The sequence below is a fragment of the Carassius gibelio genome, chromosome A3, assembly GCF_023724105.1.
Source record: "Carassius gibelio isolate Cgi1373 ecotype wild population from Czech Republic chromosome A3, carGib1.2-hapl.c, whole genome shotgun sequence".
NCBI classification, from domain to species: Eukaryota; Metazoa; Chordata; class Actinopteri; order Cypriniformes; family Cyprinidae; genus Carassius; species Carassius gibelio.
In genome coordinates, this window is record NC_068373.1 from 9,906,802 (window position 1) to 9,959,378 (window position 52,577).

At 37.6% G+C, this 52,577-nt stretch overlaps 2 protein-coding genes and 1 non-coding gene across 7 annotated transcripts; 2 read left to right on the top strand and 1 right to left on the bottom strand.

The window, feature by feature from the left end:
- The first annotated feature begins 2,764 nt into the window (after positions 1 to 2,764).
- On the top strand, positions 2,765 to 2,846 carry trnas-aga (transfer RNA serine (anticodon AGA)). Its single transcript has one exon. It is a non-coding gene; the product is annotated as a tRNA-Ser (tRNA).
- A 2,367-nt stretch (positions 2,847 to 5,213) lies between these two features.
- LOC127945997 (growth factor receptor-bound protein 2) lies at positions 5,214 to 33,924 on the bottom strand. 5 transcript variants are annotated; one of them, XM_052542292.1, is made up of 7 exons: positions 33,760 to 33,924; positions 32,607 to 32,659; positions 32,371 to 32,523; positions 12,400 to 12,497; positions 7,635 to 7,757; positions 7,251 to 7,419; positions 5,214 to 6,915 (listed from the first exon to the last, which is right to left on the bottom strand). In XM_052542292.1, exons 3-7 carry the CDS (start codon positions 32,446 to 32,448, stop codon positions 6,727 to 6,729), a joined length of 657 nt encoding a protein of 218 aa, XP_052398252.1. In that variant the 5' UTR covers positions 32,449 to 32,523; positions 32,607 to 32,659; positions 33,760 to 33,924; the 3' UTR covers positions 5,214 to 6,726. The 5 variants fall into 5 exon arrangements, with proteins under 5 accessions (XP_052398252.1, XP_052398241.1, XP_052398224.1 ...); XM_052542281.1 differs by having other exon boundaries at positions 32,371 to 32,521; positions 32,603 to 32,659; XM_052542264.1 differs by having other exon boundaries at positions 32,371 to 32,659.
- A 2,017-nt stretch (positions 33,925 to 35,941) lies between these two features.
- LOC127945992 (melanin-concentrating hormone receptor 1-like) lies at positions 35,942 to 41,208 on the top strand. The gene is made up of 3 exons (XM_052542253.1): positions 35,942 to 36,249; positions 37,368 to 37,443; positions 38,262 to 41,208. The coding sequence occupies exons 2-3, from the start codon at positions 37,374 to 37,376 to the stop codon at positions 39,269 to 39,271; spliced, it is 1,080 nt and encodes a 359-aa protein (XP_052398213.1). The 5' UTR covers positions 35,942 to 36,249; positions 37,368 to 37,373; the 3' UTR covers positions 39,272 to 41,208.
- The last annotated feature ends 11,369 nt before the right edge of the window (positions 41,209 to 52,577 follow it).

The window sequence follows — 52,577 nt, forward strand, 5'->3', positions numbered from 1 at the left end:
TTTTTTCTTTGCAGCCTGAAATGAAGACAGACACAGGCTGCATCTGAAAACTTAGGCAGGTGACTTGCTGCCTCATCAGGCAATGGTTCTACAGGCAGCATTTTTGCATGAAAGCACCTTATTGAACTGATTTTGGACAGGCTTATGAGGCATGGTTTAATGGTCTATAGCTTTGGTGATGACTAAGTGGATATTTCATTACTGCAATATTAAATTCTCACTAGAAATGACATAAAAAGTGTCATATAACACCAATATATCAGGATTTTTTTTTTAAACCAGAATCGCTGAGTTGGAAAACGGATCACCCCCTCCTAAAAATGACTTTTAACTGATAGCTGTGGTCATTTCTATTTCTATTAGCTCAGCATTAAAAGAGCTTTCCTGGAGCATTTCACTCCTTGGTAGTGCAGCTGAAGCAAAAGATCAACTATGGGTGACAAGGCACTGTCAAAAGATCTCCGGGATAAAGTTGTGAACATGGCACAAGTCAGGAGATGGACACAAAGCAATTTCAAAGGCTTTAGCAGTGTCTAGAAGCAGAGTGAAGTCTATTAGAGAAGTGGAAGATACAACACTGACCCTCCCTGGATCAGGACGTCCCTCCAAACTGGATAAAAGAGCAGGAGGAAGCTGCTGCAGCCAGGAATTTATGACAAAGAGTGCTCATATTAATATCATAAATTCTCCTCAAATATGGTTTGTCTGGGAGGGTTGCAAGAAATGTTGGTGTTACATCTTTCACTTGGATGTTGTATAAGATGCACTGAGTAAATTCGGCTGGATAAAACAAAAACGGTCTATCTTCATTTTAGGCTCTAAAGCAACATAATATGATCTATTTTAAAGGGGGGGGGGGTACAATGTTGTTTCGTCTATTCACAGATATTCACAGTGTCAAAGAGATGGATTATTATGCTAAATATGGCCAAAGTTTCAAATAATAATTTAGGAGAATAACTGAGAATTTCTGTGCCGAAAATCTTACTTCCAGGTTAGTACAAGTTTCGGGTGTTTTTTTTTCCGATCGTGGATCTAATGACGTAGACAAGAGCGGGACATAGAGCTGAACCCAGTGTTACGTGAACAGTGGATGCAGTTTGTTTGTCCTGGGCAGCAATGGAGTGTATCAAGTGTGTTTGTGTGTTCTGGTCATTTGAGTGATGAATACTTTATAAACAAGGCCCAAGTAGACGCTGGATTTGCACATAGTTTGCTATTAAAACACTGAGCGATCCCTGTGATAAAAGACCCCATTCATGTAAGTACAATTGCATCAGATTTCTGTATTTTGTTGGAAATCAGCACATAAGTGAATATATGTTAATGGAAACAACACGAAACATCAGTATTATAGCTCCGCCCACGGCACGCCTCCAGGAGCTCGGCTTTCTCCGGAAAGAATAAAAAAGCTGTATTTTCTTTTATAAATGTGATAAAACTAAAGACTTATTAGAGATGTGAAGGATGCAGTGCTACTCTATAGGTACTCAAGATCAACATGAGATTAGGTGAAACTGTGTATGTTATGTACCCTTTAAAGGGGGATGATTCGTTTCTATACCCACTGCAGATACATCTATATATATATATATATATATATATATATATATATATATATATATATATATATATTACTGAAAAAACTTTCTGTGCACCTTGAAGACAACACTTCTTGTATCTAACAAAAACAGAAACATTTTCAAACGTATTTTTTAAAGCAATAATGTGTGTTTATTTTTAATTTAGAATTCTTTGTTGTTGTTAAATGGAAACAGAATGGCTTCTTGGATGTTGGGTGTAAAATTGTGATACTTTATTTTTTTTGTATGTGTGTCTTTACATTACTTAACCATGTACCATGTGCATGGTTGAGCCTTTGGTCCGGCTTGTTTAAAAAGTGAAGTGACATTCAGCCAAGTATGGTGACCCATACTCAGAATTTGTGCTCTGCATTTAACCCATCTGAAATGCACACACACAGAGCAGTGAAAACACACACCCGGAGCAGTGGGCAGCCATTTATGCTGCGGCGCCCGGGGAGCAGTTGGGGGTTCGATGCCTTGCTCAAGGGCACCTAAGTAGTGGTATTGAAGGTGGAGAGAGAGCTGTGCGAGACTAGAACCCACAACCCTTCGATTGGTAGTCTAACCCTCCTATAGCCATTAGGCCACGACTTCCCCCATTGTATAAAATTGATCAAGAATATGTCAGAATTTACAACGCAAAAGTCGTGTAACAGAGCCTAAATCCAACATACAGAGCTGCTACACACAGGTCTAGAAGAAGAAGCATAAACAGCAGCACTATAAACCACAAGTAATTGTACCATGCAGACAGACATGAAGCCGGTCACAGCAAGCGGAACAGAGCAGTCATCACACTCCAGTGACAGGGACCTCTGCTGGTCAGCTTGGGATTGTCAGGTGTGGAAAAATATATAATACAGTCAAATAAACTACACGATGTCTCAAGCTTCATATGGCGAGTTTCGCGCTTTTATTCGGTGTGTGTAGATCTGAACCCAGCAGATCTAACTTCTGAACCTGACCTACAATGGCTATCATTCTTAAAGCCGGTTATGACGTAACAAGCACTCTACACTGTGCGCGAACTTCCGTGTCCTTTCAGAATTAATGTGTCGTGAGAAGTAATTATTCTTATGAACAGTGTCAACGAATCTCAACAACACAAGTAATCATATCGTGAAGAGTATTGCGGTTATTGTCATACAAAAAATTCCCAGGAGGCATTGTGTTCTCATGTAGTCGTGGCCGAGTGGTTAAGGCGATGGACTAGAAATCCATTGGGGTCTCCCCGCGCAGGTTCGAATCCTGCCGACTACGTAATATTTTCGTTTTTGCATTGAGAACGGACGACAAGGAACGTCCAAAACACGTCCGTTAGACACACACGAAAATTAATCTCATTAATTTAACATATTTTTATTTTATTTTAATCTTTAGTTCAATATTACACTCATGTATAAATACCTTACAATCATTTTTAGCAGTAATAAAATCCTTACAATTACTCACTGATTCCTTCTGCACAACAGATTTGACATTTGTAGCTGTAGTAAATGAAGTAATATATATCATTTCAGTTGCCAGCAAGTGGCGCCTTTGTGTCATTTTACTGCGAATAAAACATTGGAGCGCGATCTTAAGATCATAGTTCATGTTGTGGGGCTCAGTGTTTATATCTGGATACATCAAAACTGGCCAAGAACAGTAAAAAAAAAACAAAAAAAAAAAAAACAGCAAGATGACCTGTTATGTATATAACACGTTAAGTAAATGTTCCAGAGATCAGCGTTTGCATTTAGGAGCACATTTGCATAGGGTGGGACTGACAAGTCCACATAGTTTACTTTGTCTCACCTCATGATGTCACACAATTCTGAAATGGAACACTTGATGTCTTCTAAGAGACTGAGCACGCGCTGCTCACCTGGCGTGACGCCAACACGCGCGTGTCCTCTCCAGGAAAGGTAACCAACAAAATGTTGGCAGAAAGTATTTATATAATATAAGAATAATCGGTTATTTATGTGACCATTCAAAAGTTTTAGGCCAGTAAGTTTTTTTTATCATTTCAAAATATATAATTTTAAGAAATGTATACATTTATCAATCAAATGGTTCAAAATATTTATATTTCAAATAAATGCTGTTCTTTTAAACGTTCTATTAATCAAATAATCATAATAATATTTAATGTTACTGTATTTTAAGTAAATGTAGTCTTTCTGTGCACAAGAGACCCTTTTTCAAATAAAAATGAAAAATCCTTCCGACCCCAAACTTGGTAGTGTAGGTTTTTCATCGTAAAGAATTGGTTCAGTTCCTTTTAGAAAGCGATATTATTGGCTGTATATTGATGGCTCTCCTTCTCGTCAGTCTAAATGTGATGCTCATTTTTAAAGTCAAACTGTCAACTTTAAACGAGTTTGGCTTGTCTGTGCGTTTGTGGGTCATGTTGACCCGTTTAACACAGATTCAGTCGCTTTAAACTTGAGGCATCTAAATACATGTATCTGCTTTAACAGTTTTAAAGCCTTAGTTACTTAACTTGACAAGGATTTAGATGTGAAAGACAATAATACATTACTATTATTATTATAATTTTCTTTGAAGTTGTCTTATGTGCCAGTCCATTTTAAAAACTTTAAGTACAATGTCAATGGGCTGTCATTTTTGTTCCGAAACACAATAACATCTTCATTTAAATTGATTCTAGGCAGCCTTAGATCGTTTATTAAGTATGATTTCTGATGTTTTCTTTGCATTTATTTTTATACAACAGTTTCAAAGAGTATCTGGACACAAATCGCATTTAAAAATGTGAATTAAAAAAGCAAGCCATTTAACAAACAGGTTTAAAAAGAAAAAAGATATACTGTTGAGAATGAAGGCAAAAAAGTATTGTGGTTGTCAAATTTTACTGTATTACTGTATCATAGGAACACATTTGGAGAAATTTAGCTTTTCATCACTTGCTCACCACTGGATCTTCTGCAGTGAATGGGTGCCGTCAGAATGAGTCCAAACAGCTGATAAATATATCACAATAATCCACACCACTCCAGTCAATTAATATCTTGTGAAAGTATATAATATCAAATAAGAGTCTGTAACACTTCCTCCCATGTAAATTCTTCACATCAGAATCGACAACATATTTGTTTGTAAAGGTTATGAGTTGTTTTGCTTGTCACGGTCCTTGATCTGTGCATATTTCTCTCCTGATTCAGATGACACAACTTTTTCACTGAAGAAAGCAGTATTATGGATTATGATCTCATATTTGATTTGAGCCAGAAGCAATAGTTTGGAAAAAAATTAATAAATGCCTTGATGGATTTGTTTTCTTTCAAACAAACAGATTTGGCTTCACAAGACATTAACTGATGGACTGGAGTCATGCGGATGTGATGGAAGTGATGTAAAGCTACATTTCTCCAAATCTGTTCCAATGAAGAAACAAACTCATCTTCATCCTGGATGGTCTGAGAGCGAGTAGATTTTTAGCAATTTTTTTTTTTTGTCAAATTTTCCTTGAAATTAATAAGGCCAATTCATAATCAAACAAAACATTCAGACAAAATTGAAGTGTGACGCATTTAGTTTCAATCCTCCATTTAGTTTCTTGACCCTAAAAGGAATCTGCAGTATATTACAAAAAGCTAGAAAAACCACATTCACACAATATAAATTATCTGACACAGACGTGTTTTCTTTTTATTTATTCAAAAGAAACAAGGAAAAAGGCAACAAAAACAAAAAACAAAAAAAAGGTTAAGAAAAAGGCGAGACATTTAAATAGGAGTGACTGTGTGCAGGTGTGTTCACGATTTCTCACACAGCCCAATGCTCAGGCTAAAGCAGCCAGCCTGAGACACGGTCACACCAGAGAAAAAGGCACTAATCCAGAGAGAACAGGAAAACATCACAGAAAAGCACAGAGGAGGAGGAGCGGGTCAGTCAATAATACACCAGGAGCCAGAAGAGCTAAAACATACAACACTGAAAAGACAAAAGAGGTCAGAGAAAACAAACCGAACGCATCAAATTAGTCGATGTGACGACTCCGAATACACAGAAACTCTCTGCTTTCTTACTTCTCACTGGCACCCACCAGTTTTTCAATCCCAGATCTCGTGATTTGAAATCGTTTCCTGGACAGTTTTTCGACATGGACATCATTACACAGACGCGTCTCTGAAATCAGGAAACTGTGGATCAGCTCTCCGATCTCACGTCCCTACAGAGTGATGTTGGCTACATTCACATCCCAAGACAAAGAAAAAGTGGCTGCAATAAATACATGGGGCGTAATATGGTGGCTAGCCATCTGGTTTTTCACATTAGATCAACTCCTGCATGATTGGAAGCTCCCCGGCGATGCATTGCTGTCGCCAAGGAGCCGCTCACCTATTGGTTCTCAAACAAAGAATGATGTCAAAAGGAATACATGATGCGTTAAATACTATGGCGTTATGCCTGAGATGCTCATAAAATTAGCATGTCTCAGATCTACTCCGTTTTCATCCAGCCTCACCAAAAAATTAATGTACAACTGAAAAAAAAAAAAAATAGTTGAAAGGTAAAACAGACAGACACATACAAATATATAATATATATATTCTTAAAAAATGGATTCTCTTTATAGGCGACTTTTCTGTTTTCTTCTCCACAGCCCAGATGTACAATGCGTTCGCAATTTCTTACTCTTATATATTTTTTTTGAATGTTTTTTTTTCCTTTTTAAAAACAGCGTCAGGATTTACTACTGTAAAGAGATTTAAACATGCAGCCCAAACAAACAAACAAACAAAATCTATTCTAACTGCTAGAAAAGAAGCCAGAAGCAGCAGGATGAATCTACGGACAGAATCACTGTTGTTTTAATGGGTGTGTGGTTTACTAAGCTAAGACTCTACCAGCTCAGTCTGGACTGTAAGCGTTCATGAAGACATCACGATTCTCAGGAATAATAGTTTCGCCCGGGCACCACGGAAGAGGAGGAAACCTCCAGCCTCTCCTGCTACGTCTTTTTTTGTTTTCTCCTTGTTTTGAGTCACGGTTTCCATTCCTCTGCGCCGCTTTAATTTTCACCGGACTTTAAGGGTGTTGACGGGGACATGTAGGGTAGTCTGATTGTATGTGAATGTGAGGGGGCCGTTAATTATAATTGATTCACTAATCACTTGTTTTCTTTCCTTTACATGTTCCGATTGACAGGCGTGACGTAGTTGCGTGGGAACATGCCCGTCTGGCTGTGACAGGCGCCCTTCCACCAGTTGGGGTCAGAGTTGTCCAGGACCTGAATGAAGTCTCCGCGTCTGAAGCCGAGCTCGCCGTCCTCCTGAGGGTCGAAGTCGAACAGGGCCTGCACGTACGTTGGATGTTGCTGTTAAACAAAAGACACGTGTAAATAACACCACGTTTCTAAAAGAAGTCTCTTATGTGCACATTTGATTAAAAATGCATTAATTTACTGATTAAAAAAAACATTTAGTGTCTACAGCATGTTTTTTTCATTGTAATTGCACACAGCTATTCTAGTGCAGGCTATTCCAAAGAAAAACAATAACTAATCTTTAATCAGAACGCAGTATCTTGCTCTTCCCGTGAATCTACTTTCCTTTTCTCTGGATGTCCCTTAGGCCGAATATCCTGTTTCTTATTACAGAAGTACTAATGGTGATTCACATAAACTTCATGGAATAAAGCCAGCATACAGACCTGAGTCACCTGCTCGATGTCTCGTAGAAAGATCTGTTGGTTTCGGGAAACTGAAGTGGTGCGGTGATAGTCCACCAGCTCGTTGAGAGAGTTAAACTTCACCACCCACAGGAAGTACTTCCCAGCCCCATCACGCAACACTTTAAAGTGCTGTACATCATTGCCAAACCTTCAACAACAACAAAAGACTATCAACACAACACCAATAACCTGCATGACTATTTCAAGCTTTATTTAATACAGTTGTTCATTGGTGAAATACATGTAGAACCTAAATGTGAATGAATCTCATGCGGGCCAGGACTCTGACTTAATGAAGCCTGCAGTGCACACAGAAATGATTCTGGGAATAAGTAGAGGTGGATTTGAGGCGTGCTGACGTACTTGACGGACAGGGAGAAGTCTCCAGGCGCGCTCTCGCTCTCTCTAATGAGGAAGGCTCCGTCGTGCCTCTGTTTGTTTAGGATCTCCTCCGCTCGGGCCCTGGGGATTCTCCCGAAGAACCACCTGTGAACACACACCAACATCACAGCTAAGACACGGCAAACAGAAGAGGTGCCAAGAAGATGATTCTCACTGATTTACATGGAGGTGCTGAGAGTAGCAACTTAGGAAACTGAGAAGCCAGTTTTCTGTCTGATGGAAAGCCAAGAGAGCAATTAACACTGGCAAAGATGAGTGCAAACAATAAAAAGATAAAGGGGCAGCGCAGAGAAAAATCAGCTCGGAAGAACAGCTATGTTTAGAAGATCAGGAAAACACAGAAGTTGGGACGATCAGCACAGAGTGCTTCATGACATAAAAATGTCTGGCAGTAGGATGTGCGTTTACATGGACACTTTTTGCTTCCATCGGAATTAATTAATTCTGATTGACGAATCTGAACGTAGTGTTTACATGAACGCTGAATAAAGTGATCGGGTTGATGTGCGCGTTTACATGTCACAAACTCCTGATCGGATTTACTCTTTTGACATGCGCACAGCACACTGCACGAATATACAGAGCTTCCGGCTGCTGTTTTAAAAACGTGTTATATTTATCTACTTCGGGTCCTAATTAGGCGACGACCAGCGTATGAACTGTTTTGCCTCTTCCCGCACTCAAAACTAGTTGTCTGTTGATGAAGTCTTAAACGAGGACTGGTGGGATGTGGTCCTGTTCCACTTCACATACGATAAGTGAAAGGGGAGATTAATAACAGGACACTTATTTATGACACTTTATTCGCGCATCATACGTCATTATGCTATTTGTACATCACTGCGCATGCGCAGTAATTTCCAGTTTCAGTTTTCAATCCGATCAAGTGTTTACATGTCCTCTCACTCGGATCACAAAAGGGATTATCCACCCGTTACAATCCAATCACAATTTTAGTCGGATCGAGCCAATTCAATCCGATTGACGTGTTTACATGTGACATTTTTATTCTGGTTGTGCTTCTAGTCCTATTACGGTCAGATTAGAAGGGTCCATGTAAACGCACCTAATGTCTTCTTTCTTCGAGAAGAAAGCTAGCTGCAAGACATTTTAAAAGCCATCCAACAATATATGTCCTTATTAAATGAAATTGAAGTAATGGACGTGTAGTTTAAACAATGAAAAGCTGATACTTTTACCCCATACTTTAGATGCTAAATTATAATGAATGTTTGCTCCTAGAGAGCCAGGAATAAAACCACAGGCTGTCTGCGCTGTACCTGTCTTATCTGTCCTGTCCGCTTTGATGTGGACTGCACAAGCCACAGACACACAAACACAAAGAGCATGTGACCAGGAAGTGGCATTAAAACACTTGAGGGCAAATTCCACTCGACCGCTGTCTGCACGCCGCATCCCGTTCAACAATATGCTTGAACACGTGATGAGAGGCATCCGCCTGCTCGTCCCATAAACCTGCCCAATCGTGTTACCTGTTGTTTGATGGTGAAAAGCCACTGTGTTTTCTGGGCTGTCAAACAAAGCGAGTGAAAACATGCTGATGACTATCAGATCCAGTGATTCAAATGATCAATATTTAATTAGCCTCCCTGAAGCACACCACGGGAAAAACAAATATCATTAACTCTCCCTTATAGAAAACATTACTTATTATTGTAAATAATCAAACTATATCAAAAAGGAATGCGGCCTTCAGATATTTGCATCTACAAGTGATTATTCAAGTAAAAAACTGAAACTCTGTCAGTTATACAGAGAAAGCAACAGACTGACTTCAGTCTGGCGCGAGTTTAAGCACTCTCAAAAAAACGACCTTTATGCTCAGAAAAGCTGTCGATACGCTGTTTGATTGATTAATCTCTTAATGTTCATCTTCAGTTCTCTCTTCACAGCGGTTCAGTCAGTGTACTGTTTGAGTAAATGAATTACTCTGGTATATTGGTTTGTTTTAACTCAGAGGGAGTGTCAGCCACATTAAACAAGTTAACAGCTTAAGTCATTTGTGGATTAATGCGTATTGGAGACGCGAACCGTTTAAAATGATTCAGTTCAATTTGGTGAACTGGTTCAAAAAGATCCGGTTACATCGAATGATTCATTCGCGAAACCGATATCACAAACTGCTTTGTTTTGAACTCTCTCTCACAACAAACACGGAAGAGAAGACAATGCTGAATAAAGTCGTAGTTTTTGCTATTTTTGGACCAAAATGTATTTTCGATGCTTCAAAAAATTCTAACTGACCCTCTGATGTCACATGGACTACTTTGATGATGTTTCCTCTTTTGTCACAGCTGTCACTCATTACTCATCCCTTTATATTGGCTTGTCTAGCGTCTTGTGTTCGTGGGAGCGTTGTTTCCTGTTTGTAACCCGTGCCTTGCTTTCTTGTGTGTTTCTGCGTTGGATGTCCGTGTCTTCCCCAGAACCCCTTCCACTCTTCGTAACCACCATCAAGCAACACAACTTACATTCGGCTCGCTTCCCTGCAGTTCCTGTGTCACCCTCTCCTGCTGCCAACTCACCTCCGCCATCCGGATTCATCAATCCTCACCACCATCTTGGACAGTGCATTCCTCCCAGCGTTATTTGTGTTCCAGTGTTGTATTGTTTCATTATTCTCATTAAACATTATTACCTCGCACTTGCTTCCTACTCCTCTTTCACCCAGTCGTCACAGGAGGTCCCACGGGTTTGGAACAACATGAGGGTAAGTTATGAATGACATAATTTTGCAAATTGGGCGAACTAACCCTTTAAATAAACCAGCTGGACTACTTTCTGAAACATATTTAAATTTGTGTATTTGCTATGATTTTCATCACAGTGCCAAATACTTAAGCATTAAGACTTAATAGGTTATTTTAATCTGGACTACAACGTGCCATAGATATAGTTTGAAAATGTTTTGATTTTTTTTATCATACTTTACATCAGGGCTTCATTTTTAACATTAGTTAATTCATTGGTTAAACTTCCAATGACAAATTCTTCTGAACATTCATTAATCTTAGGTTTTCAATATTTATTAACACGTTGTTACAATGTAAAGTTGCAACTGTATTATTTAATAAGCTAACATGAACTATGACTTGTATTTTTTTTACAAAGATTAATAACTTCTGTAGCAAATGTAGCTATTGTGAATTTTAATGGTTAACTAATGAAATTGTAAAGTGATACCTATGGCTCTTTAGAGTTCTTTTGCACTTTAATCTGTGCAAAACTTTTAACTTTATATATTTTTATTTTTTATTTTTTTGAAATGTTCAGTTATTTTTGTTATTAGAAAAAAGCTATTGAACCTATTATATTATTCTATATTTTGAGCACTTTTTTAAACTAAATTTCAATACCATGATAATACCGTTTACCGTGATAAAGGCATTAGCAATTAATCGCAACAGGAACATTTTATACCGGCATATCCCTAATTGCCACAGTGCAGATATTACGCCATTGATGGGCGACGATTTAAAAATGGAACCCTTGGCAACTTTGGGATAATGTAAGAACAAAACTACATTAAACATATCAAACTATCACAAGTGGTTTTTGGCTATTTCATTACAAAAATCATGCATAGTGCATTTAAGCAACATTTATTTAGATTTTAGAAAAGGGACTTTGAATGGTGGATCGTGTTTTCCCGAGCTTCACTGCGTGTCATTACATGGGTTTCAATTCTCTCAATATTTCTCAAGTCAATAGAAGTCAATTATACATTCATTCGTCCTTCCGCCTTTGCTTACTGTTCAAGACAATAATGAATCTCACTCGCATTGAGACCAATGAGGAAGAGAGCGGGAGGAACAAACCAAACCATCTACACATACAAACAAGCGGTCTTGTATTGAAAGGGCAACAAAGCGTTCCCACGGAAATGATCAGGAAGTTAACTGATAAAAAAAAAGAAGAGATTTTGAGAATGATAATCTGTGACCTGAAACCAGAAGTAATGATTAAAATGTTCAGATCAGAGCTCACAAGACAGCCTCAAAGCAGACAGAGGAGAAAGTACATTTGCAAAGGCATCATCAACCATATAGTTCAAATACTGCAGTCATTTTAATTGGTTTTTACTTAAACTTTGGGGTTTGGAAGTTCCATTCATTTCCAGGAATCAGTTCAAAGCACTGATTTGCTGGTCTGGGTGTTATTTTAAGCTATTCTGATACATAAATAAGAACGCAGTCTCTTCACTTTGACTTGCATTTTGCTTTCTGAAGCCAGTTTGAATTCTTGAGCGATACTTGAGACGCTCAGTCCCTTGTTTTATAACGAAACATGATTCTAGTTAAGCTCCTCGATAAAACTGGCAGAGTCGTAAAGACTACCGATGTGTGCAATGAAGGAAAGCACACCACAGGAGCTTCTCCTTCATCAGGGAAGAGGCGTCATGTCAGAGAGGTGTTAGATGGAGTTTATTCAAGTCTCTGTAAGCCTGATAAGGAAATGAACCTTGTGCAAAGTCACACATGATTCAGCCAAGTCACTTTGCAGACAATTATAAAGAAAAGTGATTGAGTAAAAACAAACAAGCAATATTTCTCAAGGTGGAAAAAGAGGAACTGTGTGTCATTTGCTTTGGTGACAGAAATGACACACACTTCATCTTTAAAGCTGTAAATGATCTTGTGTTTTATAGCAAGAGGAGTAAACAGACGTCAGGTTGTGGTGGATGAAAGTATCTTAGCATACTTACGGATGCGCCTTCATCTCGATGTAGTTTTTAGGAATGAAACCGTCTTTGCCATTTAGTTCTGCTTTATACCAGTTCTGATCACACTCTTCATTTAATACCTGCCAATAAGAGAGAAGATCGATTAAACATGACTAATTATCACAAGCACACAAGTCATTTGAATCAAAAAAGTGAAACATCAGACAAGCATTGAAGAGTTCAAACATCTGTGTGAAAGTGTAATGCAAGAGTAGTCATGCTAACACCCAGTGCAAACCACCTGCATTCTGGTCATCTTATCTAATTTTAGCATCCATACATGTGAAAATGGACTGGGGTGAGGTGTTGAAATCTGATTGGACGCTAAATATTTATGTAGATTGATGCTTTTACTGTTTCCACAGATCAGAAACTCATGCAAATCACATGAAAAACGGTTTCATCTTTGACTTGTACTGCGGCTCTTCATTTAAACATCACAATTTGAAAATGAATAGTTTTTGTTAATGTCTATAAACAATGTCTTTGACAGTTGACACCAAGAAAAACAAGTCCTCGAAATGCAAAAATGCTCCCAAAAATGTTGGTAGGGCCGGCCGATATGGCAAAAAAAAAAAAACAACAACAACAAAAAAGAAACACGAAATCCTTTTTTTTTTTTTTTTAGAAAGTTTGATCGATTCTTGATTTTTACGATTTCAGACTAAAAAATAGATTAATAGTAATACCAATAAAACCATGGGATAATGTTTCAAGGGATAATGTTGGATAACAGTAAATATTTAACCCTTTATGAGCATAAACAAATATATATGTATATACATTTTTTACTGTAATCAGACAGTATCCCTTAAAGTTAGATGTAGATAAAAGAAAATATCTAAAAACTGAAATATTGGCTGACAGACATCCAACATGGAAAGATGCTGATTTGTCCCTTTTACAATCAGATCTTGTTACATGCTCCAATTCATTAATACTGTACGAAAGTTATTTTCTGTGGCCACAAAAATACAATTACACTGAATGTTTTAGTCAATTCTGCTACAGTTACTTCTGGCAGCTGATATTAATGATTACGTATTGTAATACTCCATATTAATAATAAATATATATTTTAATACAATTTAAATTATATGAAATCAGTATAAAATATTATAATCTTAGCTGATAATTGGTAAGGTCCTGATATATAGCTGCATCCCTAAGCCTTACATTATGTTGAGACTGTCACGATCGATCAGCTTTCAATCAAGGTGCCTGCATTCATATTCTCTGCATTGGCCAACATCCTTTTTTCAATAGCAGTCAAATGTGGGAGGGAAGGTGGAGGACCATATGTCTGCCAGAAAACAGACTCAAAACTGCGGTTTGGAGGAAACAGAGCATGCAACATCCTTCCGCTGCAAAGATTGATGGGTAGACAACCAAAGGAAATGGACAGAACGAGACAGTCTGGTGACAAGGGATGGACAGTTGACCAAAAATGGGTTACAAACATCTGGAAACCCCCATTAAATGTCCAACCTGATGCCCATTTTCACTCTATATGGCAACACATGATCACAGAAAACGCAGTTTTTTTGGCAGTGGTTTCCATATGAGGTTTAAGCATCTGGTTAGCACCTTTGTGGTTCACTTTTACTTGATATTTTTGCTTGTGAAGAATGTCTGAGAAATACTATCTACCATCCAACTAGTATAACAGTCTCACTGAAGGCCGAATTATACCTGTGAGAAATATGGCAGTTTTCATACACGCAAGCTTTTTACTGAACGAATGTTTAAACACTGTCAGATAATTTCAAATCACATTTTAAGATGTAAAATACAAGTTATTTTTGACTAATGCAATCTCTGATTATTTTCTGCAATACTACTAACATAAAAAAAAAAAAAAACAGGAAACTTTGTACTATTTTTGCAAACAATGTTTGTCGTTTTTTTTGACTCATGCATACAAGTTGGCGTGTTCATAGCTGGAATTAAGTGGGTGCACATGCAAAAGATGAGAAAACAAGAAGTGTTGGGCGGTTCACGGGACACTTTCAGTGCAGCAACAAACCCACAAAGAGAAATACAGAGAGAATTGATTGTGCACTCCTCTCCCTGATGCATACTTAAAACATAACCGGGCGCTAACAGCTCTCAGCTAAACCCAAAAGACAAGGACGAGATTGACACCATCCACTCAGCGGCTTCAATCTGGAGTGAAAGCTACAGATGGCCATCAATTATTTATTTAGAGAGAATGAGCACAATCTCGCTAACTGCCTGCATCAAGTTAGGATCAGATCACTGACCCAACCACACGCACAGCAAACATGTTTCTCACGCATGACTTCAATGAAGCCTTTCATTACTGCAACCTATAGTAATTCTTTTAAAATGATATCAAACTTAATTAAGTTCTGATTTTCACTATTGTAATAACAATTAAACAACAAAAATCCCTCCCGTAATTCTCAATAGCCTACTTACTCTAATGCATAAATAAATAATACATAATTAAGCCCTCAGACAAAAAAAAAAAAAAAAAGACTAAAAGCAACAAAGGGTGAAAATCTAATCATAAGCCAAAACTGGCGTGCATATAAAGTGGTTTGATTTAAAACTTTCATTTAAAATGAAAATGATATATTTACAGGAAAGACTCGAGTGAAGAACTCTAAATGGATAGGTGCATTATTAAACTCTTTTGCAAATTCAGTTTTTCCTCTTAGACAAGTGGCCAGAAAATAAGAAGACCAAGAGCAGAAGTTCACAAGATCAAGAAAGACTGTGTAAAGGTCTAAGGGCCAAATGGTTGTACTGTAACACTGCAAAGCTTCATTTAATATAAGAGCAAGAACAGAGACATCGATCTTAAGTTTCTGGACCAGCTGCAAATGGAACAATATGGAAGATTATGAGTGAACGAGCATCAAGCCAACACGCTTCATGGAAGTGGCCTCAGTCGCTCGTCTGAGAGAATGATCGCAGAGAGGAAATGAAAGTAGCCTAAAAAGTGCATCATGGGAACTACATAAGTGTTCTTGCATAACTGCCATTAAGCTTCAACATTTCTATGCAAAAGCATGAGCTCTCTTTTGTTTGCCATTTTCTGTCAACATAAAGGCAGACTATCCTCAGACAGAGTGTAACTAAATGGCACTTGTTACAAAACCTCAAAGCCCCCTTCCAGAAGACGTTTGGAGAGAATAGCAACAATGTTACAAAGTGGAAGTTGAAAACAGATATTTATACACTAAAAAGTTACTCAAAGTCTTTGCTATGATCATTAAATACACAAAAGTTTATAATTTTCACTGACGATACTGCAAATATCTGCAGACAATATTGCATATGGTGCACTTTTTTATGGGAAATGCAAAAGTAAGCAGTTTATCCCCCAATCAAGTTCTGAATGTCACTACCAAACAAAGACATTCAACAAAATGCCTGTGTTTTTCAAACAGCAATGCTGGGAGCTTATCATTATTTGCACTTTTCACACACAGAAATAACACTACGCCTACATTGTGACAGATCAGAATTAGATCGTGCCAATTATAATCAGTGGAGATGTCAAGCGTCAGTCGTGCCACTTCTTGATGTCTTTAGTTGATAAGCATGTCTTTTCTATTTCTGCTGCGCTGCACAGCCACTCCGGCTCGTTTACTTGTTCATAATTGCCAGTAATTATTTTCTTTACAAATATGTGACAACTGACATATTTAAATAATATCTGTCCATCATAACAGTTGACGTTTTTGGTCTTGCTGTAATTCTTTTTTTAGATAAATTCACAGTAAATAAAGTAAAATTACTTAAATGTTATTATACTGTAAAACTAAAATACGGTAAAGCCATCATACTGTAAAATGAACTTGCGGTAAGATACTGTAAAGAAGTAGTTACAGTAACTTACTGCCCAGTACAAACCAAGTTACCGCAAAAATACAATGAAAAGTCGAACTAAAAAAAAGTGTAGTAAGAAAATAAAAAGAAACTTTGCTCATTTACTTGTTAAAAGCAATCAATGTAATACAAGTGGCCAACCAATGTATAGCTTATAAATCATTAAAAAAAAAAAATATATATATATTTTGAAATTATGTACCCTGCAACAACTAGGTTAAGATCACTGCATTTAGCATATTTCAAATTCGGAAAAATAATCGGACAAAAATGGTGTTTGTGCTTTTTTAGCCCAGTATTTTAGTCGAGATAATGAGCATGCAAGGGTAAACGAATGTGATTGGCTCTTTTAACTCCTCCCCTTATGAAGTCACTTATTTCAGATCTATCTAACTGAAAAAACTCGGTCACTCTCAATCCCCGTAATATTTTTTCACCTAATACACACAGCTGAACATGAAGCATCTCATCAGAGAGAAAGAGAACGATTTGTTTTGCTGGCAGTTTTATCAGTGCACACAAGCGTTCTTGTGACGGCCTACACTTTCTGTCTCATTTACAAACACAATCTCTATCCATTGTCAGCGCTCAGCCCCGCTTTTAATCAGACTATGGCGCAACAGTAATGGTGCTTTCGTTTTGTGTGGCAGAGATAATCTCATCCACAGCTGTCGTGGCCTTCTGCTCTAACCACGGCCGTTGCTTCACAGTCTGAGATGAGAAGACGCATCAGGATACCCACAATGCACCGCAACCACCTCTACTTGAATCAGTTTCAATGAGGCAATGGTTTGGAATAAGAGCACTGCTGGAAATTACGCATTTGCGGTCAATTTGACGTCATCAGATGAGGGTAAAGGCTGAAGTTTTCACAGACTCACAGACAGGAGAAGCAGCAATGCAATGCTGACAGGACTGCGAGGCATGAAGGCAGTAGATTATCTCAATGTGTGGATTCATGTGGTGTGAGGACCATCCCCCCAAAAAGCGATCAATTCAGGAACATTAAATGGCTAAATACTATGCCAACTTCTTATGAAAAACACATTGTCCTAAATATAAAAAAACATCAATTTATAGAAACTAATAATAAAATAAATAAATAAATAAATAAATAATCAAAATCTAGTAAACTAAAAACTAAAAAAAAAAAAAAGTATTTATTGGCGCTTAAACCTGCCAATCTAAAGGAAACGCTGTGTATGGCGTTTGAGGTCATTTGTGAATTACAATAATAAAAGTGGCGCTTGCTGAGGCAAATTAAAATGAAGATTCAGAAAATGGTGAAATGGAAGCAGGAAATGAGCTTTGTTATGTGAGCCATGTGCGGTTATCAACACTGCCATCCACGACTTCACAAAGGGTCAGGGCACGCTGCACCACCACAGACGCTGATGTGCGCTACAACAAGCTCTCTTTTCATCCCAGCGTCCGCTTTCACAAAGACACCAGTATAGAGACAGCCTCTGCTTATGCCGCTGTCAGGCTGTTAAACACTCGCTCAAAGACTCAGCATGACATTTTAACATCACAGCCAGTGAAAGAGTGCTGAGGAAGGGAACGGATCAAAGACAGACTCAATAAAAAAATGAATACATTTGGCCATACGAGGTCATCTGTCTCAACCCAGTACCTCAGGCCTGATCCTGGGACGCAATCTGAACACAGTCACCCTTCCAAACAAAAACTAACCACATCCAGCCGAGTATCTGATCTGGGCTGCTTCTGGTGTTCAGTTCTGCACATGCTTCCTGAAGAAAGAGCAATGGATGGAAATGTCTTAATTAAACAATCTGACCAATACTCGCATACATCGACTAATCACGAGAACACCTCATCTTAATCTATAAAGAGCGAAGCGCTGAGAGATCGAGCACTTTTGATAGCAGCATGTTATTTAAAAAGCTCATATTACTGCAGGAAGTGGAACAATTGGACAAAACCCATTTTAAACCAATTTAAATGAAGCTGGCGCAATTATAAAGTTTGACCACATCACCGAGGCTAAGAGACCTTATTGCACAATTACTCCCAAGAGTCCTGGTCATGCAGAACGTTGACTGAACCAGCTCTCAGACGTCAAGTCACTGCGCTGAACTACCCAAGGTCACGTCGCCACTGCAAATCACAGCAATCACAGGCTCTGATTATGGGTAAATGGTATTGTTACACTTGGGTTTGTTTGGGAAGTTGCGATGCTGTTTGTGCTGACCCTGGAGAAAACATTTACAGGGAAATGCTAAAATGGAAACTCTAAATGAAGATGATGACGAGTCCGTCTCGACTTTCAAAATGGCATTTAGCATTTCCACTCACTACAGAGCTCAGCAATCAAAGGCTGCTGCACGAGTCGATCAGCAGTAATCGTTTTCATCCTGATTCGCAGCTGTCCCGCTGGGAGACTTGTGATTGATGATTAATTACAGCTCACTTGCACTCGTGCACCGAGAATCCATTTCTTCAGATTTCAGGGAATTAATGAAGTCTGAAAGTCTTTTCAGAAAGAAAGTCTAGCCTTACAAGTCTCTATGATAAGGGCTTGTGTGCTCCCCCTAATTAAAGAGATTTTTCTAGAGAGTCACACTATATAGGTTATTGGCTAATATTTGTGAATTATCAATACTATATATTTAAATGCTCTTTCCTGTTTTTGCAATTTGATTATACCTTTGCTGTCATCTAATGCTAACTTAAAGTTTAGCAAATTAATTTAATACTATTTAAAAGTAATCTAATACATGAATGTGTGTGTGTGTGTGTGTGTGTGTGTGTATAGCTGATTATTTAGCCCGGAATAAACTGTATTTTAACTTCTACTTTTATACATTTACTTTCATTTTTAATCACTTATATCTATTTTATTTAAAACTGATAAAATACTAGAGAAAACACAGACAATAACAAAACTACATAAGTCAAGTTTAAAATAATTTATATTTGAAAGTCAAATAGACTAAAACAAAGTTTAACAGACTAAAATCAAAGTATGACAAGTTCAGAAAATGTAAAAAAAAAAAAAACTTTTTTAAAAAGTGAAATTTGTTAGTTGAGACTGGCTGTGGTTTCTTGACACAAAGAGCCGACGAGTTGCTTAATGAGCCGTCTTTGAGTCACCTTAACTGCTTACTAGGGACGTCTGGCCATGATGACTCAGTCCCTAAAGATACACTGCTGTGCTCCTGGAAACATCCTTCATCTGTGACGCCACCTAAAACTCACTCTCTTCACGAGTCGGGTTAGAGCTTCATTTGAAACACAGCAAGGTAATTGAGTGCATGCACCATTTCAGCAAACATTCATGCAGAATGCATGAGAGCAGCTTTTGCTAATGCAGAGCTCACAGACTCATGCGTCACACAAGAGCTTTTACTATGCTTCACATAGAAAAGATTAAAGAGAGAAAGGCTGCTCAACGACTTTAACATCAGAGACAGATTATGTCCACTGTGAAAATACTAAAGCATGCATGCATATAAACGCAGAATTTAAAGAGTATAATATAAATATGCACACTAGCACTCAACCAATATGACTAGATACTAGAGAAAGTGTGATGGTTGAAATATGAATCATATAAACTAATGACAGCAAATTAAATGAGCAGTTATGAACTGTGCTTAATAGATAAAAAAGGATTAATTTCCATAGCACTTTTCAGCTGGGTACAATCAAAAATAAATATATTTACAATTCTACATCAATCTGAGCTAATAGCCAAGTGCTTGTACCAAAAGAATCAAATTATATGCTTACACCGCATATTTAATAATCTAGCCTTTGAATACAAATGGCAAGAAATTCCATGAACGCACAACTCGTGAAACCCCAATAATACCTGGAGGATATCAGAAAGAAAAAACAACTTGTCCCGAGTCTGAAGCAGGACGGGACATGTCTGAACAGTGATTAGAGAGTGAAGCGTGTGCCGCATGCACTCCACTGCAGCTCTGTGGAGCCGGGGACAGGAAGTTGCTGGGGGTGGAAGCTGTACCCAACAGGAAGTGAGAACAAAGTCTGCAAGCTCACATGCTGATGTCACCAGGGCGGCGTTGCTCACGCTCAGTCACCCTTTAGGCTGATGTTCTTCTTTCCCAGAATGCCTGGGTCAGGAAGCGATAAACAGAAAGATGGCGAGGAGGACAGAGAGTGTGTCACCGACCGTCCAATAGAGAACACCATACAGAAAGTCATTCACTGGGCGTATGAGTGAATCTCAATAAAAGTTCAGAAGCGCTGAATGTAATAACAACATGTGCACAGTTGATCAGAACAGAGCTCAGCTGATGTGCGTCTGATCCAGACGAGTTCCTCCTTCTTTCTGCTGGCAGTGTGATTCAAAACCACAAGAGCCTTGTGCTGACTATTTCCATGAGAGTCCATTTTTGGGAAAGTCCGAGAAATCATTCTGATAACACCATGACATCTGATTATGACAGCCACTTCACACCTTAGATCTGAAGAAGCTGTGGAAAAGAGGGAGTTAAGAGACCTACAACACACTCCTTATAAAGACACATGAATATTAAAAAATGAGCTAAGAAAGAGAGGGGAAAAAACTGAGGTTGATATTTTAAAACAAAGTTTAAAGAGCTGAACAATTTAATCAAAGCACCAGCAGGGCGGTTTATTTGGCTAGTGGCACACAAAAACTGCTACCAAATTTATCACAGCACTGCCAAAGACATTGATAGTGCATCATAACTTGCACAGTCATAAGACATTTAGGTAAGCTGTGCCACAGTTATCACTGCACGTCTGCTTCAGAGAGGAGAGCCCCATGCAGTCTTGATGATCTTCATTAAAAAGCCACTGAAATGTGGTCTGTAACCAGATGGGTCGAGAAGACTGTTGCACGGAAGTCAACTCACCAAACGCATGCGTCACACAAAGCTTATTGACAAAACCAAGAGCCGATAAGAAGTTTCTCTTAAACTGACAGTCAGCTTAAGGTTCATTTTCAGCTTTGGGATTACAAAAAATGGTCTGGAAATCTGAAAGTCATGCTTTGAAAACTCTGCTGGTTCAATGCAGAAGAGTCAAAGGCTTTACACTTTCCAGCTTTGAAGCGATTTATGCCAAAGGGGGAAAATAGCCACCTGTTTTACAGAATATGTACGTTTCCTGTGCAAAACCCCTATAAATATATCTTAAAATGCTAAAATTACTTTGGTCAAAACAGAAATTGTTTGCATTCATGTTTCTAATTTTATAGCTGATGGAAATGTAAAAGTTGCTATGTCTTTGCTATCACAGTTTCATAATTAGTATTTAAAATAATGTAAAAATATAATGTTTAAACATGATACAATTATTCATGTGATTAAGTTTAAAATATTTATTTGGCGAAACTGCTTGTGTTATTAAAAATGCATTAATGTAATCACAGTATCCAAAATTCTTAATGAACGGACGGCTCTTTTCAATAACGACATCTTCCATAACGCTCTTATACACAAACACATTAACATTACATCGTCCCGCCTCTTTCCTGTCCTTAACCTCAGTGTTATTTTAAACATTAGGACCTTTAGAGAACTAGCCTCAATCCAAAGCCACTCCACTACTTAACATCCTTCTCTTTCGCTCCTGCTCTTCACAATAGGTAATGAATAGTTTAAAAGCAAGCTTGGCTTTCAGCGCAAAAGATAGAGAACCTCCATTAAGCCCAAGAAGGCATTTTCCATTTCCCTTTATTCCATTTTAAGACAGTTTTAGGGGAAGTGAGGAAAATCCGACCACGTTCCAGATACAAGCGATGACAGTTTCTTTCTAAGAGGCTGATCAGTAATAAGCAGCCTTCAGTATTAGTAGCTGAAGTGGAGGAACTGACGGCCGCGTGTCAGACTTACTTCAGGGGGATTTTTTAGATACGTGCACCTGTAGCGTGAGAGCGTTCAGTCTCAGGACCCCAGCTCACAGAGCAACCCAAACCTAAAGGATGTGGTTCATTTGGGCCGAGAGGAATGTCAACATTACCTAACTACGACCTAGTGTAGTTTAAATGTATATTTAAAAGGTGTATTTCTACTCACTGCAGGGAAGAAAAAAACTGTAGTTTCATTTGCTGAATTAGGTTTTTTAATTGTGCATAATTGACACTGCCAAAATGCATTACCTAAATGAGCAGAAAAGCTTAGTGGCATGAAATCCGTCCAACAAACATAAAAGTGGTTTGCGAGCAGCCAGTCCTGACTCAAGTATAACGTAAAGCAACAAGACGCTTCCAACAGCTCCCCATCACATCCAGCTCTGCTCAAAGACAGCTGAGGAAAAGACATTTAAATGAGAGCAGGTCACAAGGCCAAAGCCTCTCCATCAGTTCTGAAGAGCCCCTCTATTGATCACAGATAAAATCAAGAGAAAACTGTAGAGCGAGCAATCAGCCTAAGAGTTTACACAAACCTATCCTCAGAAATATAACCTGACCAGCCCCAAGTGCACAGTAGAAACCTGTCTTTTATCAACATTTACAAAATTGACTGGAATTAATGTTTATATATATTTAAAATCTTTCATTGACACTTTAATGAATTGCAATTTATTCGATTTTTAGCATTTTGAATCCAATGGTGACTAAAACTATCTACAATTCAAATATCCAGGTTTCAGAATTGATGCATATGCATTGTTGTCAGAACTGCACTGAAATAAGTGAATTGTTACACGCCAATGATGTTTATTGTTAATGTATAATGCGATTACTGGTCACACTTTATTTTGGGGTCCAAATTCTAACAATTAAATAATTATCATCTTTGCTGATCATTAATATGTAAGTGTAGATATGGGGGTAGGATTGAGGGATGTAGAATATGGTCATACAGAATAAGGCATTAAGGAGTACTTCATAAGTAAATACTCAATATGCTAGTTATATTCATGCTAAGCAACTAATAGCGAGAAGTGTTACCTTATTATTATACACATTTTTTTCCCCCAAATAAGTAGTTTTTTAATCATCTGAAATGAACTGCGACTTGTATTGCAAAAGCAACTTATAGAATACAATTAATATCAAGCATGCAATACATCAATACATTTTTTATATCACATTTGCAACAAGCCGGAAATATCAATATCACTTTGAATAAATTTGTTTAGGCTTGGTGTTTATAAAAATTAGCTTATAATGAATGCCACTGTTATTTATATATATATATATATATATATATATATATATATATATATATATATATATATATATATATATATATATATATATATATATATATATATATATCCACACACACACACATTATATATATATATATATATATATATATATATATATATATATATATATATATATATATATATATATATATATATATATATATATATAAAATCTTGTTTACTTAGGCTGTTACAAACTTGTGCTTCTGGCTTCATTATAGGGGTGTGCGAGATGACGATTTTTGAAATATCGTTGTATGGTGCTACAGCGCTCATTCTATCAGCTGTAGTTCTGGGACGTCATATACTGTACAACATATGCCTTCACAGCAGTGTTAACTCAGTGGTAGAGTTACTCTCTCATTATTTGCATGTGCTTTTAAATGTTTCATTCGCTCGCTGCTCTGACCTGTGTTTTTTCTGAGCTCCGCATACAGATGAAGCACGCGAGCTAAAGCCTGTCAAAAGTTTTACATATAGACTCAGTTGGTTATGTCTAAAATGAAAGTAAACAGTTGAGAGAAAAACGTATACGTGCCTGTATATTAGATGTGTGCAGGTCTTAAAGAGACAGTAGGCCTATTAAACATGCAACTGTCATTAAATGGATAGATCACCCCAAAATTTAATTAGTCATTATTTACTCACATTGTCCCAAACCTGTATTAATTTCTTTCTTGTGCTGAACACAAAAGAAGATATTTAGAAAAATTAGTTTGGCTGTAATGCTCAGATAACTTGCAAAATGGTAAAACCAACATGACAAAGAATCGTGATAAAAACTGAATCGTGATATTTTTAAAAGGAACCGTGATATTATATTTTTTCCATATCGCCCACCCCTACTTCATTACAAAGACTTCAAAGAGCATTCCTGAGCAAAAAAAGAAATCAAATTCTAATTAAATATCAAAACGTGTTTCACTTCATATTTCGAACGCCCAACAAACCCATTCAAGCCGCCTGCAATGCGAGCTGCTCTGTACAGGAATGATGTGTTCAGGATGCTGCTGGGTTGAAGAGGTAACAGCCCCCACCCCCAGATCTAGGACACTGCAGAAAATGCCAGAACAGGTGGAAGAAACCACAAGCCTGCTGCCATGTTGATGATGAGCTTTAGCCCAGTAGGTTGATAGCTGATGTTCCTGCATTAACCAAATGCAGGAACGGTGTCATTTTTTGATACTTTATTTCATGCAAATCAACACTCTTAAAGACCCCCCTGTCGTAAAAAAAAATTAAGTTTTAAACATGGTTTACATGTCTGTCTAGTGTCGTTCTGATGTACATAAAATTGTATACAACCCTATATAATTCTCTCTTCTTCAGAATCAGTATATGGTTGAAATATATACAGCTGAATTAATACAATAATGTAATTTGCCCCTGTGAAGCGTTTACTAAAGTTAAACTAGTGAAAGTGGAGCAGGAAGTCTTGAGTTGGTGTGACTGGGTGGGGGTGGCGACTAGTTTGCATGTTCATAAACCGTGTATAGTAAATGATGTAAGGGTGTAGGGTTATATTCAAGCCATTTTAAGGCATGCAGCAGTTTATTTTCTCCCGACAGGAACCAAACATTTAAATGTGTCATTGTGATAATCAAAGATGAGTTTTAAAGGATAAAATTGGTGACTGCAGAGGGATTTTAAAAATAAAGTATTTAAACGAGGGTTTTCACAGTAATGCAATATAAAAACCAATTTTGGCTCCCCAATGAACCTTTTACTGAACGGTTCTTAAAAGTACCATTTGTCTCCTTATTTTGAAGAACATTTACTCTAAAAAAAAAAAAAAAAAAAAAAAAAACTTTTCACTAAAACAAACCAGCGGTGCAAAAACACCCAAAAGTGGGTAGCACCACATTTAGTTCTGGTACTATGAAAAGGTAACCTGGTAATACCAAACTCTGCTACTTCGCTTTACTTTGTAGACAACGAGAGTCAGAGTCTGGAAGGGCATAATTGATGAGCAGTGTTGGGGCTAGTTACTCAAAAAAGTAATATATTACATATTACATATTACTCTCAAAAATAGTAATGCCTTACTTTACTTTATTACTCCCTGGAGAAAGTAACTAGTTATATTACTAGTTATATTACTAGTTACATCTTTTTTTCTTAATTACTCTATGATTGCCTGAGATGCATCAGATGGAGGGAGAACATACAAAGGAGGAGTGTTCTTTAGGGTCTTTATCAGTGGCGGCTCCTGCCAATTCTCTCAGGGGGGACAAATGTTTGCTCTATTAATGAGGATAGGTCACCCATTCAATTGATAAATTAACGGGTAGTTAAAGATGTAAAGGGAACCGAACTACTATAGTATTAATTAAAAATAAACTGACATTAGGAATCAATCTCTTGCACTCCTTATTTTTCTATATCCGTGTTAACACTATTCATCAGCATATGAAGACTAACACTAGGATGTGGTTTTTCCAAAAAATACTTTTTACTTTTCGATTTCAGTTTAATAAGAAATAATTGAAGTCACATAAATCACTGTTTACACAACTCACTTATATTACTGCTCGTCAGTACACCTGTTCTCTAATCAGCGGTTAATTCCATCAGGTGCGTGATTTCACATAGAGCAGCTGTTACTACACAGAGCCGTTATTAACTGAGAAGATGCGCAAATCCAGTTCATTTTCAGCGTTTATTGGCACGGTTGTTTGAACATATGGTTCACGCACCTGATGGAATAAACCGCTGATTAGAGAACCGGCTTTACTGAGATGCGCATTAACGAGCGGCCGATCGTGATCGGAGCACTCCTACAAAATAATTACTGAATCTCCACCCGTCGAAACTAGCTTTCTGTTGCTGGGAACCTTCCTCTGAAAAAGAGCTTGCCATTGTTGACGCTTCCATTTTTCCCCATCTGTCTGAGCGTGCCGCTCTGCTGCCGGCTGTCGACCAATCAGTGATGGTAAATGATACCTCGTGCCAAACCCAGACCAATCACTGTTCCATTCACGCCCTCCTTCCCTTCCCTTCTGTTCTCTGTGTTGTGTGCCTTGTGTGTGTGATGAAGGTGCTACTGGCAAATGTAACGCAAGTAACTAGCTTGGGAAAACTGTAATAATATTACCATTTTCAGACGAGTAATGCCTTACACTACTAGTTACTGAAAAAAGTAATATTATTACAGTAACGCGTTACTTTGTAACGCGTTACACCCAACACTGTTGATGAGCGTTTTCTTTCTCGTGGGGGGGTGCTTGTCTGAAGTTTATAATCATTGGTTACCAGTAAGCCAATCACATAACGTTTGGTTATAACGTGTATTATTCACCGGCTCAGCCGCCTTGAACTTCCACTGTAAACACAGGAATGCTGCGAAAACAAAACGATCGAGCGAAATACCGGACTGAACATGGCAGTTCACAATTATCCCCTTGCTTGACTTTTGCCTTCCCAGTTTCTCACTAACGATCTGTAACAGTTGATAAATGTAATTTTTCACAAAACCTGTCGGGACTCGGGAGTAGGGCCACAACCAAAATGTTAAACAAACACTCTTCTTGTTCGGGCTTCAGCTGGCAAATACCGGGAATATTCTCCACAACAGAGCGAATAGCATCCCGTGTCTCCGTGTCCGTTTTCGATTTCCCTAACCTAAACTACAATCCTAAATTTGGCGCTTAGCGTCTACGTGATGGCTCTCAGCCTGCCCACTGTTCGTTGATTGGCCAGCTATTTTGGAGCCAGAGGAAAACTGGGAGATAGTTCGCTATCTCAGACTCAGTACAGAAGCTAACTGAAATTGAGTGGAAGAACGAAGTCTGACATAGTCAGGCTAATGAAAAGGTTACTGCAATGCGAAAGGCCGACTTCTGGTTGTTTTCTCAGAGCAAATCGAGGCCAGTGAGAGTTTTTTTAGATGTGTGTGTGCTTGTACCCCATTTATACTCTTAACTTCATAGCAGAGCAGACAAGAGCAGATGAACTGAGACTCTAATAGCAGACATGCTAAATTCAGCTTGACTAGAGGCCGAGGGCAATGGAGCATGGGCCTGTTAAATCATGTCGGTCTCTACTGACTCATCTCAAGGAAAAGATCAGAGCGTGTGTCACAGTCTGGGAGGAAAGAGAGAGAGAGACGGATGAAGCAGGAAAGCAAGAAACACCACTTGAAAGCAAGTGTAGGGTATTGATGTCAGTCTATTGCGGCATCAGCAAACGGTACTTTATCATCAATTCAATGATTACTTTAGCTCATTTCCACAGCTAGAGGCAAATGTCCCCGACAGATAAACCAAACTATGTCAAGAGCAAATGACAGACATTAGCGCACTGTTCATAAAGCATGCGGCAGCTTCGAGAGGTCATCAGGGGTCAAACGCAGGGGACGCTGAATGGCAGCTGCTGAAACGTTTCTTTATTCACGAGGGAGAAACCGAAACTATGTGGAGGAATGAAATGACACCCCCAAAAGTGTCTCTGCCAGGTTAACAGACAACATCCGCAACAACTCATTAGTAAACCTGTGAATGACTTTTGACATCCGACTCATTTAAAGCAGTTTAACCCCTGATTAGAGAACAAGTGATAGTGTTAACAATCAGACCGACAGACTCCAATTACGAACAATAAAACACAGAATCAGTCTTTAATCAGCGCTTTATTTCAGCTTTTTGGCCCAACAGGAAAATTCATTAGAAAGCCATTCGATAACAAAAGCACAGCATGCATTAGGAATATATTGATAACAACATTAAAATGTATTGTGGCAATGTATTATATACACGTATACACTTTTTACTTTACTACATACAACTTTTTTTTTTTTTTTTTTGCGGAAGTAATTTTAGTTATTCAACAAATGTATTTAATTTTCTTTCATTTCCAAGGCAACATTTCTAACGTTTGTTTGTAATCTGCTATTTATATTTTATTTTAGGTTTATTTCAATTCATAAAAACAGTTTTCAACACACAATTTTAAGTATCGTTCATGTTTGCAACACAAAGTTGCAGGACAAGTTCCGTGCTGAACTTTAACACTTAGGGTTAACTTCTCAGTGCAACCTTTATCTCTGCTGTATCGCATTTTGAATCACTCGAGATTACGGCAATAAAATCTCTTCCTTCTCGATTCCTTTTGGAGCAAATGTTCCTGGTTATTTCTAGAATAAAGAGTCTGGAGCATAATGACTCATTTAAGAGCGCTTCTATCCCAGGAAGACTTGCAGATAGCCACTGGGCGTCTTTCAACAGCAGTGCAAACTCTTCGGCCCATGTGTGTCAGCGGGACAACGACCCCCCGGGCAAACATTTGGACTCCCTCTCCATCTCATCAAACATGAGACAGCCAATAAACCGAGCAGTCCTGCTCAATCAGCCTCCACGGAGGAAATTAAGAGTGAATGAAAAGGTCAATTCACAAACGCTTGGCCTTTCAGCGACAGCTTTCAGCCAATCAATGTTTAATCTGCAATATATTATAAGAACAGCCACTGTTGTCCATTTAAGAAAATCATTCTGCCATCCAATCAGCTATAAAAAGCAAAACAAGTAGAGGAAAGTGAAAATGAGAGGATACAACACTTACCTTACTAATAAGAAGTACATTAAAAAGAAAAATCGGGCTGTTCCTCTTATTGTGCCAGCAGGCGAAACCCCCCAAAAGCCCTTGATTTACAACCAAAAATACTTCAGTGTTAATGCGTGAGATCACAGTCACAATCTAAGCTCCTTAGAAGCCAGAGAGGACCACACTGATATCTTTGGCGTCTTAAAGCATTGTTAAAAGCATGATCGTAATGCGTCTGAATACATGCACTTACTCCTTCTGACTAACGGATTCAAATTCAGTGTTTAAATCCACTCTGGTGCATTATTTCACTGCATCCCCTGCCTCTCTGTAAGTCCATCACGGGGTTAAAACAGGAAAAAACATTCCAAACTGAACATAAACCCAATAAATATTTTTAATCTCTCTTTTTTTTTTTTTACTTAAAAATTTGACTATATTATTATATTTTCTTGATTAAAAACAACTACACATTGAGAAACTCTTTTAGCTATTGCAATGTAACAGAGACCAATGCAAGACCACTTGAGCTCGTTCGTTCGCCACTGAAACCTCAGTTTGAAAGAAATTAGGGCACAGAGATAAGAGTCAGTCCAGCTGTACAGACCAACAGATAACCTGCGGCTTTTCTACATCACCGCCGTTCCCAGACATGTGGATATTATGCTAGATTTCATATGTTTTACATGAGATAAGCTCAAAGATAGAGAAGTTCTTAAAGAGAGAGATGAACAGCAATCATCAGGTACAGAAGTCACTTTTGCATAAACACAGACATCACCACACAAAAGCCTACATAGCAGATGTACTTAAAACCCACTCAGAGGACCTTAGCAACAGAAAAGCATCAAGAACACTGCTGAACTGTGGTGGTGACTTCTGCATGGACAAACACCACACCACTCGCGTCTCATCGCAGAATGAAAATACAGTTTAAAATATAATGCTGACAGAGGATATTAAAGATAGCTTCTCGCTTCTGGATATTTGACTTATGGTCCTTTTTTTGCATGCTTTCAAGAATCACTTCCTCATAAAAATCAGAGCGCACAGCACTAAACATCTCGACAAGCTCCTCTTTGGACATTTCATTAGACTGAAAAAGAAGACAAGGAAGTGGAGGCATTCAGAGCCAGTAAGTGTCCTAAACTCATGACGTTTGTAACGATAAAGTAACTTGATGTTTACTGCACAATGATCCAATAAACACCAAACTGTAATAGTTGTTGGGTTCGTGTGAACTAGCTCATAAACACACTAATAAAACATGTCAGAGAGATCCAGAACTCCTGAGCAAACGGCGTTTTTAAAGATAAAGTTCATTGTGGTCAATGATCAGCAGGGTTTATATTAGTGTGCGTTCTTCCTGATGCATTTCAAAACATTTAAGGAAGAATTCACCCCAAAATCTGAACTCTGTCATTTCGTCGCCCTCGTGTCATTCCAAACTCTTTCTTCAGGGTTTCTAATGGTCTTAAAAAGTCTGGATTCGCCCTTTCACAAATTAAGGTCTAGGCTGGTCAAAAATCAGAGCCGAACATCTTATTCATTAAGTCATAGCATTACATTTTTCTTTGTTTTTTCTTTCCTTAAATCAAAATACATTAACTTGAGATGGAAACTGAAGATATGAAGTCTTGTTTTCTAAAACACTGAAAAAAATAGAGTTTATGCTTAGAGCGGGAACAGATATCTGTCAATGGGGAATTAGAATTTGTCATTACTTCAAATTAAGATTTCTGAGTTTCCTGAGCCCACTGCCACTCAGGCATCTTAATACATGCGTGCTATTTGCTATGTAAAACACATGTTGCATTATTCATAACTACACTTCTGTTCTGCATGCATTATCCAACACTATAATCTGAAGTCGAGGGAAAAAAATCCCATAGAGGACCAAAGGAACACCATAATCCTACTTCAGGACGTGGTTCATTTAGAGCCTCTCCCGTCCCATTGCAAAGACCTGATGATAATCTCGGCCGCTAATCAAATCAAAGGAATGATGCTGTCGACGTGCTTATGACAGGCTTATGCATGCATGATGCATGAAAGATGACCTCAAATTCAACCTGAGAGATCAGAATGATTGCATTTAAATCTCCGAGCACTTGAGTGCAAGACCTTTCCTCCGCGCAGCTGATGTGTTGCAATCCAGCTCAAAGAGGGCCGGCTTGAACTCTCCTCAGGGAGAGAAGGAAAGATCGCAGCTTTACATAAACTGGACAGCGATGTCTGGCCAGATTAACAGATGCTGTGCTTGAGATTAGCATTCAGACGCAAGAGGAAAGAGAAAGTATGTGCTTGCGTAAATGCTCTCACTGAGAAGCTGCTGGTTGGACGGAAGAAACTGCAGTGATATCACAAAACAGATATTAGAAGTGAGGAAACAAAGACAAAAAGATCTTGAACAGGAACTTGGACATTGAAAATCAACGAATGGCTTTTTGTTCATGATTTCTGCACTCATAACTACAAATGCTTTTTTCAATCTTAAATGCTGAACGCTATAAAGTCCTAAACGATGACATTTCTCACCGTTTGTTGACAGGGTTCAGCAGTTTTTAAAGACAAAGCTGAATTAATGTGACCAGCGATCAGCAATAATTAAGAAAGGATGTCAGTGTGTGTGCTAATGTAATCTTCCAGACACATTTCAAAACACAATAAGAAAAATGTGTCATGATTTACTTGCTCTCGTCATTTCAAAAAACATATTTCTTCTGCTTTCGTTCTTGTGCAGAAAACAAAAGATGATATTTTGACAAATGTTTCAGTGTTTTCCAGAGGAAAAAAATCCTACAAGTTCGGAACGACATGAAGGCGAGTGCATAAATACGCAATATTAATTTTGGGGGGAAACCTATTAGAAGTGAGAAATATCTTGAAATAAACAGGAACTAGTACTTGAAATTAACAAACTGCTTTTTGTTCGTGATTTAAAAATGCTCTAAAATGCTTCATTTCAAATACTGATCCAAATAAACTCTTTTATGGAAAATCCCCTTTAGACAAAAGTCACTTAAGTCAAAAATATCTTTAAAAATACATATAAATAACCATGGCCAAATATACATTTATATTTATACACACACTTTTCAAGTACTTCCTTATTCACAAAACCATAATCATTCATCCGACTTCACAAAACAGCAAATCATTTTCCTGTCATATGAACAGAAGGGCAAACAATAAAACTAATCAATAACTAACAAAGCAATTGGTCCAGATGCAATATAGCCTGTAAGTACTGTTACAGTAGTTAATTAGTAATGAGACTACAAGGCACTTACAGACTTCTGATCAAGATAAAAAGCCACAACTAACGTTACGTGCTCACGTGGGTTTATATTAACACACATTAAAATAATCATGACTTACCTTCAATACGTCCCCACGTTTAAAACTCAGCTCATCATCTGCAGTTGCTTTGAAATCATACTTGGCAATGGCCTCCATGATTCAGCCTGATGGACACCTGTGTGGTTAGGTTCAAAGCAGTGGAAGATGCCTCCTGGTGCAGGTTTTATCCCTGTTGTGGACCAGAGGACCAGACAATGAGAACTCAACAGCAATGATGAGCACAGATCCAAGAAGACACAATGATCTCCACCTGCCTCTCTCTCTCTCCTCCCGTCGCGATCCTCACATAAAGACCACGGCGAGAAACCTGCGAACAAAACACTTTCAGTCTTTCAGAAAATCCGAGAGGGCTCGATAGTGTTGATCTAGTGTTCTAGATTGTTCAATGGGCCGCGCCCCGCGAAACAACTGGCATTAAAAAGCAAACGCTCCCCATAGAGGAAGGAAACCCGTCTGCTTGACGTCTCAAGCGTCCAATTACGCGCCGCTGCTAGAGCGGACCGTCCAATCAGATTAGCGCGTCGAAACGGCGTCAGCCAATCAAAGCCCGAGAAGGGTCGTCAACACCCAATTGGCTTCGCTCTGTCTGTTGCTCGACCAATAAACGGTCAGAATTTCGCAGCCTTCGCGAACCCACGGCTCGATCACGTCATAGAGCTTTAGAACGTCCACAGAATATTAGTAGATTTTTATTAAATACCAATAATTTCGCAGGCATGAGTCAAGGTATAGCTATAATGTACTAACGATATCGGATTTCTAGCGGAGAAAATTGCGTAAATGACACCGGAAATGCTTTGGATGTTATTTAAAGCATGCAACTGTATTATCGTACATTTTAATCATATTTTGTATCTTACAGAGTAACATTACTGCAATTCAACAGGCAGCATTTGACAACGTCGTTTTATTGTCTAACGCTAACGTTACTTGAATCTTGAAACAAAGACTTACCATCATACAACAGAAACATATAATATTAAGAACAATCAGAGAAAATAAATATTGACCTAAAACGGAAATGAGTGACATTGTTTAACATTATATAGAGAGAGAGCAACGCAACATAAAACAACATTTCAGTCTAAATATTATATTAAAGCGGTTCAAGTATTTCTATTCAGTGTAAATCATAATAAACAAATAAACATTGTACAGTTCCAAAGGCTCTTGTTTAAAAATCTCGTCAAATAACTTTAATAAACAACACGAGACTGAGTTTCTTTTGTCAGCTTTTTTTGTCAACATGTCTAGAAGCATAAAATCCATGACTTCGCTGCCATAAACAATAGCGAATAGTGGTAATGTACAGCAGAGCACCGAGGCCTTATGGCCTTTGCTGATGTTAACGAGGATAAAAACACTGACGCTGGCAGACGGAGAACAGCTGTAGGGTCACATACTCACTCGTGAAAACAACTGTGAGGACCAACACTCGCTCTCTCGTTTCAAAGAACTCAGAATCCACTCTAATTGCTCTTTAATCGTTGATTAGGCTGAACTCTTGTACCTGGCCCGACTAGAAATGGTGAAAAATCGCTGTATTTTCTGTTTGTTTCCGTTTCCTCTTTGAGTTCAGCTTCCGCCTGCCCCTGGTGGACGAGTTGTGTCATTACACAAAACGGAGCTCAGTAATGTCCAATAGGTTGCAGCATAGCCCCATCTTCTGTTCAAACATCAAGAGTGTCTGAATATGACTGGAAATAACTTCCACAGTGTTTGTGACAAACTCTGTTGGTGGTTGAATCTCACAACATCGCTTGAAACTGAATCATATCCATATTTACACTAACTCACAATGTCAGAATCAAATGGTTCAGTGTATTATTTCATGTGTCAATTGTATACTGTCATTACCCACTGCACTGTGGCGTAACTTGTATTCTACATAATGCATAGCCTCCTGAGAACCAGAAAACAAGTTTGTGAATTAATTTAATTTAATTTGTCTTTGTCATTACATTGGTTGGAGCATAAGAGGACAAATGGAGAATTTTTTTTTTAATTATTATTTCATTCATATTTTATTCTATGTCCATTGTAGAGGAGGCCAGGACTATGTTATTCAAAAACATAAGTAGACATTAAAAGGCATGTATAGGCAAAAACAAAGTTTTATGTTTTCATTCACCAATCAGTTTTTAGGTTTCATGCTATTTTTAGCCAGACTTTGTACAAATATGATTCTCAACTATGTTATGAAAGAAATAACAGAATGATTTGATAGTTACTGATGCACTATATGTGTGTAAAATGTCCATAAATTGGTTTTCCCATTTTATACAATGTATCTATACAAATTTGCATATCAATGTGCTCTTGCATATTAATGAAAAAGAAGTGTAATGATGGGAGTAATAACTTGGCAACATTTTCATAAGACTATCTCATATTTCATAGGAATATTCATCTATAATTTTTTTTTCCCTATTGACTTGTTGTGTCTCTCCCAAGATGTCTGATTGACATGATGATTCTTGTCCTGGTGTCCTCTACAGAAAACACATATGACAATGATGCCGTTTCATCATAAAAAGTCATATTCAGATTTTTCTGAGATGTTTATTTATGACAATCAATTAGAAAATTAGCCAGATTTAAATGATAATTACAAAACATAATCATATTTCCCTAAGAGTGCTAAATTTGATCCTTCTGTCACAATCACTCATATTTGACAGGACTGAAAACGATGAGGGATAAAGTGCGCACATTGTTTAACAGCATCCCGTTTGTTCTGCAAAGGAAGCATACATCTGTGAAACACTTTCAAAACGCCATAAAACAGTTTTGAAAATGAGTTCTGGCCTTTACACAGTGCGTGTCATAGTAAAGACTACTGGCAGTCAACCATCACAGCCTCACGTCTAACTTGATTAAGCTCTATTAACCTCTATATTTCCCCAGTAATTATTTTCAAATGATGCTAAATCAGACCAAAACCATCGCATGTGATCCAACTGCAAAATCATCCCCCATAGCTAGTCTTTCAAAGAGCCTAAATGCTGACTGAGGGTTAACAAATATACTCTGAAACCCTTTAGATCATAGAAGGATTTATTATTTTAATTATTATATCTACACACATATTTTTTCGTTTTATGGTTATGTAATTATTAGGTCTACCCATTATACCTTCGGACATGCGCAAATAAAATAAATAACTAAAAATAACATTCACCTACACAGTGTATATTCAGATGTTTACAAGACACAAAGTTAGGATTAATACGTGGAATATTAATATGTGTAGGATAATTAATGGCAAAAATTAATACATGTATGATACTTGCATGACATTTTCCCTGAAACATTTTTTTAAAAATGCAAACGTCTTGTTATATCTACCACTTTTATGCAGGTATTAAAGAAAATATATTTCAGGCATATATTATCTGCTTCATACGTGCGCTTCACGCGCGGGCTGATCAATCTCCTCATGCTGTTTAGAGCAAAACAACGTAAACATGTTTTGACTTCGCATTCACTTCAACCGCTCACTAATTGAAGGACAGTCCCAGTGTGGAAAGAGGTGCAGATGATGCTGTTGAAATGACATCCCAAATGGGACCAGTTGCTGTAAATGGATGATGTTCGTCACGTCAGCAGGATCATAACCATCAGACGCTACCTCGAGCTCGACTCCTCAGGAGCACACACGACTCCTCACAGGTGTTCTGTCACCTGGGCAGGGACGAGAGCCTTAACCTCGCCGGAGAGACATCTTAATCAGTCCATGAAGCGTTCAGGTGCGCGTCCTGGCGATGTTGGAGATCACGGTGCGTCTAGAGGAGCGCGTTTGAGGAGCTCTCGTGTGTTTGTGAGGACACATCCAAAGCAAAGAGAGACCTCTGTCACTGCAGTGTTCTCCAAAGCACTGGAGATTATCAGATAAAGGTAGGTGCATGAAGAATGAGATGACATCTGATGTTTTACGCAAACAAAAAGTGTTAGTGAACCATGTCATTAGTTCATCGTTTAATATTTCATGCATGTTTCTTGAAGTACCTTATAGCTCACTGTGGTTTTCAGTGCTGGTCCTGATGATCCACCGCTCTTTATCTCTGTATATCTCTCTTATCTGACACTCAGTTCAGTTCAAGAAGTCTCTCCTAACGAACTGTTAAATAAGGGAGACATGCAAAATTTGATGATTGAAAACCATCTGCTATGGTGTATTTATGAATATAGTTTTTTTGTGTATGTCTTTGCAAGGGTATAAATGATATGGCAGTTAAAAGGAAAGGCACTATACAATCTTCATGCACACAGACCCATTTACACTATCTGAGAAAGATAGTAAGATTGATTTTACATAAACGTTTTTAACTGTACTAAATGCAAAATGGATGATTCAGATCCTGAGAAACTGTATTTTGTTTGTTGACAGTGCATCTTTTTTTCTATTCTGTATCAGCTCTCCTTATTTTTATTGTTAAACTAATTCTGGTTTCATGATTCACAGGATAAAAGCTGAGAAAATATTATTTGGTTAATAAAATTAAATTCGGTTCATTTATTGAATAATCGCTGCATTAAACATTTAATTAGTACTTTACAATTTTAACTTGGACGCCCTATAAAATCCTTGTATTTTTTCTGTGGACACCGGCTTGTGGCCCCTGTGGGTCCCCGGTGTGAAAATGAAGATGCCAAAACACACACACACACACACACACACACACCCACACCCACACACACACACACACACACACATACAAAACCAGACAGCAGATCCAAAAACAAACTCCATTTATAATCCTGAGGAGCCTTAAAGGATTGGACAAATCCATAAGATAACTAGTCTTTTTTTAATCCAGATTTGATTTTACAAAGATATGTTATGAATATGAATTAGCTTATGCAATCAGATATCCTGACAAATATGTTTAATTTACGTCACAGTAAGCATTTTTCTGAATAAGTCACTTGTAATGTCTTGAAACATAATCATGTCTCAAGTGACTGATAGAAGCCTGTTATTAATATTGTGTGTATTGTGTTTTATGCTCAAGATTGGGATGGATTTCGCCGTGACCCCTGATGATAATTCCAGTGATGAGTTTAACTCATCTCAACATTTAAATGAAGGTAAATATGTAATATTTCTGTCTGGCAACCTGAGTGTGTCATGCAAATGAATCTATTATATTAAAATCAAGCATATATTGTATGTGACTAATTAGGACCAAGAAAAGTCATTTTTACTTCACTTTCATTTCAGTTTCTTGAAAAGATTAATTTGCGGTTCTCTGCTTGTGTCGAGCCCTTGACTCACAGGCTTTGTGGCTGGGATAATGTTCAGTCTTTATGTTATATAAGCCCCCGGCAGGAAGATCAGGACCCCGAGACAGAGAGGACCTGAGTCATGTTGACAGGGTTTATTATGTGATAATATCCTGATAATTACTTATCACATAATGCTTAGAAATATTGTTCAACTTAGTTTGTTATGTGAAAATAATGAGACCACAGCACACAAGACATATGATTTTCTTTTTCATCCACAGTTATGTATTAAAAAGAGAAAAAAAAGATTACCGGGACAGCAGTCAAATACATAATTTAGTGATTACAAATATTTACACGACTGTTCAAAAGTTTGGATTGTAAGATTTTTAAAAAATGTTTTTGAAAGAAGTCTTTTAGACTCACCAAGGCTGCATTTATTTGATAAAGAATAGAGTAAAAACCCTATTATTGTGAAATATTATTATGTTTCCAAGTAACTATTTTTTATTTGAATATGTTTTAAAATGTGATGTAAAGCTGAATTTGCAGCAGCATTTCTCCAGTCTTCAGTGATCCTTCAGAAATCAGCAAATATGAAAATGTTTTTTGAAAAATGATTTTTTTTTTAATGGTTCTTAAAATAATACTAAGAAAATCCTCCAATTCTTCTCCTGCAGACACTGACGAACAGTATCACAATGTTCTCATGCCAAGCATTTATGGAGTCATCTGCTTCGTCGGTATAATTGGCAACTGCATCGTCATCTACACCATCGTCAAAAAGAACAAGTTCCGAGCGCAACAGACGGTGCCTGACATCTTCATCTTTAGCCTGTCTATCGCTGATCTTCTGTTTCTCCTGGGCATGCCGTTCCTCATCCACCAGCTGGTGGGAAACGGTTCGTGGTGTTTCGGTGCCACCATGTGCACTGTTATCACGGCGCTGGACTCCAACAGTCAGATCGTGAGCACCTACATTTTAACGGTCATGACACTGGATCGATACTTGGCCACGGTGCACCCCATCCGCTTCAACCACATGCGCACTCCATGCGTGGCTGTGGCGGTCGTGGGCCTGGTGTGGATCCTCTCGCTGCTGTCCATCACGCCGGTGTGGATGTTCTCCGGCCTCATGCCCCTACGGGACGGATCGGTGGGATGCGCTCTGCTCCTTCCCAATCCGGCTACAGATACGTACTGGTTTACTCTCTACCAGTTCGTGCTGGCGTTCGCTTTGCCGTTGGTGATCATCTGCGTGGTGTTTTTCAAGATCCTCCAGAACATGGCTGCCACGGTGGCGCCGCTTCCCCAGCACAGCCTTCGCGTGCGCACTAGAAAGGTCACTCGGATGGCTGTGGCCATATGCCTGGCGTTCTTCATTTGCTGGGCGCCTCATTACATCTTACAGTTGGCACATCTGAGCGTGCAGCGGCCCAGTTACGCATTCCTGTACGCCTATAACGTGGCCATTAGCATGGGCTACGCCAACAGCTGCATCAACCCGCTGCTCTACATCATGCTGAGTGAAACCTTCAAAAGACAGTTCATCGTAGCCATCCGTCCAGCGCACAAAGATTTCCGTGTGGACCCGGCCGACGGGAGTGTGAGTCTCCGTCTGGCCCCTGACGGAGCGCAGCAGTCTCAGTCGTCCCGCGAGCTGCTGCCGGTTACTGTTGCTGTGCATTGAAACTCATTTTCTGTGTCTATAATAGGCATGCGGGTGAAAAGACGTCATGAAGAGTCTTACAGAACTGCTCATTAACAGTTCTTGGTTTGATAGGATCTGTGGTGAGGCATATTTTTCTTGGCATACTTCTGTGCGGTGAAAGAGATATCGAGTATACACAACCCGATTACAACAAAATTACTTTGCAGAAGCGTTCACAGCCGTTTGTTTTCTGTAGAATAGGGCTATTTGGAAGTCTTGTTTGCTCACCAAGTCTTGATTGGTTATTTTATACATTTAAAATAAATGTTAAATGTATTTATTCCTGTGATGCAAAGCTTAATTTTCTTCATTGAGTCTTCGGTGTCACATAGAAATAATTTTAACATTCTGATTAAAAAAAATAAATAATTATAATAATTTTTATTATAAATGGTGCAAACAGTTGTGCTGCATAATATTTTTGTGGAAAATGTGATGCATTTTTTTTCAGTATTCTTTGATGAATGACAATCCAAAAGACGAGCGTTTATTTGAAAGAGAAATCTTGATAGATTTGATGTGTCCTTGATGAATAATAGAATTAATTTTCCTCTGCAGATAAATAACTTTAGAAGCAAAATAGAGGCAAATAAATATGACAGGTCGATTTTCTCCTTGTGTCCATAAACGTCACATTTTCTACCTCAAAAGAAAAAGTATTGTGAAGTCATTGAAAATGGTTCTTCTGAGCTGTTCTTTGTTTTTGTTGTTGTTCTGAAACACAACTCTTGTTTTTGACGTCAGTGTAAATGTGTATGTGATGTTACTTGTTTTTGATATTATATGTATGTTGTCCTCTTTAATCATATCAGTGTATTAAATCATTTAAATAGTCTTTACATGTAAATATCACACAAAATGTCCTTTATTTGAACTCAGTATTGGTATGAAGATACAGTAGGTTATGGCAAAGTTGTGTGTATATATATGTGTGTGTGCATGCAGATCTACAATAATATTGGACATAACCATTGTTCTTCTGAAAAGAGACGACGTAATTTGGATGGAAAATTGTTTGCCCAAATCAATGTAAAAAGAAGGCTGTATTCTCATCAGAGGAGTTCAAAGCACTCCATTTCCTCATGATTGCAGTGAAAAAACAGGACTGCCTTGCAGTTTCATAACACCCCCCTCCAGTGTCACACACGCCGAATTCAGAATTGTCTATGAATGTCTGATTTTATTTCATATGCTTGTTAATGAGGGCTCATTATAAAGGCAACACCTAGCCTACACACAATGAACTTCCTCTGGCTGTATAAAGGCGCCTCCACTGAGAGGAACTAATTATCTGAACATATGTGAACTAAATACATGTCAAGAATCATAATGAATGTGTAAATAGTGTTTCTACAGGAAACGAGCCCGAGTCGGAGTTCAGTTTTGTTTCTAGGGAATGCTGTGAACTCGTGTCGTGTCTGGTTTAAACACAGAACAATCAGGACATTTTGAACATTCAGAAATAACGTTTTCATAACATAACGGGAACATCTTTTGGTTGGCTGGATAGGTTTTTAGTGTTACGCTCCCATATAATATGCAGAGAATTTCTTAGGTTGATTTGATCGAAAACTGTAATTTCTGTGTCTCTGTGGCAATAGGGAAATTCAAAAAAGTATAGTTCTACACAACAACAACGACTCGACCAGTGTTTTTTGCTCAATCAATAGCTAACGGGGACATTTAAATTAGTTATTTCTATTGCTTTAAGCTAGAAAGCTGCATTTTAACAGACCAAATATACTGATGACTCATCCTGCACTGATGCCAATCAGAGCAAACAACAGCGTGTGCTTCTCCAGACACAATAAACGGGATATTTGTATAAACGTAATTCATTTACATAAAATTTGATGTCAGTCATTGCATCATGCATATATATTATCAATAACATATATATATACTGTGTGAACATTAAAAATGATAAGAATAATAAATGAAAGTTTAAGCGCTGTGTTCTTGTTCATGATGCACTCGACTCGGTCCTGACTACACTGCAGTGCATTTCACTCTCTGTATAGACTGCATGGCATTCCATCTCTTCTCTCTTTCCATCGTTTCTGACAGCTTCTCCTTGACAGCTTCAATGGCACAGATTGCTGTGGTCTGCATCTGCTACAATACGTAATGATAGGTTTTCTAAGAAGTGCATTGAGTCTGATCTGTAGCCTTGGGCTGTATAAAGCAGTTTTTGGGTTTGATGGGAGTAACAGCCACCATTATTTAACAAAATAGAAGCTTTTCTTCTTCTTTTTGATTGCTATTGATTGAGCTCATTCACTCTTTCTTTTGTTTAACCATGTAAAGTGGAAAAATCCTTACTGTGATTTGGAAAGAAGCAGGCAAACATCATGCACAGGTCTTCACTCTTTCACTTTCAATTGACGAAGTGAACAATGTTTTACAATGAACATAAATGCACAATAAAAACAGTATTCACAGCATGATATAAAGAATGCAACATAAATTGGTTCACTGTAAAAAAAATGGTAACCTTAAAAATGTGCCACATTCAGATTGAGACACATGAAGACACATTCGATTTTCAATGTTTTATTTAATGTTACTTCATAAATCATGCCTAATTAGTGCAATCAAAACACATTTCCCTTTGGTTTGTGGCCTTGAGGCAAAACTGTGCAGCAATGGAAAGATATTAATTAACATTTGATGAATTCCAAGCCACAGCAAGGTGAACATTTCACTTAAATCTTACTATATTACTAAACACTTGCTATATTTGACTAAATATTTAATTAGCAATAAAACACTAAAATAAGATAGATACCCTTACCAAAAAGAAGTATACTTCAAGTTAAGTTTTGGAATAGTTAAGTAAAGTGCAAGTACATTTCTAAGTATAGTTTATGTAGAAACATATTTAAACAGAAAGTAAGTTATCATACATCTCAACATTTTTAGCTATTTGAAACAGCCGAAAGTGTTTCTGATGGCTCTGACTGATCCACTCACTGACTTTCTGATTTTGAAATATCTCACAATATTAACTTCATTTCCACAGATTGTCCAAGCAACACTCCCACTTCATGAACCCAATGCAAAGAGTCACGGATAACAGGAGATGCTTTGCAAGCATGCAGAATAATTACATTTACACAGTGAGTGTCATGATCCTGGTCTTTTCCTCTGTCTCTGTCTCCCTCTTGTGATCACTTACTCACTCTATCACGCACACTCCTCCGCTCATTATCACTTTCAGCTGTCTCCCCTTCCATTCCCTCACCTGTCCCTCTTTTGCCCTTGATTGTCTCTGCTTCTTATTCTCTCTTTCTAGCCCTGTCTCATTGTCGGATTATTCGATGACCTTTCGTGAGACACGTCTGTTTCCTTGTCCTGTCCTGTCTTGTTTAGTCTTTATTGCAACTGTGAGTTATACTGTCATTGGACTGTTTATTATCCGGCTGTGCCTGTTTGCAGAGAACCTGTGCAGCACCTGCTCTTGGCTTTTCACACCGTCGGCGGTCTTCTCTGTTTTGGACTGGGAGTAGGCATCCCGGGATCCCTGCCTCTCCTCTCATGGAGATCTATTGAAAGACTATATTCTTTATTAAAGACTGTCAATTGCACCCCGCCCTGGTCTACCATCGTTCTTACCTCCTAACAGTGAGCATATAATGCTCTCTGATGATGCCCTGCTGTACCCCTGAATGTTTCCCATGTTTTCTGTACCATCATAAACCTGATCTCTCAGCCATGTCCCCGGCTGTGTTTTACCCCACCGACTGTTTATTTATTTATTTTTAACTGTCATTCTGAAAATATGATTATATCTTCAGGGCTTATTCTCTATTATATCATATCATATATGCAAGGAGTAGCTGACAATGGGACATTGAATAAAAAAAAAAAAAGAGAAGAAAATGCACACTCAAGGTGATAGTTCTGCTGCTGAAGTGAACAGCTGCACTGCTTCACTTTTTTATCCATATTTTTTCCCATAAGTGTACTTTGCTATTTGTACATTCCCTGTGTCTGGCTTCCAGTCTCCTCTCCGCACAGTTATTTTTAGTTGTAAAAAACAGCTTGTTTTGTTGCTTGATGTTTCAAATTGGTGTGTCCTTCTATATTATTTTAACGCACTGGTTTGTACTCCAAACTGTTTACAGCACTTTGTCGTTCTTCTGGTGGATCCCCTACAGCAGCTTTCTTTTTTCCCAGAAAGTGGCTTACATCCGTGTTGACAAAAAAGGTGGATAGCAAAAAAAAAAAATGTGTTGGGTAACTTTATGACCTGCACACTTCTATGAATGCTGCACATGTCACGGATGAATAATCTTTTGAAACTGCAACTTGAAGTCCATTAATTACCTCCCACATCAATCATTTATCAACTTCCAGATGAATTAATAATTCCATCCATACTCGTGATTCACAACAGGTGATGAGCATCAGAGGATGGTATTGATTTATGTATTTGTTATTCTGGAAAACTGCTTTTTAATGTAGCCTGGCCAGCCCATAAGCAAGAGAAGGATCTCAATGCCTGCCGTAGATCCTGAGAACATATTCTTAATTGAAATGCATCTCTAGCCGCTTCTCTCTTATGCCCTTTGAATGAGATCAGGTGAATCGAGCGTGGGAATCAAGTCAAATGACACTCAATGTATCTTTATTCATTGCATGTCACAAACTGAGGCTGTAAAAAGAATGAGAATTCATTTTATCCGTGCCTCATGAACATTTTCATGAATATCTCTGTGGTTTGGAAGGACACTAACACTAGGCAAAGGGTGCCAGTGGCAGATCTCATGGGATGCTCTTGCTGATATTTTTGAGAGTGCAAGTGCACCTGTCTTTCTCCCCAACTCCTCGATTCACAACAGCCAGGAGAAGTACTGAGCTTCTTACTGGATCATGATAGCTCCACTGAAAGCTGTTTCCTCTCAATTGTCTTGGAGATTTACAGACGCCCATTCCCACCAGAACAACAAGCAACACACTGAAATGCTTTGGTCGTACTGACCGCTAGAACGGTTTTAGTTGTAGAAGAAACCTCGGTTTTTAAGTGTGGCGGAGTTACAGATGACAGATGACAGTCTCACCATCTTGAAACAGACGGGTGCATAACAATCGCACGCCATTAGAAACCAGGGCCGTGTCTATAAATCACCCCGACAGAAAGAAGACGCATGCCAGGAAGACTTTCAGAAATGATTCAGTCAGATCTGAGATCATTAAAGAGGTCATATGATGTTATTTTCAAACTCATTAGTGTCTCGGGTGGAATAGAATATCAAAACATGCATTATTTTTCACGTTTGAGTTTTTTTTCCCCATTGGAAACTATACGAGCGACACCTCTTAGTTATTCAATTGTTTTTGGTGGCATTATGCAAATATTTATAAGTAGTGACTTAGATAAGTGAGATTGAATTGTTTTCATCCGGTCTGTGTCAGCCTTCTCTTTAAGACAGAAAAACCCTGTCTGTGGGAGACTTGAAGCTTTGTAACTTTGCAGATCTTATAGATGCACAAAACACACTAAAGTAAAAGCGCTGAGTAATTGGGAAGCTACGTCATCCTTGTAGGCTAAAAGTTGAATGAATCCAGTGCCAGTAATGTGTGCCAGGAGCAGCACGGCTGAGGAAGAGGAAAGACAGACACAATCACTGCACATTACACATCCTTCACACACTCTTTTAGGATTTCATCGGTTGTGACAGAAGTGGAAAAGGAAGGGAGCAAGGGAAGAAGTTTGAGAAGAGAAAGATCATGAAGACACAGTTCGCTACACTGGGGCATTTGTAAAGAAACAACCTGAGCTTGCCTGAAATACCAGTGTTTTCACGACAACTTCCTTTTCTTTCTCTCTCTCTAAAAAAAAAGAAAAAAAAGAGTAATTGTCATAATTATTGTCATAAGCTGACAATCTGTGTTGTATAAAACACTTAAGAAATAAAGTAAAATAAAGGTGACTTGATAATTGTATTTAATCTATTTACACATCTCAGCTCATTTCCATTCGTTTTCAAAGAACAAATAAACAAACAAACAAATAAATAAACAATATTTTTTAAAGGTCCAATTTCTAGTCATAGACACACTACAACTCAACAGAGTTAATGTTAATATGTAAAAACTATATGCCGTCTAATTTTTATTTAATTCCATTTTATTATTATTATTACTTATTTTTTTGCAAAAACTTATATTTCAAACAAATGCCAGTAATTTGAAGTTTATATTCTTCAAGGAATCTTAAAAAAACAACAAAAAAAAACCAATCATGAATTCCACAAAAATATAAACAGCACAACTGTTTTTTACATGATGATCATAATAAAAAATGTTTCTTGACCAGGAAATCATCATAACAAAATGATTTCTGAAGGATCATGTGTCACCGAAGCCTGGAGCAATGATGCTGGAAATACAGGAATAACTAACATTTTAAAATATATTTGAATGTAAAATCAGCTATTTTATTATATTATATTTTATCATATTAAATAACATGCAGCCTAGCCTAAGAGACTTCTTTCAGAAACATTTATAAAATCTTACCGACCCAAATAATTTGAACGCTAGTCTATAGACTCCAAATAAAAGAATCTAAGTTCCAGAAGCTTTACTTCCTCTATCCAAGCAGGATATAAATATATATATCCAGAATGCAGAGGTCAAATAGGGTTTCCTATTACAGCTAGAAAAGAATGTGCATTATAAAGTTATTTTGAGAAGAGTTTTTGTATTTCGGTCACAGTTTAGCAATGAGCTTTCACAATCCTCAGTGGACAAAACACATCAGCTGGGTGCACACAACCGGTAGCTTAATCGTCCAAATGTTCCCCAAGATTTGCACTCAGTGGCCTTGAGTTGCATAACTCATTTCTTTCAGTTTGTTTACTACCGCAGTGAGCTTAAAATAATCTAATTTGAACCTATTTTGAGTTCCCCGTGGAATAAAGCAGGAGCGGAGGAGTAGTTTGAAGTGCTGAAGGGAACTTTGATAAACCATGATTGAGGATTTTCAGCAGAGTTGGTGGTCTGTTATAAAGATAGCTACAGACCAGCAAAGAAGTACACATTTCATTGAGTACAATGAGCACGAAGCTTTGAAAAGCATATTAAAGTGATTAAAATCTGGCATTGTTATCTGGCCAAACCTCATTAAATATTGGCGTGACTCATGTCTGCGAGCGCCGCTGTAGACTGTGTTCACCGCCTCTCTTCCTCTGAGCAATCAATAAGTGTTTTTCATGTTGAGTCACACTCCATCGCGAGGCAATGTGATGAACATTCAGGATCCACAGTGTTTCGGGTCATCCTGGTTACACAAGCTCTAGGGCTTGATCTCCAAAAGAGTCAAATACAAGAGGCCATGCTATCAAAGTCCTTACTGGAGAAGAAGGAGAGCCAGAAATCTTCAAAATGTCAAATCACAGACAGCCCCAAGTGTTGTTACTATAGTGTAATTATTCAGTATTTCCATGAATCAGATACAGTATATATGACAGACACCATTGCTCTTTATGAAAACGAACTGAACTAAAATCATTTCATTTGAATTCATACTGCTATTATGACATATCTTCATGGTCATCCCACCACATTCAAGTTAAATGTGAGCAATTAAATATGTGGATATTCACATGCCTCTATGCAAGTTCAAGAATAAATTTCCTTTTGAGATCAGTCTCTTTTACCCTGGATCCTGCTTCGCCTGTCATCGGTTCTTCAGTTCTTCAGCTAATCTGTCAAAACACGTTTCTAAACAGAACAGTTGATTTAGTCTTTTACGTTAATGACATATTTAAAAACATATGAATATTAAAAAGAATCATATCAAAAATAATTTTTACGTCCTATTGAAAGTTAGCCTGGGGGGAGATGGCTTCTGAATAATTTGACATTCGCTGATGCATCATTATCCTGCACTAATAGTTTAAAAAGCAAATGCACGATGTTTTCAAGACAGCTTCCCCGTCTTATCCTGTGTAATAATTTCTCTCTCTCTGTCTCGGGATTCTTAGATGAATAAGAACAGCATTTATTTTGAAATAGAGATCTACTGTAAACATGTCTCTACTTCCACTTTTGATCAGTTTAATGCACCCTTGCTGTAAAAGCATTCATTCTGGCTCCAATTTGGGAGCCCCTTTTGATTTCAGTCCAGATAAAAGTGGTACATCTCCTCCATGTACGCTCCGTGCAATCAGATATTCATCCTTCCCTGCTACAAAGCATGCAAAAATCAGTATGATAAATGAATAAGAAGTCAGAATACGAGCTATTAATGATGCAGTCGGCGATGATAAAGAGCCCCTGGATGAATTAAAGCATTCGCTAAGACTGTGAAGCGATTCATTTATAGTACTGGATTTAAAAGGGGTTTGCATGACCATGCAAGCAGACACCTAATCAGTCTCCAGATGAAACTAAACAGTCACTAAGGTCATATTTCGGATTCTCTATTCTGTTTCCATTCTGCCCTTGAGCAATGTGCTGAGCTCCAGCGGACTCCTGCTGGAATTAGGCTACGTGTAGGGTTTATCCATTGGAATAATTAGCTCATTAAACAACACCTAGGAGGGGAAGGTCAACTGACAATTAATAAGAGATATGTTATAGTGTTTTATATATATATAATGACTCACTGTGCAGCTTCTCTGCGGGTCCCGCTGTGTTCACCAGCTGTCTCATGCTCTGAAATACAGTTAGTCCCGACCTTTCTACAACTCCCGTCAATCACCAACGCATCCTTTTCAAGAATATCGCAGCTAATTCATAGCAGAAGAACTGTACAGATACTCTAGCATCTTCAGTTCGTATATGCAATATAATTTATTTAAAAAACTGTAATATTGTAAAATATTAATACAATTTAAAATAACTCGTCTCTTTTGAATATATTGTAAAATGTAATTTATTCTTGTGAAGCAAAGCTGTATTCCCAGCATCATTACTCCAGTCTTCAGTGTCACATGATCCTTCAGAAATCATTCAAACATGTTGATTTGCGGCTCAACAAACATTTCTTATTATCAATATTGAAAACAGTTGTGCCTCTTAATAATCTTGTGGAAAATAAATTTTTCCCCACAGGATTCCATGATGAAAGTTCAAAAGAAGTTCAAAAGTTCATTATAAATGTCTTTACTGTAACTTTTGACAAATTTAATGCATCCTTGCTAAATAAGTATTTCCTTAATTAAAAAAAAAATGCTAGTCATTAAAATTAATAGGTTAAAAGTTATTGCAAAAACAGCAAAAAAAAAAAAAAAAAAAAAAGTAAAGTAATCTCAGTTGTTTGTAGATACCACCGGTTTTGAAATGTTGTGATCTGGTGAAATGAAGTATAATTCATATATACAGTAAAGACCAAAAGTTTGGAAACATTACTATTTTTAATGTTTTTGAAAGAAGTTTCTTCTGCTCATCAAGCCTGCATTTATTTGATCAAAAATACAGAAAAAATTTAACATGTGATATATTATTACAATTTAAAATAATTGTATTTACAATTATTATACTTTAAATTATCATTTATTTCTGTGATGCAAAGCTGAATTTTTAGGATCATTATCACATGATCCTTTAGAAATCATTCTAATATGATGATTCATTATCAAAGTTGGAAACAGTTCTGCTGCTTAATATTTTTTCAGAACATGTGATAATTTTGATGAATAAAAAGTAAAAAAAGAAGCTATGTTTTTAAAATGTAAATATTTTATAATAACAATATACACTACTGGTCAGTAATTTGGGGTCAGTGATTTTTTTTTATTTTTAAAAAAAATAAAATCAATACGTTTATTCAGCAAGGATGTGTTAGATTGATAAAAAGTGATAGTAAAGAAAAAATTTTATAAATTTTTTTTATAAATGCAGTTCTTTTTAACCTTTTATTGATCAAATATATTAGACAGCAGAACTGTTTACAACACTCATAATAAATCAGAATATCAGAATGATTTCTAAATGATCATGTGATCGACTGGATGTTACATGTGACACTGAAGGCTGGAGCAATGATGCTGAAAATTCAGCTTTGCTTCACAGGAATAATTTTTTTTAAAAAAAGTATATACAAATAGAAAACTATTATTTTAAGTATAAGTATAAGTAAGTATAAGTAAGTTTTTTTTTAGTATTTTATCACAGTATTACTGTTTTTTCTGTATTTTTGATCAATTAAATGCAGGCTTGATGAGCAGAAGAAACTTCTGTCAAAAACATTAAAAATAGTAATGTTTCCAAACTTTTGGTCTGTACTGTATATATATATATATATATATATATATATATATATATATATATATATATATATATATATATATATATATATTTCCAAATAAGCCTACTTCATGCAAATACTTGTTCTGAGTGTATAAGTATGTGAGGGAGAAAGACAGTAATTGGAGCAGTTCTCTGTCCTGTCACGGATGAATTCAATTCCCTGGAACAGATGCCCTGAGCACTGGGAATATTTCCTACTGCATTATACAACAAAACAACAATTTCATGTTCTCATTCACACAACCCACTCTCAGACAGGAATTTGGTTCCTAACATGAACTGTATGCCCTCTATCATCGCTCTTCCATTGTTCCTCTCAAGCTTTGTTAGTGTGATAAAAGTCTTCATCTTTCCACAAAGACATTGCTCTGTAAACCTTAATGCATTATGAACAACTCTATTCTAGGGGTTTTCAGTCAGACAGGAGGATTTTAATCATTTCTTGTGGAAATAAAATGATGGGAGCTGTGGATGCCTTTATTATATTCTCAACACACTTCAGTGTTTGAAAACAAATCTCACCCAAACTTAAGCTGACTCATGCAGAGCGTATATGGTTAAATAATGAGAGGAAAATTAGAATACGGTCGATGTTAATGAAAGGTCCCATGTGCTGTTCATAATGTACCTTAATGACAATTTAATTGCTTTGATTTGGAAATTAATGGTTGTTGTCACAACAGGGTCTGTAGCTACTTTTCTTTCAATACTTGTTTGTTTTAGTACAAAATTAACCAACAGATCAAGGACCAAATGAAAGGAATAGTTTACCCACAATTATTAATTTTTTTCTGGTGCATAAATGAATATAGGCATAAACAGTACAAACTCATTATTGAGTCTATCGACAATGAGTATTTATCTAACCTGCTGATTCCCATGAAGTAACATTAATCACATAAACAGTGACATTTTCCAGGCAAAGTGTGTAATTAGCTTAGGTACATAAAAATGAATATTTATGAGGTACTGAGTATCAGTGACTGATGTATACTTAATGTTAATGAAGAAATTTCAGGAGAACATGAGGGAAGTAATGAGAAGTGCCAATTTAACCTGCATTCATTATCAAGATGGATCTTAGTGTGACTGATACAGCCAGTGGCACTCGCAAAACAAAAACACTTAAAAGTTAAATTACATTTACAATTTAAGCGTCTGGTTCAATCACAAATTTGCAATGTCAATTCCACTAACATGCACAGACGATGCAGAAAAGTGTGTACATGTAAGAGCAATGAGAAGCTTTCGGGTCCATGCAAATCCTCCTGGTTTTATTTAGTAATTTCTAACCGAAGCTTTGATGCTTTTCTCTTAAAAGGGTTCATTGCTCTTGGCTTTTAATAACAATGTATAGCATGGACCAAACTGCTTTTGATAAATAGGCCTAATAGACATTGCCAGACGTCACACAGATCGCTTGTTTAAAGAGGAATCAAGCTCCGATACAGTTAAATGTTTGAAATATTATTTTTTTTGTACAAGCTTAAGAGCTTCGGTGTCAAATGCAACATTATTTCAAATGTACCCATTAAGCACATTTTCAGCTTTATCAAACACTACTAATTAACTTGTGCCCTGATCATTCAAAACGTCCTGTACATTCTGAGCTGTGGCACCATAGGTTACCTCACTCTCTTTCACAGTGTTTTTGTTCTATGACCTTTGTTCTATAAATTTTTTTTTTTTTAAACAGAACAAGTCAGAACAATAGATAGTATGATTAAAAACTGCAACAATTATGTTTATGTCAGAATCCACTAGAGAGGAACGAGGAGACATTGGAGAATACTTTAACGAGACTTAAATCTCATGAAGAAAAAGGGAGAGAAACTCCAGAACTCAGGACGATGTTTAACAGCAGACAGATAACTAGGGACTGGGAACAATTTCAATTCACAGACACCAAAGAGACACACCTGGGAGCAAATAAACTAATTAATAAAACACAGCTGGAAACTAATTCACACGAGGACAGGAACAGGAAAGACCAAAAAAACACATGAGGAGCATAACATTCACAACACACGAACTGAGTCTGACTGTTTAAAACAGAGCAATCATGTTTGTTGGGTAACCACAGGCCATTAGTAGTGTGAGGTAAGTGCTTTTACAGCAGCGGGACGTAATCTGTTCATTACGCAGGACGTCTTTTCAAGAGACCTCCATTGGGTTGCTTCCAGTGTGGAGAGGCTGAAGAAGCCGCTGAGCTGCTAGGATAAGTCGAATATGATTCTGACTCTCCTGACTCCAAAGTGAAATCACCCCCGGCACTGTAGGGAGGCTGCTTACGATTCTTTCATGATAAATGTCATGCATTATTAATGCATCAGACCTAGTTCCACAGAGTCATAGACAACAGCATGAGATCAGTGGTTTGGGAATGAGACCATAACAGTGCTTTGAGTAAAAAACAAATCAAAACTGTCATCAGAAATTTGACAAATGGACGTGATTTCAGTAATCTTGTGTATTTCCTCTTACATAAAAGGACTTGAGTGCTTCAGTCATTTTGGTTTTTGTGGGCCAACCCAGAAGTTTTTGCATCATCCTGCTTCCCTCAACAAAAACCAGATTTTTTTGGATTCTCAGAAAATGAGCTCTGTGTAAAGTTATGGTTCTTACACGCTTGGCTCATCATTCTTCACAAATGAACAACTTTTATGAACTTTGAAGCCCAAATACAACTGGCAGAAGTAAAAGCTAAAACATAGGCTATTAAAGAACTAAACCACGGTCACGTGTCTTCATCTTCATTGAGCTTCCAACAACTCTTTCATTCTTTATTTAAAAACATGAGGCTGTTAAAGTGGACTAGTGAGTACTGATGAGTTCTGGCATGATGTTTAATGTCCCTCACAACCTGCATTACTTGTACTTCATGGCATAGAAGAAATGTGAACATATCTTGAGCTTGTGTTAACCACAGTTCATATGTCAGGGATTTAAACAAAACCCACTAATTTTATGAAGCTCTCTTTTTGAAGAGTACTCTACAGTACAGCAGTACTCCAGTGTATTC

What these genes read in the sequence shown, in the direction of transcription:
- LOC127945997 (XM_052542292.1), bottom strand. Translation starts at nt 32,448, where the DNA reads ATGGAGGCCATTGCCAAGTATGATTTCAAAGCAACTGCAGATGATGAG. An exon ending in AACGTGGGGACGTATTGAAG is followed by an intron (nt 12,498 to 32,370) that starts GTAAGTCATGAT and finishes TCTTATTGGCAG; the next exon opens with GTATTAAATGAAGAGTGTGA. An exon ending in ACATCGAGCAGGTGACTCAG is followed by an intron (nt 6,916 to 7,250) that starts GTCTGTATGCTG and finishes TTTGTTTAACAG; the next exon opens with CAACATCCAACGTACGTGCA.
- LOC127945992 (XM_052542253.1), top strand. Translation starts at nt 37,374, where the DNA reads ATGGATTTCGCCGTGACCCCTGATGATAATTCCAGTGATGAGTTTAAC. An exon ending in ATCTCAACATTTAAATGAAG is followed by an intron (nt 37,444 to 38,261) that starts GTAAATATGTAA and finishes CTTCTCCTGCAG; the next exon opens with ACACTGACGAACAGTATCAC.